Genomic DNA, 72089 nt, shown 5'->3' with positions numbered 1-72089 from the left:
GTCTTTCCTGAGGGCCACACAGGATGGACTTTGTAATACCAACAACATGGACTTTGTAGTATTGTACTTGCTAACTAACATAGTTATTTCATATTTTAATTTGACTTATTTTTCTTTCAAACCATTGCAGACTGGAATATAGAAAAACTCTTTATCCTACTGCTGTATGGATTGATTGATAGTTTCTAGCATTCCAAACTGAAAAGATAAAAAGTGTTTTTGTTTCTCAGGTTCAGGGTAGTATGAGATGTCTGAAGTTTGTCTTCTGATAAGAAAAAGCTTGTTAGCGCTAATTAGTACCCGGTTTGTTTCTCCACAAATTCCAAACAATCTTATGAATTTTTCCTCATTAAAGTCTTAAATTTGATGCCTCTTTCATCAGATGTCATTTAAATGGACGTATGTGCGGTCATATGTAATATGTTTAACTCCATGTAACTGATTTTCTATGCAAAGGAGGGGTTACTTTTGTCCTGTCCAATCAATTTTTCTTTTGTAATTTTCTTTGCTGTCTTACTGTAAAAGGGAATGTAAGATGGGTCTTGAGGTTCTGTTTGTAGAATCCCGAGAACAATCTTTTTAAATCAAACATTCTGAATAAATTGTAATAAAATAACCTTCCGGTCTTGGTCTGTTTCATTGGGAAAAATGCATGCCAAGGCACGATCCTAGAAGCCATAATTTGGCCCTCGTTCCTAAAGACAGGAGTAGGCCGTGTACCTTTGGGCCAATTATTCTTTTAAGCCTAGAAGTTTAAAAAACTGTTTATCAACCTGCACTAGACCAGTCAGTAATGAAGAGGCCTCCATCCTGCGGCAGAAACTTGATTAGGACTGATAATTAAAGAGGGGGTTGGGAAAGGGAAAGGGAAAGGGAGAGGGAGGGAGGGAGGGAGGGGGAGAGAGAGAGAGAGAGAGAGAGAGAGAGAGAGAGATCATCACCTCTCGGGAAACAGTTAACATAAGCACTTGATAAGATGCTGAGAGGTTATTATTCTTTAGAACCTCATGTCTTATGAAGACTTTCCTGGAAAAGTATTGGAAAACCTGTACAGGTTATAAAGAAGAGCAATGGAAAATATTGATTAATCATAAAACCTACTATATTATGAGTCAGTGGAAGAACAGAGTAAACAGCTTATCAAAATAAGGTGAAGAGGTGATCCATTAATTGTTCATGGCTTAAAAACAAGGTATCAGAATATCCCTATTTACACAACAAAGGATGGGAACTGTCTCTAAAAGGCATTTATCACATATTATTTATATTATTTATATCATATATCAACTGAAGTGGGTGGCCTATCAGATTTATGCTGCTATGTCAGCCTTTCTCAGCCTGGTGCATCCTGGATGGTTGGATAGCAACCACCGGAAAAGAGATACTAAACAAGGACATCTCCAGGAAGAGCAGCTGTCAGTGACATCAAAATGGTGGGTGTAACTAGAGATGGAAGAAGACCTGCTGCTTTTTAACATCTATCTCATACCTCACCTACGAAACCAGACAGTGGGAGATAACAATTGCCTGGTTTTATCTGACATTTGAATGTTGTTGTTTCCATTCTTTCTAGGATTTCCAGACAATAAGACATCCAAGTGCTACAAGTTGAGAATAATTGGCCTGCTTAAGGTCATCAAGGATACAGTATGTCACAATAAATTATTATTTGAATCTGGTATATCTCAGGCTCTGTATGGTTTTATGCACCATGTTAACCCATGATTTGTTTTATTCCTTTTATTTATTTATTAAGAAATCTTTAAGACTAACCAACTACTCACATGACTCCAGGCGGCTTAATGTAATAAAACCCCCATACAACCCTCAATAAACTACCATCTCCTGGCAACAACAATCAAAGGAATCTTTTGATAGGCTCCATCCCACTCTGGGATTCCCCAGGCCTGTTGGCAAAACCATGTCTTCAGGTTCTTTCAAAAGTGTGTCAAAGTCAGGACCAAACTTATTCCCACAGGGATGATGCTCCACAGGGAGGGAGCCGCCACAGAGAACATCTTCTTGGTCCCACCAAATGGACCTCTTTAACAGAGTGGACCTGTAATATATCCTGCCTCTCTAGTCTGGTGGGTCAAGTTAGGACAAGATCTTTCAAATAACCTGGCCCCCAGGCCATGTAGAGCTCTAAAGGTATCACCTTGCACTGGATCTGGAAGCAGCCAATGCATCTCCCGCAAGAGAGGTGACGCATGCGCAGATTGAGACTTTAAAACCAATGAACAATTACTTATTGGACAATCCACAGTGATTGGGTTGACAAAGCACATTACGACTTAATGCAAGACATGAACCCATGTCAAATGTGGAAAGTTGTCCTGAATCTTTACAGTTTGTGCTCAAAGGAACCCCGATCTCCAAAGTTTATGCTAATACAGAAACTGCAGCAATTGGAGCCGGGTGAAGTATTATGCTATTGCCAACAAGGCTAAACTGTCCCCTTCTGCCTCCTTTCACTGCTCATTTGCCACTTATGCTCATCCCTTGCAAGTCATTCACAATATGTTTGTGGCTCCAGTTTGCTTCTGCAGACTAAATGTTGCATCCTTCCCAAGAGGTTGCCAGTTTTTATTCATCAATGATTTAATTCCCAGACACATAATTTAAAGGACCTTTGAGTTAATTCGGCACAGAAGAGGAAATAAATATAAAACATTAATAGAGTGATTATACATTTATGAGGCAGAGCGCCACTATGTTACCTGCTATAATCAGTATTACTATTAAAATTACTGAGGAATTATATGTTGCAAAAATGTCTATTTAATGCTTCTTAGAATTTGAAATCAAGGGAACTGAAATGTTGGTAGAAAGTTCTAAATTCCTTGGTGTGTGGGAACATTTGGGCCTGGATTATTCACAAATAAATGCGCTTGATCAAAACAAATCTGGAAAAAACAGTATAACTACAGGTAGTCCTCGACTTATAACTGTAATGTAGTCTGCCCACAACAGTCATAAGTCACTGTGGTTGTTAAGCGAGGTGCCCATCTGATCACCTCATTTAATAACCACAATCCCTGATCTCTCCATTGTGATTGTTGTTAAGCAGTTGTTAAGTGGGAGGGGATGGGTGAGGCCTCAGGAGACCTGAAATGGATTCAGGTGGGCATTGCAGCGCCTCCCCAGTTCACCTGTGGCTTGCCCTGGGCATCCCAAAACCTCCCCCAACCCCCAACCCTCAACCGCCAAGGCACCCTGTACTTTGCTTCCCATGTTGTGGGTCCCCTACCTCTGTGATTCCTCCCCTCCAGTCACCCCTTGATCCGCTTACTCTTTCTGAAAATTGCCTTCAGGGAGGAGAAGCAGCCAATCTGCTGTGAAACCTTATGCAACATAACGCCATCTTGGATATGGCACCATTTTGGGAGGAGCTGTAATTTTCATGATCCCAGTTGCGGCTGCTTCCAAAATGCCTCCCACTTCTGGGAAAGCACTACACAGCCTCCTTATAGGAAAGCAGTTGGTTGGATTGGCTGTTTCCCCCCCCCCACCCCCAAGTTGATCTTCAGAAAATGTAAGTGAAGCAAGGAAGGGAAGAAGGATGTAAGATCCAGTGGGATGGGAAGCAGGCCTTGGGTACCCCAGCTAGGTTGGAGGTAGATGAGGGGAGGCATGCAGCATCCCTGCAGTTGGTTGGAAGGGTGAATGGATTGCCAAGCGCCCAAATTTTGTTCCTGTGACCATGTTGCAGTGGCCATAACTTTGAGTACAGGTAATAAAAATCTCCATTCAGCATTATTGTAATTTCAAACAGTCGCTGAATGAATGTTTGTAAATTGAAAACTATGGTTATGTAAACTCATATCAACCGATTGATTACAATCAGTATGTTTATTTATTTATTTATTAAATTTATATGCTGCCCCTCTCATAGATATGATGACTCTGGGGGGCTTACCTATGGTAAAAAGATAAATATAAAACAATTAAAATTTTAAAAGCTATATTAAAAACTAGAAGCAAGGAGATGGATGGCATGGGGATGAGATTTTCTTACCCTGTCAACCTCCTCCAGCAGTGATGGCCTCCTTGGGGCCTAAGCCAACCAACAAAATTAGGATTTTATATCCTTCCAGAAGGCCAAAAAAGTGGGAGTATTCCAGGGGTGGGTTCTACTTACCTTTACTACCAGTTTGCAATGGGAGCATGCTTCGTTCTACTTACCTTTACCACCGGTTCGCAACGGGAGTTTGCTTTGCTTGCGTGCACGCGTACTTCTGCGCACGCACAGAAGTTTCTCTGTGTGTGCAGATCATCACCTATGATGTCCAGGTGGGTAGGTGGAGCCTCCCACCACTTTTACTACCAGTTCTAAAGAACTGAACAGAACCGGGAGCAACCCACCACTGGAGTATTCTCACTTCCAATGATAGGATGTTCACAGGAAGAGGGCCCACAGTGGAAAAGACTCTTTTCCTTGATCCCACCAGTGGGAATTCCTTACCAGACAGGGTCTGCAGCAGGTCCCTTCTGCTGGAGTGAGTTGGATGGGCTAATTCCATTGGGGCAAGACAGCTCTTCAGATATTATTCTGTTGAAGCCCAGAAAAAAACCCTCATCCACTAAAATAAAAGCCAGTTATTTATCAATCTTTTGCATCCTAAAAAAATAGTCCACAGTATTAGATGTTTAAATTCAATAGGTATCATTATTGTTAGACAATGTGTTCCTAAGGATATGGACAATGTAAAAAGAATGTTAATTAAATAACATAAAGTGTGTGTGTGTGTGTGTGTGTGAGAGAGAGAGAGAGAGAGAGAGAGAGAGAGAAAGAAAGAGAGGGAGGATGGTGGATGCAGAGTATGGGCTTAATTCAACTATTAGTCAATGCTTGCAAACATTCATTATATTTGGAATAAACACTTGATTTAGGAAGAAATATACAAAATTGGAAAGACTCAACCAAACAGCTGCTTAAAGCACAAAGTGGGGGTGGGGTGGGGTGGGGTGGGGTGGGGGGAGAGGGAGGCCTGTTATGTGGGAGCTCATTGAACTTGTGTTAGGCTAGATGAGACAGTGATACCCGGACATTCCCCTGATCAACTTCTCCTTTTTTGTTCGTCCTAGTGGTCAAAATAGTTCACTGGTGCAAAAAGGGAATGCAATCTCCAACAAATTCATGTTTCTTCATTTTAAAGACCTTGCTCCTAAAATAACTAAAAGAAACTACTGATGCCTCCGGATGATAATAATACTTTGGTATCAGTCCAAAACAGGATGTTTATAAGGAAAAAAAATGCTATGACAATTCATGTGATAATCTCAGTGAAAACAGATGGGAAATTGGCAAGTCCTCAGGATGCAAAAAAGCAAACTAGCGCTTCCTTCAGTGAGGAGGTATCAGTGTTTCTGTGCACAGCCACAAGTATTTTCAGTGGACAATGTTTTTCCATCACGGAAACTTTTTAATGTAATCCTATCGTATTTGGGAAAGAATTCCAGGATTTTGTGGCTCTTCGTTTGCGATCAGCGGTGGTGGCTGCCACCAGAACCTCCCATCCTTTCCCCACCAACAGTCTGGTGATTATAAGGAGGAAAAGAAAGATACCAAATCAAGTGAAACTACAGGAGAAGAGCAGACAGAGACTGGGGATGGAGTCAAGGGAGGACTCAGCCTAGAATTGTTATGTGTCCACAAACACTCCAAGTCCAGCCCCCCCCTGAATTCTGTTGACTCTTATTTAGTTCTGACCATTAGAATAGAATAGAATAGAATAGAATAGAATAGAATAGAATAGAATAGAACAGAACAGAACAGAACAGAACAGAACAGAACAGAACAGAACAGAACAGAATACAATAGAATTTTTTATTGGCCAGGTGTGATTGGACACACAAGGAATTTGTCTTGGTGCATATGCTCTCAGTGTACACAAAAGAAAAGATACGTTCATCAAGAATCATAAGGTACAACACTTAATGATAGTCTTAGGGTACAAATAAACAATCAGGAAACAATATCAATATAAATTGTAAGGATACAAGCAACAAAATTACAGTCATACAGTCATAAGTGGAAGGAGATGGGTGATGGGAATGATGAGAAGATTAATAGTAGTGCAGACTTAGTAAATAGTTTGACAGTGTTGAGGGAATTATTTGTTTAGCAGAGTGATGCATTTGGGAAAAAACTGTTCTTGTGTCTAGTTGTTCTGGTGTGCAGTGTTCCATAGCGTCTTTTTGACTTGTGCAGTATACAGGTCCTCAATGGAAGGCAGGTTGGTAGCAATGTTTTTTTCTGCAGTTCTAATCATCCTCTGAAGTCTGTGTCTGTCTTGTTGGGTTGCAGAGCCAAACCAGACAGTTATAGAGGTGCAGATGACAGACTCAATAATTCCTCTGACTAGATTACTAGATTCTTGTCTATAGGTTTGAGTAATAAATCTTTTAAACTACAACTTAGCATATAGTCTTGATTTTTTTTTGTGCCTGGCAGAAATCTTGGATTTTCAGAATCCTAAACCTTCTCTTTCAGTACAGCTTGGGAAAGAACAAGACAGTATCGAATATTTTCCAAAGGGGTTTGATATATTTAGATATTACTGATCTTGACTGAAAACAGGGTGACTTTTCTATCCCTTGCAAGGGATACTCCTCTGCATATTGGTGTATCATGGTTGGGAATTTTAGGATTGGAACCCAACACAGCTGGAGGTTGGTTTCAGTGGGGGTTGGGATATTATATGGAGCAATATGGCTATAATTATGCTCTGAAAATAACCAGTTGTGATGCATTTAATTTTACATCTCTTTTTTCAGTAAACAGCTTGTCTCAAAAGCATCTGGTAATTTGTTTTGACGGAGATAACCTCACAAACATCTCTACAATTTCAAATACATGCGATCCTTTTCTTTTTCCTTTTTTTCTCCCAGCTCCCAATGTTTTCTGTTGAATTTAAATTTTAAATGTGAATGTTTAAACAAAATAGTTTTCAAAGTCACAGTGATTAACTTTGTCTGAATGCAAGAAGGCTTCAAACAGAGTAATAAAAATTGGTTGAATTAATGATTCTGTGCAAAGGAAGGATAAAAATGAGGTCAGCAATGGATCAAACAGTGTAATTATATTGGAGCATCATGAGCTGATTTGTTTACAGACGCGGGTGGCCAAAGTATGACATTTCAGTGTGTAATGGGTAAATGAATGACAGTTGTGAAAGTTAAAGAAATGCAGTATTTCACAAACCAAGTTAAAATTACCTTCTATAGCATTAGTTACTGAGTGTCATCAAGCAGATTATATTAGTAGCCTGGAGCATATTTCATTACCTTGATGAATAGTCATTTCTGTTTTAGAAATTTGCTAGAGAGACACTACATAAAATTAAAAGCTAATTAACAACTTAGAGCATTATATTACCACCACCACCACCCACAAGTGTTGATCCATAGTGGGGGCGACAAAATTGTGCTGGAGCCATGCCCTTGATCTGTCCTGGCAGGATGGAATGATGCTGTGAAGAGAGACCTTCAGATAGGGGCTACAACCAATTACCATTACTATCGGCAGCAATCAAAGCAGACTGTAGTGGCCAAACTATAGGTCAGAGATGGCTAACCTTTTTACCGTCGTGTGCCAAAAGCAGGGGTAATGGGGGGGGGATTGTGCACGCGGGTGCCCACACCCATAATTCAATGCGCCCCATCCCCCCACGCATGCGCGCGTGACCCCCCCCGCTTTTGGCACGTGATGGCCCTGTGGGCCCAATAGGCCCATTTTTTTGCCCTCCCCAGGCTCCAGAGCCTTTTTAGGAGCCTGGGGAGAGTGAAAACAGCCTTCCCCACTCCCCCAGAGGCCCTCTGGAGGCCCAGAAACAGCCCATTTCCCAACTTCCGGTGGGCCCGGAAGGCCTGAAAATCAGTTGGCCAGCGCACACATGCGTGCTGGACTGAGGTAGGGCAACGCTCATGTGCCCACAGATATGGCTCGATGTGCCACCTGTGGCACCCGTGCCATAGGTTCACCATCATGGCTATAGGTTGACCTACAACCATTTGTTTAATGACCGCAGTTACAATGGCACTGAAAAACAATTACTTATGATCATTTTTCACACTTACAACAGTTGCAGCATCTCCATGGTCAGGTGATCAAAATTTGGATGCTTGGTAACTGGCATGCAATTATGATGGTAATAATATCCAGGGTCATAGGGGGTGTCACCTTTTGCAACCTTCTGTTGGGCAAAACAAGCCAGATTCATTTAACTGTGTTACTAACTTCACAGCTGCAGTGATTCCCTTAACAACTGTGGCAAGAAAGGTTATGAAATGGGGCAAAACTCATTTTAACAACTATCTTGCTTAGCCACAGATATTTTTGGACTCAATTGTGGTCATAAATCGAGGACTACCTGTATTGGTGTACTATGGGCAGACTTCAACAGTTTTTCCACCATTCTTCCAGAGATGCTTGTTCAGGGTTTCCTACTATTGAGATGGCTTGAATGACCAAAGCCAACTGCTCTGCAGTGGTATTGAACGGTCTCCAGGAAAACCGGCTTCTGAGGTCACACCAGGATTAGATTTAAGCATAAACTGAACAGGTTACAGTTTAAAGCTTCACAATCCGAAGCTGCCTCTGAATATTTCAGATATTTTTATTCATTTATTAGAGTCTCACTGTAATTTCGTATAAAGAAATCTCTATAAATTAAGCAACCCTGTATGGGTTACATGACCTTTGTTAAGACAGGCTTCTATAAAAATAGTATAGAATAGAATAGAATAGAATAGAATAGAATAGAATGGAATGGAATGGAATGGAATGGAATGGAATGGAATGGAATTCTTTATTGGCCAAGTGTGATTGGACACACAAGGAACTTGTCTTGGTGCATACGCTCTCCGTGTACATAAAAGAAAAGATACATTCGTCAAGAATCATAAGGTATAACACTTAATGATAGTCATAGGGAACAAATAAACAATCAAATCATAAATTCACACCTTCCATAAAAAAACAGAATATAAAGAATTATGGTTTTTTATGTTTCTTGGTGATGTTCTTACCATGTCTGGTTGTTATCCGGTCTTATTCTCTGTTACCACTCACCAAATAGACCATTCCCTGTACCTTAAGGTTTCTAAATCCAGTCCTGGGCACACTCTTATCTTGCCTTAATTGTTTTATTAAACTAGCTAGTGATAATCAAAACCTTCCCATATTCCTCACAACTACCATAGTGGCTTGTGACTGCCATCCTCAAAATAAATCATACAACTGGCTTGTGTGATATTTCTGCAAAGTGCAAATCCAAGAAGGCATGAACTAAGGAAGTATTTAAAATAAATGACAAGAATAAATACATTTGTTCTTTCGAATCAGGCTTAACTTTTACTGATTGCCAGAAGTCTTTATGGGTTTTTCTGTAACATTATTGGAAGTAATTTGTTGTTGCCTTCTTCACTATCTTCTTGTTAGGGCCTAGAGGAAAAGGTTGGTTTAACATCACCTACTGGCTTTGGGCCTAACGTAGGCCTTACAGTCTCCCACTTTCTAGCTTGTTGCAGGCCTAGGGTTTCCAGGTGTCCACTATTTGAGCGGACAGTCCACTTTTTTCACATTATGTTCACTATTTTTTCTCACAAAATAGTGGACATTTTTTTTATTCAAAAGCTTTATGATGAAATGGTACGTAATCTAAAGCTGTACAGTCTAAGAGAATAAGGATAGGAGAATCACGTTTTGTCTTTTTTTTCATAAGTTAGAATGAGACAAAGATCGAATATCCATTGAACTCGATTCTCTGAAAAAATTAATGATGAGATTAAAATAAAAATATATTATAAAATTATGTACAGTTCACATTTTAAAAATGTATTGTAGCTTGTGTCGACTGACCTAAAATGGCGTGTTAAAATGTTTGTAAGAAAATATATAATTTAATTGTAATTTTTTTTTTATTTTTTTACTACTTAACACACACACACACACACACACGGCTTGTCCGCTATTTTTTGGAAGCAGACCAGGCAACCCTATTTAATAAACTACACCAACTTTAGCTGCTAGTTATAATTGCACTGGGTACAAATTTTGCAATGGTTCAGTATCAGTTCTAGATGTAAGGGATTACACAGTGAGCTAGCTTTGAAAACTGTGCCAGGTATATTTGAAACCAGAATAAAGCTGGTACTAAGGAAAAATTTCTTGACAGTTAGAACAATTAATCAGTGGAACAATGTGCCTCCAGAATAGAGGTGAGTTTCAGCAGGTTCTGACCAGTTCTGGAGAACCAGTAGCGGAAATTTTGAGTAGTTCGGAGAACCGGTAGTAAAAATTCTGACTGCCCTCGCTCCCATCTATTCTCTGCCTCCCGAGTCCCAGCTGATCAGGAGGAAATGGGGATTTTGCAGTAACCTTCCCCTTGAGTGGGGTGGGAATGGAGATTTTACAGTATCCTTCTCCTGACATGCCCAGCAAGCCATGCCATGCCCACCAAGCCACACCCGCAGAACCGGTAGTAAAAAATTTTGAAACCCACCACTGCTCCAGAAGATGCAGGTATTCTGACATTGGACGTTTTGAAAAAGAGCTTGGACAACCATTTGTCTGAAATGGTATAGAGTTTCCTGCCTGAGCAGGGGGTTGCACTAGACCTCCACAGTCTCTTCCAATTCTGTTATTCTGGTATTTCCTTTGTAGTGCTGTGGCTCTGGGACAAATGGGTGGTCATGTTTTCTTCATTAGTATGGACATTATCCTACCTTCCAACTGGTCTCCTTTTTTCCTCTTGCGATTTTTTTTTAATTATTATTATTAAATTATTATTATTTTTATTATTTTAAGAGCAAGGAATGGTGAAATGGCAGTACCTTTCTTTGTAGTCCCTTTGGTCAATTGCAGTGGTGAAATCCAAATTTTTTTTACTGTTCTGTGGGTGTGGCTTGATGGGCAGGGGAAGTATACTGCAAAATCCCCATTCCCTCCCCACTCCTGGGGGAAGGATATTACAAAATCTCTATTCCCACCCCACTCTGGGGCCAGCCAGAAGTAGTATTTGCCGGTTCTCCTAACTACTCAAAATTTCTGCTACCAGTTCTCCAGAACCTGTCAGAACCTGCTGGATTTCACCCCTGGTCAATTGGAGCACTGATGATGTTCAGTCAGGGTTTTGATGTTGGCCAAAGCAAAGATCGTCACAGGTCAGCTTCAAAGCATTTCAGATGTGACAGGGAAATGGAAATGCTGTGATGTGGGTGCAGACCAGGGATGAAATCCAGCAGGTTCTGACAGGTTCTGGAGAACCGGTAGCGGAAATTTTGAGCAGTTCGGAGAACCGGCAAATATCACCTCTGGTTGGCTCCAGAGGTGGTATTTGGGGTGGGAATGGGGATTTTGCAGTATCCTTCCCCTGGAGCAGGGTGGGAATGTAGATTTTGCAGTATCCTTCCCCTGCCACGCCCACCAAGCCACACCACACCCACCAAGCCACACCCACAGAACCAGTAGTAAAAAAATTTGGATTTCACCACTGGTGCAGACCACACAATATCTGCATTATTCCCTGTCAAGGAATCCAGAATCTGATTTAGATAATACCACACCTCAAGATGGAAAGAGAGTTAAATGTATGTTTGCCGTCTGTCATTCTGTAGTATGGTTATAGCTTGAAATTTATGATGAAAATAACCACAAATAGCAAAAACTGGAAAAAATAAAGATGTCAGTTGAAATCTGGGGAGGGAGGCTGTAGTGTCAAAGAGAGAAATCTGAGACTGGAATGCCTTCAGCATGTTAATTCACAGAAAATCCACTCTCAAGACAACCCAAGAGAGCTGGAGCAGGTATATCAGAGAGAACAGGCAGGGGAAACAATCATAGATCTGTTTTCTTTTACAAAGCTAAATAACTATTTAGAAGGGGAGAATCAATACCGAAAAGAAAGAAACATTAATGGGTCGTAAAAGCTTTTGGAATGAATCCACAGGCTCTCAATTTGCTAGTGTCTCTGTGGCTTTTAGCATTTTACTAAATAATTGTTTGGGCAAAGAGATACCATTTAACAACATCAGCCGTACAAAAAGTTAATCCTGTGAGAAATGAGCCAAGCTGATTTGAATGACATTATTTATGGTACGTCGTTCACATGATATCAAGGCACTGACATGAAATGCCTCTATTGGATTCATCAGTAATTAATAAACTGCCTCTTCATTATCCTCCTGTATTTCATTTCTCTTTATAGCCAATTCAGTCCCTGGGCTCTGGGCAGAGTATGTAATTCTCCCCATCTATCCACCCATCTTTTGATCCACCCATGCCCTTAAAATTCATTCAAAAGAACAAACTTATCTCGATTCATAAAAGAAGGCACAAACACAAGTTCTAGCATTCAAAAATAAAAGAGAGCTCCTAAATGATCTAATAACATTTGATTGATGCATAGTATTCATGAATTTGCATAAGGATTATTATTAATAATTAATACTATTAAAGATTGCCTTTTCACTTTCTAACATTATGCTTGCATTATCATTCCCATCCTTTGCGTTCTGCTCCCCTTTTTCTTTTTCATTGCAAGCAGTTATCTGTGCTCTCACAGGTTCCTATGTTGCTCAGATAGCAAGAATAAAGGTAAAGGTAAAGATTCCCCTCGCACATATGTGCTAGTCGTTCCTGACTCTAGGGGGCGGTGCTCATCTCCATTTCAAAGCTGAAGAGCCAGCGCTGTCCGAAGACATCTCCATGGTCATGTGGCCGGCATGACTAAACGCCAAAGGCGCACGGAATGCTGTTACCTTCCCACTAAAGGTGGTCCCTATTTTTCTACTTGTATTTTTTACGTGCTTTCAAACTGCTAGGTTAGCAGAAGCTGGGACACGTAACGGGAGCTCACCCCATTACGCGGCACTAGGGATTTGAACTGCTGAACTGCTGACCTTTCGATCGACAAGCTCAGCATCTTAGCCACTGAGCCACCGTGTTCCTTATAGCAAGAATAGGAACCTGCAAAAGGAGGTCACAGAGTATTGTGGATTAACTAGTCTTGGATCAGGGTTTCTTTGCAGTTTGGTCTAATTGTTAAGGAGCTGGTCTAGAAGCCAGGAGATTGTGAATTCTAGTTTCACCTTAGGCATGAAAGCCAACCAGGTGACTTTGGGCCAGTCATTCTCTCTCTGTTTCACAGAGTTGTTGTGGGGAAAATAGGAAGAGGAAAGAAGACTATTATTTTGAGTTGACCTCCCCCCATTCCTAAGAGGTCTGTAAGGGGCGTGCATAAGAGCATCAGTGTGCCTACCGTCCCTGTCCTAACGTTTCCTCTATTTGTATCTATTTTATTGTATCTATTTTGATATAGAAACTGAGCTAATAACATTAAAAACAATGTTCCCAGTACTTCAAAAGAAATGAAAATAATAGTATGTGCTACAGTTGGAGAATGCAGTTCCTAGAAATAGAATCAATGTGCCATCCACCACAGATAGACTATGGATTGGGGATGTATCATGGTCTTATATTATGAATTCCTCTCCCCTACTACTCTTCTTGCGCTTAGAAAACAGTTCCCGCCCTTGATTTGTATTAATGTTTGTCATGATTTCTCTGCTGAAAAAATTATGGTTCTCAGGAATTGTCTCCGAATTCAAAGCAGTGGAATTTCTAAGTCACAGAACCATCATTAGTAGAAAGGCCTCCTATTGTAAACGTTGTAGTAAGTTGCCAGCATTGTACTCATGACTGGCTTGACTCATCCCAGAACTTCGGCACAGGAAGAGAATAGATTGTTTATCATAATTTCAATTTAAGATCCAGATTTAGACTGAATTAGATCCAGATTTAATTATAGTAGATTCTAAGCCTGAAGTCATAAATGCCAGGATTGTTGCAAAGTTACTTTTTCATCACTGTTATAACTGCAAATGGTTGTTAAATGAATCTCTTGCTAAATAAGAACGACTGCAGTTACAATTGCTTACAAGCCTTCAATGGCCATACTGGAGTAATCACGTATGTCACAAAAGTTGTGCTTCTCTGGCTGATACTTGCTAATTATTTTTTGTTATTATAGGTAGTCTTCGATTTACAACAGTTCATTTCAAATTCACAATGGCATTGAAAAAAGTGACTTATGACTGTTTTTCACACTGTATGACCATTGCAGCATTCCCATGGTCATATGATTAAAATTCAGCCTCTTGGCAATTGACTCATATTTATGATAGTTTTAGTGTCCTGGGGTTTTGTAACCTTCTGACAAGCAAAGTCAATGGGGAAACCAGATTCACTTTAACAACTGTTTGTTATTAACAAGTACAGTGATTCCCAACAACTGTGGCAAGAAATATTGTAAAATGGGGCAAAACCCACTTAACAGCTGTCTCACTTAACAATAGAAATGTTGGGCTTAACTGAGGTTGTAAGTAGAGGACTACCTGCATTAATTTATATCTTGTTTAAAATTTTAATACAAATTATATTAAAAATGAATGTTTGTTGTTTGCTGTAATTGCTTTTCCTTCATCCTCAAAATGTTTAAAAATTTGGAAAGGCCTGTAGATGCTGCCTCCTTAGACCAGAATTGCTTCAGGTAATAAGGTACCAAATGAAAATGAAGGTAAACAAAATGTAATTTTCACTGCACAGGTCCGTAATTGAAGTTAGCAATGCATTTAGAGTATCCCTGAAATTAACTTACTTTTAATGCTGTGTTCTAATTTGGATGAATGAAAAGTTTGCATGCTCCTTTATTCCTTCTAGCTCATAAAAAGATATTGGGAAAAGCATTTTCAAAGAATACTATGACTTAAATTCAAATTTCTTATTAGGTATAATGAACAGCTGCTTTCCACGGCATGCTTCTATCAGCTGTGAAAAGTTGTTTGAGTAAATCATGTCTCAACCTCAGCAACTTTTAAGATATGTGGTGTTCAACTCCCAGAATTCCCTAGCACCTGGGAGCTGAAGTCCACACATCTCAGATTTGCTGAGGTTGAAAAACACTTGAAATAACATAAAGGAAGTTTTGCTGCTTGTTCTGGAAGTGCTGATGGGTAGTTTTCTGCTGACATGGACTTCTGCTATATTTCCACTCTGGGAAAATTTCTCCCTGCTTTTTTTAGCATCTTGTCTCCATCACTTACATTAGGGGTGTCAAACTCACATCGTCACGGTAGTGTCACGTGACGTATCGAGACTTTCCCCTTCGCTAAACTGGGCGTGGCCAGCACATGACGCATCTGGCCCATGGGCCGGGAGTTTGACAGCCGTGACTTCAAGGTTTGCTTGTCCACCAGTTATTTTCTTTAAACCCCTCACAAAAAGCAAATTTGGTGAAGATGAATGAGGTGAAGGTAAGGCACCTGCTGACATTTTTGTGCCCTTCCATTGGCCAGTTGGAGGTGGATAGCATAATTCCTCAGCCCGTTTGAAACCACTAGCAATGCTATAGAAAATGTGCCTATACAACAGTGTTTCTCAACCTTGGTAACTTTCAGATGTGTGGACTTCAACTCCCAGAATTCCCCAGCCAGTGGAAAACCTTTTGAGTTCAGAACATTCTGAATACCACTGCTTGTTAAAGTATTGCACCAATATAGCACAACAATCTTCCTACATTTAGTGCTACATGTATTCATATTACTTAGAATTCTAGTCATACTGAATACATGTAAAATAATATTTGGTATATACAGTATAAATCAATCTGTAACGTAAGGGTTAAATCATCAAGTCTTGGAACATGCACAGCTTCTTCTATTCTGCAAAAAACAGCAAATTTAAGATCAGATGTTTGAAACTATTCAAAACTATTTAAACTCTGCTCATTTAATAAAGGTTAAGTCTTACTATCCTCATTACAGTATAGCTTTATTCCCAAGGATAGTTACTGCTGCATTTTCTAGAATCATACAATGATCACCCAAACTAACATCTCTTGCTCTTGGACAACCTCAAAACAAAAAGATTGCAACATTTTGCCTGTATATTAAAAAAACAAGATTCTTATAAAGAACATTAACTGTTGAGTTGTCGAGTATATAGAATATCTAATTAGACTTTATTTTCTAAATGACTTTCCCAACACTTGAACCTTAGGATTCTTAAATTATCAGGAACTTTTATTGCTAAAAGCCAAAAGTAGCCTTCCTATCATATTAGCATGAGTAGAATTAAGCCGAGTTATGTCCTTTTCATTACTGGGATTCATAGCAGGGAGCATGGCAGTTATGGAGAAATGAATACATGACAAGCAATACATCATTGTTAGATTTTTATTGAATGCCACTCATATATAGCTGCATAGTAGTCAATGTAACAAAAGTACCTGTAGCAGACAGACACTCAGGACTCATGTGTGCAACAATTACACTTCCTATGAAACGAGCACCATTCCATTATTCCCTTCTGCATTGTTTTCGGGTCTGATAAGCACTAATGAAGTGAACATTACAAATTAGTTTGAACCGAGAACCAGCAAACAAGATGTACAGATGTGCTATCCAGATGGCTTTGCTCCCTGGTTGAAAGAGAACAAAATGCTGATGGCTAGGATTTGCGGCATGGAATAGACTGGGAAAAAATTGTGCAACGGTTTGTTTGATCTGCCAACCAAAGTTTCATGAAACACGGTAGTGTACAATAGAACTCTGCCAATTATTTTGCCAACTAAATTTTAGTTACATGTATATTGCTTAGGTGCTAGAATGGAAATTTTAATCTGAAACTTTCTTTTTCTTTCTAATTCGTTTTAGGCTATAATGAAGGAACAGTGAAATGCAATTTTATAATTTTTGCAAGTACAATATTCATTTTTTACAAACACAGCTGTTATTCTTGAAATAGTTGCCTAATTTTAAAATTTAAATCCTTTATATACTGTATACCATTTAAATACAGACACACCTTTGATATAGATTTAAACATTTTTTTAACATTATTGTACCAAAATAACTTGAGAAATGTATACTGTATCCAGGCAAGACTGCGAAATTCATAATTTTATCAGAATGGAAGAATTTGTAACAAGTCACTCCTCTATTCTCAAGTTCCTCAAGTTCCTCTAAAATGCCAAGCTATGAAGAGAGATGACCAGGCTGAGCCTGAGGGGGGAGGGGGGTGTCAAACGTGTCATCAGTCATAAGTCCCTGTGCATCCACAAGAGATCTAAATCCAGCCCATCTTGAATTCCTATGACTCTTATCTACCACTAGTAGTTCAGATTCTTGTAGAAAGCTTAAGCTTGCAATAAATCTTCATATTCATTTGAACCGCCTGGATTCTCTGAAGCTTGACATATTGTCTAATACACATACAGTTCTGAAGTTTTCTCAGTAAAAGTTCAATTTATTTATTTATTTTATAATTAAATTAAATTAAATTATCTGGACAGACAATCCAAAGTAAATTTGGCACTGGAAGAAACAGTGTTTTCAAAGTCTGGAAAGAAAACTCAATGTTGGACTTTTTTATTATTATTGTTTTGACAGTTTTAGAACAGGGGTGTTCAATTTTGGCAACTTTAAGACCTGTGGATTTCAAGTCCCAGAATTTCCCACATCCATTTTCTGCTGGGCTCCACCAGTCTGATACACAGCTTCAATACTAAAATATATTCAATTCAGAAATCTTTACTTTTGAACCTAATTAGATTTTCTTCAAACATATATGGATCAAATCTAATAAGTGCTAATACTGAGCACTGATAGGCAATATGATAGAATAGAACTATCCTAAAGACAGTTGCCCAGTTGGCTTTGCTATTAACATCTAAATATTATTATCTACCAAATAAGTTGTCGCAAATAGAATCATACCTGATTTCCAGGTAGGTAGCATAAAAACTTTGTACATGCCAACTCTGAAATCAGTAGAGTTGATGCTGTATGCTTCTAGCTCACTGAGTTCAGGATCACCTCAATTTGTTTTTAATAATATGCATCCTAGTCCCAAGAGATATATTAGACAGGTAAAATTGACAATTTTTTAAATTATTATTTATATATCTTCAAATGTAGGTTTTAGAAATAAGTATGTCTGCATCTATTTTCCTAATAGAAATTTTTGAAGCCCTAACCAAATACATAGAATTTTAATTAGACATTCATTTTTATGTCTGAAAATGGATAGGAATGTCAAAAATTGAGATGTTATAATAGAATTAATCTTTTATTAATGGAAAACTTTCTAGTTATTAGATGAGATTCACTGACAGTAATGTTTATTAAATGAAGTAGTGCAAGTGTCAACCATTAAGTATTCTTAAATTATTCATAGTATGAAAGAACGAATGCAAACGTAAGTTTTAAAAGGCAATATACACAGCAGCTCAGTAGGATCTCTAACCTGTTTATTGGCTTCTTTTACCACCACGTGCCCTTAAGACTCCAGCTATCATTTTAAGGGCAACCGTAGCAAAGCTAAAATATTGATGACTGTGAGATGGCAGCAGAGAGTCACTTTTTTGTATCTTTTTGCTGCTCTCTAGTGGTCAGATGGATTTTTAAAGCCTAGATATGGTAGCCCTCAGTGGTGGGTTTCAAATTTTTTTACTACCGGTTCTGTGGGTGTGGCTCGGTGGGCGTGGTGTGGCTGGGTGGTGTGGCTGGGTGGGCATGGCAGGGGAAGGATACTGTAAAATCTCCATTCCCACCCCACTCCAGGGGAAGGTTACTGCAAAATCCCCATTTCCTTCTGATCAGCTGGGACTTGGGAGGCAGAGAATAGATGGGGGTGGGGTCAGTCAGAATTTTTACTACCAGTTCTCTGAACTACTCAAAATTTCTGCTACCGGTTCTACAGAACTGGTCAGAACCTGCTGAAACCCACCTCTGGTAGCCCTACTAATAAACATAGTAGCAACAGTGCTGAAATGGAGTATTATTAAATTGTGTTATATTTATGCATTATCAAAACAGTGGTTTTTGCCATTGTCATCTCACTAAGCTAAAACTTGCTATTTCCTCTTGCAAGAGAAAGTAACATCATAGCCTAATCTGGCCTTTGCTGAGTAATTGCACTGAAATTATGGCACAGATGAGCTCTGGCTATTGAGTTCCAGATGATTTCACTAAGCCTTAATTTAAAGTACTTAGAACAAATTGACTTAAATTGAGGTCCAGAATCTCTTCCAACCTTCTGCTAAAAAGCAATTGCCTTCCTATAAGTTCCACTAAGGGCTAATGTACAAACAACCGTCAAGTTGGGAGGCCTATAAATAGCTTCTTGAAATATTTTCAGAGTGGCAAGCCTTATATGCAGATGAACCCAATTCACTAGGTTCTCCTTTCACATAATTATAGTAGGCCCACATTGAAGGAGATCCACAGCTGTGGACAGCCGCGATGTAGCAATTTTGGTGGGAGTGCCTGTGCAAGCGGTGAGCAATCTGAACACCACTTGAAAGTCATTTTTTAAAAAATGGCTCCTTTCAAGACTTCTGCAGAAAGCTCTTTGTCTTACGGGCAATTTATTTTTCCCCTCAATTCTGATTCATTTCAGTTGTATATATATATATATATATATATATACAATAAATTAGATTCTAAATACAGTAATTAGTTTACAACTTTCAAAAGTTGGCAAATGCAAACTTAGTACATGAGACTCTTTTACTCCTACATTATATATAACCTGAGTAAGCTTAGTATTTTATTGTACAGCATGGACAAACAATTACATGCTTCAAAGCAAAGAGTGTTTTTATAGGCATTCATTGTATGTTAAATTAAAGTACCCTTCTCCACTGGGTATGCTTTAAGATTTTCAATGATTCTGAATGAGCAGTGCAAGGACTCCCATATGGAGCATATAAACCACAGAAAACTAAGTCTAGCTCCAAATTAATTATGCCCTATTGTAAAAAAAGTAGAAGGAAAGATATCTTATTAAGTTTTTACAATAAGGTAAGAAAGGGAGGGGGCAAAGATTAAAGACATATTAACATTTTTATGGATAGAGTGGGAGAGATTCCTCCCTCTTACTCTCAAAATACTAGAATCTAGGGTCAGCTAAATGGTAGGATATTACAGTAGATAATTAATCAAACAACATTTGGAATTTGCTAACACAAGGTATAGTTTTGGCAAGTTTTTTTTGAAAGGGCTTTGACTAATTCATCAAGGATTAAGGCTGTTAATAGTGACTAGCCATTCTAACCAGCACTTTAAGTGATGGAGGTAATAGGCTTCTCTGGATCCCTTCCCAAGTAACATTGAACGGGAGAGAACTCTTGTATTCATGTCCTGCTTAGCAGGGGGATATTATTTCTATAGCATTAGCTACTGGGGAATGGAATATGGGACCACTGGTCTGATGTACTATGCTTCTAAGGCTCTTAAATGTAAAATTCAGGTGGTACTCAAATTACAACTGTGATGGAGACTGCTCATCATGGTCATAACTCACAAAATAAAGAAAAGGTTGATTTTACAGCCTTTTTTGCAGTGATTGTTAAGGAAACACATGGTTGTTAAAGAAGCAATGGTTTGCTATGGGTGCAGTTTTTCTGAAAAGTGAAAGTAAATGCCAATTTTTGACAAAAAACATAGTAAAACATGGACTGCGGGACACTGCAAACTGCTATAAATGCAGCCCACTTGCCTGAAGTGCAGTCACATAACTGTGGTGGGGCCCACTGACAGAACTGTGAATCTGGGTTATCAGGATCCCCCAAGTAAGTTCATTGGAACTAAGCAATTGATCATAAGTCGAGGACTACTTATATAGAAGTACCTTAAATTGGGGCTAGCATTCTAATCGATTTCTGAAATAGAACATGTGGAAAGAGAAGATACGTGGTGTTTGAAACATATCAAAGTCTAATTTTCTATGCTTTTATACTTCGTATACATATTGAGCATATTAATTTTAAGATACGCTCATTGATTTTAAAAATTACAGTGTGATTCTCAAATGATGAACACTCACACAGTCCTACAATTGCCAAGGAACAATAGGCATTAACAACTTCTATCAGTAGGATTTTTAACAATAAGACAAGCATTGTTATTTGCATTCCAGACAAAAGCTAGCAATTTTGTAAAATAGACAACTACTGTTACAAATCATAGAGAACCTCAAGGACCACAGCAATTGACCAAGCCTGAGTTTCACAGCTGAAGGGACAATATTGACCATTTTCATTAGTCAATTCTGGAAGTCCTTTCCAAGGAGACCTGCAGAAAAACCAAGTTAATCTATTACCATCTGAATAACTGCATATATATATTACATTGAAATAACGTATCTTAAATGAATACAAGATTATGTTAGGGCGGATATGAGTTAGACAAATTAATTTACCTTTTGCACCATATTTCTAATTAGCTGCTTATATTTATTTATTTTTATTTATAAGAGAAAGTGGAAAATCCCATATTACAGAAAAAAAATGGAATGGCTCTGTGTGCACAAATTTTACAGGGCATCCATCCATCCATATGGAATTCTGAGGGATATTCAATTGTGGCATTTCAGCTCTAAATGGAATAGAGGGATATGATTTGAAATGAAGAATAGATGTACTCCTTGACTTATGACCACAACTGGGGCCAGAATTTCCATTGCCAAGGAAGACAGTTGTTAAGTGAGTCACCACTGGTTTTATAAACTTTTCTGCCCAGTTGTTAAACAAATCACTGCAGTTGTTAAGTAAATCACTTGATCATTAAATGAATCTGGCTTCCTTCATTGACTTTGTTTGTCAGAAGCTGAATGTTAAACACATGACTGCAGGATGCTGCAATTGTCCTAAATATACATCAATTGCCAAGTGCCCAAATTTTGATCATATGACTGTGTGGGGATGTTGCAATGGTTTCAAGCGTGAGGATCGACTGTCAGTCATTTTTCTCAGTGCCATTGTAACTAAATGAATGGTTGTAAGTCAAGGACTACTGTACATGAGAGTGATATGTCCCAAAGGTGCTTTTTCAAAAGGGAACTGAACTTTCTTGATTTTTTTGAAGATGTTTTGCTTGTCATTCAAGAAGCTTCTTCAGCTTTAACTAGACGGTGGGGGAGGGGGGGAGTGTCAGAGCTGAAGAAGCTTCTTGGATGAGAAGCAAAACGTCTTAGAAGAAAAACAAAGAAGTCCAGTTGCCTCTTGAAAAAAGCACCTTTTGGGACAACCATGACCTGGATGACTGAGAATCTCCACAGATATGACAGTGATATGAAGAACCTGGGCCTGAAATTAGCTCAACCTAGTGGTTCTCACTTGTAGTTCAGGGATTATTGAGGGTTAAAGCATCCATGTAAAGCATTGGGGGAAAAATGACTTCTGTGTCCTTATCAATATCTTTTCCTTTCCTATGCAGTCTGAAATAGAGAAATCTGCTGGGCCAGTGCACTGGGTTCTAAAGTATAACAGGCCTCAGTCCAGCCATTAATGCATACAAATTACTGCACTTGAAATCCTAGCCAGCCCAACTCATCTCACAAGGTGGTGGTTGTGAGGAAAATAGGAAGAAAAGGAGTATTAGATATGCTCGTCACCTTGAGGTACTTATAAAAACAATATAGGTGGGATATAAATTAATAAAAGATAAGTGTTCTCAGACACTACCAAACCAATAATGCAGAGCTATGCACACTAATCTAGTTTCTAGTCAAAAGGCAACAACCTTCTGACTGAATAATTTTTATATCTAGAAAAATCATCTTCTGAAAAAGAAAGGGAATATAGCTCAAGTTCTTGCTTTTTCCTAACTTATCAAAACATTGAGTTTCCTCATGAATCTCAATTCGGAGAAACTCTCTGAAGAACAAACTTTATTAGGATATGAAATAGAAAATCAGAACCTTGTAAACCTTAAGCACCTTTATTATTGCAGTAGCAATCCAGATGATTGTGGCTCAAAAGGTATTCCCTGAATTTATATTCTTCAATAAGTTGCAGGGAATTTTATTTGTCCAAAAGCACAAGTAATCTTTTGAAGATCAGCATCTACTTTATTTCCATTTGTGACTGCAAGAAGAAAATTTACTTCACTGAATCCCTAACTTCCAGTTAGGTACAATTTATTGATATTCAGTCTATTCCTCAACTCCTGACTGGTTATTGCATCTGAAAGCAAACTAAGTATCAGACTTGGTACTGTTTGCAGTCCAAAAAACCAAATTAAAGTCCAAAATTGAATTCAGGTCTGCCTTTTGCATGACTCAAATTCAGTCAGCACCAAACTAAGATATTTATAATTGCTGTACATGTTTGCGTAATAAAATAGCAATAATATCCTATATACATTTAATTTTAAAATATTCAAATTTCGATTTAACTTTTCAGATTTTTTTGTTTAATTTGAAAAACATTTCATAGGCTCTATGCATTGTGCCTAATGAATCATACAGACATGTACAACATGTAGGAAATGTGATCTCTGCTGCTTGTTTGGTGCCATTTTTTTTTCATTTCCCATTCCTGAGCATTGGCATGCATAGATATAATATAGTTTCTTGATTCCAAATTCAGGTTGCTACTAATGGTTCTCTCTAATTAAATTTATTTTGAATTGAGATATAAAAAATACAAAAGTAAACAGTGACATATGATGCCTTCTGATTATTTTTCACTGAAAGAACTATATCAGTTCCTTTTTATAGGAAAAGAATAACCTATAAAAACTTTTTATCATTCAAGGTATTTTACTATGTATATGAGCTATATCTTGAACTTGAACTTCTGTCTTCGTTTTTATTTTTGTATCATACATATTCAGGCAGTGAGAGCTATTTTGGTATCAAAATATAAATATCAAAATGGATGTTCAACAGTAATATTTTATATTGTATAAATAAAAGCTACCTCTCAAGATGAACATAATGGCGAGAAAGAACATTCTTAATCAAAAACACAGTCTTTGCATAGATCTCTGGACCAATGAACTTGGAGAAGTATAGCTTGGCCCGAAGGAAATATCCAATTGGCCAAAGCCATTCCTTAAAAAAACAGAACAAAACAGAATTAAGGATACAGTGTTTTAATATGATAACTGAAAATCTAAAATCAATTGATAAAGACTGCTAAAATATAACACTTACAGGTCCTTGATGGTAATTGAATCCTTTAGACACATTATAATTATCATTGTCTAAGGCATTATCGTAAACACCACAATAGACCATATCACTAGGAAAAAAATGAGTCAATTAATATTTCGGAGAAAGACACATCAAGTTTTATGAAAATACTTAGGACAAAGATAATTAAGATGGCTTTTGCCATTCATTTTTATAGGATTTTAGATCTGATATTTTTTTATATTAGTGAATCTTATTCTCAGTGGAGTGTATTTACTTATTCAAACATTCACTGCAACAAAATGTAAACAATGTCAACATCTCTTTACTTGCAGTGAAGTTGCATTAATTAATGCAAGAGTGATGTTGCACTAATGTACTAATATGACTTTTCTATGACGTTATTGTTTAAAATGTTCAGTTCCAATTAACGGATCTTACACATCTCAGAATGTACCCTCTTGATAAGGGTCAAGAAAACAATAATGATAAAACACTGCTGCTGCTTGACTCCCTTTTGCAATATCTCAAACTAGACAACAGGATACAGAGGAAACAAACATAAAAAAGAATAGTTGTCAGTTGTGACCCAGTTGTTTCCTTTGTAAAATCAATCCCATCACAATCAAATAAAAACTGTTAGGACCCAGGCCTCTGACTATTAGTTAAGTCAAATCTATCTTCAAACAAATATCATTCACATTATAGAATTTCTTTAAACTATGATGATGGGACAGGAAAATTAGTACACTTGAAGCAGACTCAACTGTTTATAAAACTTAGCTCCTATTTACAGTGATCAACTTATTCATTTACACTAGGTAAGCCTTCCTATGCAACCGTGTCTCCATCATCCCAATAGCACTTAGATTTACGTACCGCTTCACAGTGCTCTCTTAGCGGTTTACAGAGTCAGCATATTGCCCCCAACAATCTGGGTCCTCATTTTACTGACCTCGGAAGGATGGAAGGCTGAGTCAACCTTGGTATACTTGGGATTGACTTGCCCCACTCACTCTGGCAGAATATGCATACTCCAGATACCAGCAGCTAAGGAATTGCAGCTGGTGGGGTCTATAAGAACTTTTTCTGCCATGGCTTTGGACTGTCATCCTGCTTGAGGTGAGATCAGCCTCCCATTTTCTTCGCCTTCCAAAAGAGCCAGAAAAACCTGACTTTGCCAACTGGTGTGGGGTCCCGATGTGGCTATCCTGTTTTGGAGGTGGCTAGTAGACTAGTACAAGATATCATGTCCACCCTGTCTAGGCACTGGATTTTATCTGCATTAATATTAATTTTCATGTTTTAGCTTTTAATGTCTGATGTTTTCATGTTTTAATCTTATAATTGTATTATTCTTTTTTTGGGGGGAGGGGGTAATTTAATAAATAATAAAATACTTACTCTGGGTCTAAAGTTTTCATCCCAAGTGGACCAAGTAATTTTTTCTCTAACATTTCAAGTGCTTTCCAAGCATGCTCAGGAGAGAACAATTCAGGTGCCTTGAAAAAAAAAAAGTAGAAAAATACATGACATATAAACAACAGAAGAATACTGAAAAATTAAATATAAAAGACATATTTCGCAGTGTCCTCACAAGATTGTCATGAAGTTATATCGCATGTTATAAGTAACATTTATTTCAGAAACTTATTTATTGAAGAGCATGATCCGTAAATGTTCCCTATTTTGTTTGTAGTTCCGTCTACTCCACTGCTTCTCCCAGCAAACTATCATCTTTGTATCTTTTAATATTTTAACTAATGGTTCTATTCAAAAGTATTCAGAATTACTAACAAAAGTGCTAAAAACATATGCAAAAACACCATGTGTCATTTTTAAAAGAATAATACGCACCACAACCATTGCTATAGGGAAATTTGGCCTCAGCTGATAATCACACCAAGGACTTGATGCTCCATAGCTGTCTTTGTATATGCCCCGCTTATGAACCAGAGTTGGATGTGTCTCGTTGGGATCATTTGGGTCTTCAGAGACAAAAAACAGCTTTTCGAAATGGGCTTGGATTTTTCTGTTCCACTGATCATATGTAAAGGTCTCATCTTTCCCTGGAAAACAACATCAGCTTTGTGCAATTGACTGATACAATAAAAAGAATCATTAAGAACACATCCTGATAAGACATAGCTGTGCTGTAATTAGAAACATGATGCTACTACAATATATTATCTAAAATTCTCCAGATTCAGTGTTGCTATCATTCTGAACTGGGACAACTGTTTCCAAGAGAAAACTGAAGCCCACTTCCTCTGGAGGACCCATTAATGCAAATACTTTTTTCTACTTTTCTATAGAAAAGTAAAGTAGAAAAAATATTTCTATTTTTTTCTACTTTTTAAAAAATTAGTACAAATGGTATTTTGATCTAAACAAGTATTTTACCTGACTAAAAATTGGATAATTCTGGAGTTCGCTTTATCATCATGCAGGATAGAAGTTAGGCGTACTGTAAAAGCCAAGCTTCCATATGCATAAGCATGGAGGTGGCAAAAAAATAGTTGATGGGAAACAGAATTTAGGATTGCAGACATATTGGTGTGGATGGAATCAGATGGATGAGGAAACCATATTTTTAAGTTATAATAGGCCTTCTATATGGGTCTCAAAGGTGCTTTTCAAAAGGCAACAGGACTTTCTTGGGTTTTTTTGCCCTTGAAGATGTTTCACTTCTCATCCTAAAGAAATGAAGAAGCTTCTTGGATGAGAAGCAAAAATGTCTTCAAGTCCAGTTGCCTTGTGAAAAGCATCTTTGGGACAACCATGACCTGGCTGATTGAGAATCTCCACAGATTCTCGATATGGGGTAGAATTCATTTTCTCTTTCTTTGCAAGCATCCTACCAAGCCAGGTTTAGGAGTGGAGACTTGCCCTACTCCTATTGAGACTATGGCAGGTGCATCTCTTCCCTCACCCCGAGTCTCTGGCTATATATTTTCCAGGTCCATTTGTTTTTCAGTAGATGGAGAGTCTTTCACTGTACAAAAAAAAAAAGTCAATTCTTCCATTTTTCTTGCCTTCAGATCCCAGGCTGCCAGGATTAGGAGGAATAAATAGCAAGATAAGTGTGTGTGTGTGTGTGTGTGTGTGTGTGTGTGTGTGTGTGTGTGTGTTTACTCTCCCCACTCAGTGCTTGATAGGTGCCGTTGAATGGGCATACTTTTTTATGTTACATAAGACTGTTGGATGCGTTTTAAAAATTCACCCCTGTGGGCAAAGAGCTGCAGAGCCTAATCCACAGAAGGAATTGAACTGTGTGGGAGATGCTATAGCTATAAAGAACTATACCTCCCATGGGAAGGAAACAGTCTTTCAACCATGATGCTTCTGCATTACTTCCTGCTTTCTTTTCCATAAGGAGAGCAGCTCTTCAACCACCCAGTCCACCATGGTTAACCATTGCTTTCCCATCCCCCTCCCATGGATTAAGTGCTGTTTTGCCTTCTTGGTTTGGAGATAGCTTTTCTCAGAAGTTCAGTGGTCTTACAGAAGACACTGGGTACAAATCAACCTGCTCCCTTATGGAAGGGATGCATCTAATCTATGCGGTGATGGGGGGAGGAGAGAGGGGATTGCTTCATTTCAAGTGAACAAACCTCTTTTCCCTGCTTTACTTCCCTGAATCAGAATTTCATTTTTGCTTATCTGGATGTATCTTTTTTTTTATTTTTTGCTTAGTTGTTACTATTGCTGCATTTAGGTGAGCCGAATGTCAACAAAAGCATTCTGTTCTGATTCTGACCAGGGGCGGGTTCTACTTACATTTACTACCGGTTCGCAATGGGGCCGCGCATGCGCAGAAGCTTCCTGATGATGTCGAGGTCAGTGGGCGGAGCCTCCCACCGCTTTTACTACTGGTTCTTGCGAACTGGTCCGAACCGGGGGCAACCCACCACTGGTTCTGACTCTAGCAATAGAAGTTGGCTAACAATTTATGTCTATATTTGTGCTCTTTGCCTATTTTTTTCTTCTCAGGAATTAACAGGCTATTTGGGGAATGAGGGGAAGAGCATTTCTCCACTGTACACGGAGGCAGTGAGAAATAGGCCTGTGAGTGATATTATTTCTTATCCTCGCTGTAAATCAGCATGAATGAAGGCTTAGGGGAAACAATGGAACAGGCAGCCAATTATATAGCTTGCTCCCATTTAATCTTCAAAACAATCCCACTTAACTATTTGAAATGTTCATTTCTCTTCCATCCAAACATTTCTTGATTTAGAGAGAAATGTAATCCAGCTGTCTTCTCTCTGTTGCTTTTTGAGTTGCTCAAAAAAATCTAGTGTGAAACATTTTGGGCACTTTATTACTATTATTAGTAATGTCATTTTTCTACTTCCATTATACCCTATTTGCTTACCATGTCTTTTCACAGTAACTCCAGGATATGGAAATATCTTCTTCACCGACAATTCCTGTAACCAGCGAATTGTTGATTTGCATAGACCAACAATTTCCACAGCAGAACCATCTCTAATAAAAGGACAGCCAAAGCAGAAAAGTAAGTTGCATTTCCATTACCAAATAAAGTTTTTGGTTACTATATTTACTGGCCATGCCAAGAGTACACAACACTGATTACATGTATACATGTATATTTTGGAAGAGGGCAGTGCGAATGTGCCAAGATAATGATTTTTATCTTGTACAATACAGAGGTACTGTCAGTCAAAAGAGGCAGTAATTGGCTAGTTAAATTTGGATCTCAGGGTTTTAGATTCCTTTGCATATACATGAATAATTTATGGAACAGTTGTGTATTCATGTAAATTTAAAGTCACAAGCATTGTCTGTCTTAGATGTTTTTCAGACTTATGAGTCTGACCATATTAGGTTAAATCAATCTTCTCAAGGGCTTCAAAGTCCTGTTGCACAATATGTTCAGAGTTACATTCCAAAACTGGACATGGAAGGAACTCAAAGTTGGCGGGACAATTTTATTTAAACATATATCTACATGCACGCATGTATAACCTTTATTAATTTTTATTTTCACACACCCGTACGATAGTTTATTTCTCTCATCATATATACATATATTCTCCTTTATCTCTATAGCAAGAGGAACTATGGGCAATGGTGGCTTTATTTTAGTCTATGATTGCAAAAAAAGGAAGTGAGTTTGCACTCTGATATTGTGGTTTTCTCTTTGAATAATCAGAAGGATGTTTTCTTCCTGATCCAAAAAAGAAGAAGAAGAAGAAGAAGAAGAAGAAGAAGAAGAAGAAGAAGAAGAAGAAGAAGAAGAAGAAGAAGAAGAAGAAGAAGAAGAAGAAGAGGAGGAGAGAGGAAACAGTTCAGCTATTTTCATTAGCAGAAGGAGCTATCTGTGCTAGCCCACCCCCTTGCTTTGGAATGAAAGAAAACAGATAGAGAGCCCAGACAAGGTGGTAAGGATCAGACAGAGATGGGGAAGAAACTGGAAAAAAAAGAGAGAGAGGAATACTAAGACCAGGGTTAGAAAGGCAGGAACTGAAGAAATAAAAATAGGCTGAATTTGCACTCCTGTCCTAACCCATGGTTTAGGGTTAGGTCATGTGAAAATTATAGCAAATCCAGTAATCTTTCCCTTGAATCAGATCTGGATTGCATATTCAATTCATGTGTAAATCTAGTGTTTGTATGCCAGAAATCTCCAAATGGGTAATTCATAGATGCTCATTTCATATGAGGCCAATCTTGCCATTTAACTCTGCAAAACACAGATAAAATTTAAAGCTTCTGCTGCTGCTAGTTGTTTAATGCCAACAGCATGGTTTAAAATATTTTTTCATAAAATACTTCTGTATTTTAAATCGAGAGGATTTCAGGCAAAATTCCTGCCTGCATGTTTATAATTTTTTTGCATACATTTTATATACACATCTATCTAAACTGAACATGAATATCCTTGAGGCAGTGGACAGAGTTTACATGTGTTTAATTTAGCCAGTTTATTTTTCCACTGAACCAGCATTTTCCGCTGAAAATAGATTTTTTTTAAATTAAAAAAAAAAAACCTAGCTCACAGCAATTGAACTTAATAATTGGACTCTGAATGCTCCAGACAAACACTGCTCTAAGGAAGCACTTGATATCAACTATAGTAAAATGAGGTCCTGATCTTGGAAATCGCCTAAACTGCACATCTGGAAGATAAATAGCAAGAGTGTTGAACAAGAGCAATCTTTTAAATATTTGGACATGGTTTTCCATAGTTCCACCAAACACAGTGCACACCAAAATTATGTCAAACGAAATGCTCAAAAAACTGGCCGTATCTTTTCACTTTACCAGAGAAGCACAATGTATCCCAGCAACACTGAAGGTATAATTAGCTAAGACCTGGGCACAACTATGTTTTGGTGTTCAGCTAGGACTTTACAAAAGCCGTGTTTAGAATGCAGTACTACATGCTACTTATGCTACTGCCGGCTGCAAGCAGTTTGGTAGTTCGATTCTCACCAGGCTCAAGAATGACTCAGCCTTCCATCCTTCTGAGGTCGGTAAAATGAGGACCCAGATTGTTGGGGGCAACATTGACTGTGTAAACCGCTTAGAGAGGGCTGTAAAGCACTGTGAAGCCGTATATAAGTCTAAGGGCTATTACTATTTTCTTTACTCCTCTTGAAAAGATCCAACCTGAATTCCTAATGGCTATATTCCAGATACTGTAGCCCGGGGTGAAATGCTCCCGGTTTGGACCGGATCGCCCGATCCAGTAGCGATGGAGGCAGATGGTTCAGAGAACCACTAGCAAAAATCCCTGCCCCCCCCCCATGCCCAGCTGAGCCACACAATCATCAGAGGCTTTTTTTTTACTTTTAAAAGCATTTTTTCTACAACCTCTTCGGCTGAAAAAATGTTTTTAAAAATAATTTTAAAAAGCCTCTGATGATCGTGCGGCTCAGCTGGGATCGTCAAAGGCTTTTAAAAGAAAAAAAAGCCTCTGATGATCAAGCAATTCAGCTTGGATCGTCAGAGGCATTTAAAAGAAAAAAACCCTTTTGTTCTTTTAAATGCCTCTGACGATCCAAGCTGAGTTGCCTGATCGTCAGAGGCATTTAAAAGAAAAAAAGCCTCTGCCAATCAGGCAACTTAGCTGGGATCATCAGAGCTTTTTGAAAACATTTTTTAACAACCTTTTCGCCGAAGGTTGTAGAAAAAATGGTTTTAAAAGTAAAAAAAAAAAATTGGCCACGCCCACCGTCACATTAACCCCCCCCCCACACACACACACCAAGCTACGCCCACAGAACCGGTAGTAACAAATTTTAGATTTCACCACTGCTGTAGCTCCTTACATTTAAAAATGTAACATTACAGAAGAAGGAGCCATGGCTATCTAAAGTCAAAATAGGCGCATGGACCTGCATCATACCATGGTGGTTGAAGTTACTGTTCTTTCCCACAGGTCTGAGTTCCTTATAGTGAACAATTACAAGTCAATATGGTTCAGGACAAAAACTTGGGAGCCGAGGTGGCGCAGTGATTAGGGTGCAGTACTGCAGCTACTTCAGCTGTCTGCTAGTTCAGCAGATCAGCGGATCAAATCTCACCGGCTCAAGGTTGACTCAGCCTTCCATCCTTCCGAGGTGGGTAAAATGCGGACCCAGATTGTTGGGGGCAATATGCTATTTAGTATACTGTCTTTGGTGTAAGCCGTCCAGAGTCCTCGGAGAGTGGGCGGCATAGAAATATGATTAATAAAATAAATAAATAATAATAAAATAAACTTCAACTTCTTCACTTTTCCAGGGATGCGTTCCTCATGATGGGTTATGAGCATGCACTAAGCACATTTAAACAACGTATCAAAAATGTGAAAGTCCAACAGGACCAGTTTTTTTTATTTAAGAATGTTTTTCACAGAAGTCAATCCCTTTTACACAAACCAGTGAGGTACTTACACCACATAATTATTTCCAAATTCTGAAGAGCATTAACTTTAGCACACTTCAGTGCTCTCCACAGAGCAATTTTTGTGGGATGATACAAAAGAGTTCCTTATGATACTTTGCCACTGTGGACAAGGGCCTGTTGAAACTACAGCTCATGTCCTGCTATACTGTACCTTCTATAAGGGCTCAAGGATCTTACTTATAGCTCCTTGTTTGATAAATTCTGATCTTTCTTAATATACAGTTGTTATCAGATCACTATGATTCAGTCTCCTTGAAGAAAGCTAAAATTTGTAATCCTTGCAATACCTGTGCTTCTTGCTCCCACCCTACCCATTTTTTAATCCATACTTTGTACTTTCATTGTTTGTTTTTATTGTTTCATTGCTTTATTATTGTTATATTTACATTTTTATCACTTTTTTCCTTTTTTTACTGTTGTAAGCCAGCCAGAGTAGCTCACAGAAAGATGGGCAGCAAATAAATTTAATAAACGCTGCACTGAAAATTAGGCAGACTTTTATTATCTACTAACAAACCCACCACCAATTGTACTATTTTATTTTGTTTTCACTTTCTTTATTATTATATGTTATTGTTTGCAATTCTGATCAGTGACTGTGATAAAAACATTCATTCATTCATTGTTCACAGCAATATTTTTTACACTGATTTCTAATTAGTCAATTATATTCAGGCCTTTAATGTGCCAACAATGCTACAAGCATTTATGCAGTACCTTGGAGTTGCTGGAATTCCTTTGTTGCGAGCTTTATCACTCTCTCCCATTTTATCCATCCAGGTACCACAATTAAAACGGTTCCCTCCAAAGACAAAGCCTGTTTCCATGTCCACTCCTGCAGTTACATTAAAGCCTACAAAGCACAAATACCAGCTTGTTTTCCAGAAAAGACACATAAAAATGTTGCCCCATGTGCATCCACTCGGAATGAACTAGGGTTTTTATGGCAGCCCAAATTACATTAACTGACAACACAATCATATGAATGCTTTCACCTAAAATTCAGGGATTTCAAAGTGGTGGCCCATGGGCTGGATGCATCATGTGCACCTTGGCTCCACAAAGGCTCTATGTCTCGTGGCTCTACGTCACGTGGCTCTACGTCACGTGACGCAATCAAGTTTGTCACCCGTGCTCTGAATCGTGGAAAAGTGTATCTTTAAGGGGATTTAAAGAAAATCTCACTTTATTTCAAGATGTTTTAGGAAGCTAAGAAATAAACATGAACATCCATTTAAAAAAATAGTTAAAGAATGTATACCTTCATCTCTCATATTTCGATCTATTTGTGGGCCAGCATTCCTCTCTCGGAAATTTATGCCTTGGGCGTGCTTTTGCATTGCTTCCTGTATCACTTCATATAATGGCTGATCCTGGGAGGAAATATAGGGGAGGAAAGGGGGAAAAAACCCTAAATTAAAAACACACATAACAAGTAACATTAAGTTTGTAAAGGAACCTCCTATTCAGAGGCAAGTCCAAAGGACACACTCTCAAGAGAGTGTGTGTTGGATTTATGTCCTGTGTTTTCTCCAAAATTTCAAAACGATTACATAAAACTCATTTTATCTCTTAACAAGTATTTTAGGTTGAGCTAATAAAGAATGACGGGCCCTAGTGAGTGGATTTGCTGAAAATTAATTTAAAACTGAACATCCTCACTCCAATGCTTTAACCTCTGCATTTTAATATTTTCCCCCCAATCAAACATGTTTGAATCTTAGAGATGCTTTGATTTTCTTCACAAGGTTTTTCAGAAGCAGGTTGCCATTGCTTCCTTCCTAGAATTGAGAGAAAGTGACTGGCTCAAGGTCACCTATCTGGCTTTGCCCTAAGGCAGGACTAGAAATCATGATCTCCTGGTTTCTAGCCTGATGCCTTAGGCTTAACCAAACTGACTCTCAAAACTTTAAAGTAGTCTTTTATACTATGTAATATCGAGTGTAAACTTAAGGTACTGAAGACATACCTAGTCAGTGTTTCTCCTTCTGAAGCAGGTCAAAAATACTTCAACACTACATGCAATAATATATACAATTGGTTTATTTAGAAAAAAATCCACTTCCTTTTAACATTTGTTCTTTAATGAATTTGATTACAACAGTAAGTCTATGTCAATGAAAGTAATACTGTAATATTGAAGTTCTTTGGGCAAGTATTTACATTTTATATTAAACTGCAGAACAAGAGTTTCATGGATAATTTCCTTCCTAACCCCTGTTAAGGACACAATCTTTTTATGTTATCAGAGGCCACCAAACGTAATAATCCAAGTTGGGTTTTTTGTACTCATAATAGCACCAGGCAGTAACAGGCATGACACAACACTATAGAGCAGGGGTGTCAAACTTGATTTCATTGAGGGCCGCATCAGGTTTGTATTTGACCTTGGGGGGCTGGGGTGGGTGGGTGTGGCCAGGATGGGCTTGACGTCACTTGTTGAGGCTATATTTTCTGCCACAATGGCTTCGTGCAACCCTCTGCCAGTGAAAACGGAGCTTGGGGAGGCTGTGCATGGCCTACCCAGGCTCCATTTTTAGCTGTCACAGGCTCCTGCAATCCTCTGCCACCGAAAACTGAGCTGGTGCACGGCCCTCCCGAGCTCCATTTTCACTGGCAGAGGCACCGTGCGCCAGTCCTTTGCTGTTTCTAGGGTGGCCCCGCAGGCCAGATCTAAGCACGCTGCAGGCCACCTTGAATTTGACACCCCTACTTTAGAGGATCAATCTACTTCAGCAATAATCTGACATGAACTAAAGTCAACTTGCAAAACCAGAAGATTCCTCTCCCAAACTAACACACGGATAAAACATGTAAGGGACTGAACCGAGCTAAAAAGACAGAAGCTATAATTTACCATTTTGCCTTCTGGCTGAGGTAGAGAATCATCAGTAGGATATATTCTAGATATTGGACAGTTGAGAATGTCTGTGCCATTTGGAACGGTTTTACAATAATCTTGTACACACTGAAGCCACCACCACACAGCATCACGACAATTGTACCTGGCATGAGTACCTTGGCCAAGCAGATTGGGAATGAGACCATGCCTTAGGGTGCCGGCAAATGCTAATATTATGTTCCTGAAACCAGAGAGATGGAGAAGGGAGTGAATATAAAATGGTAGGCTTTCAAGTTCTCTATTACATTTCACTAAAAGTATGTGAAGTAAAAATGGTTGTAAAATCAGACCTGGTAATGAGATGCTCACTTAATGACTGCATCACTTAGTAAAGAAGTTTCTGATCCCAATTGTAGTCATAAATCAAGGACTACCCGTATTTAGTCTTGCATGGATTAAATCATTCTGTTTAATAAGAGCTTTCCAGAGGATTTGATGAAAGGCACTCAGGCCAGGATTAGGGTAGGTTACACAAACAATAATTCCATCCTCTCTATTTGGAAAATATTAACCAAAAATGTATACATATAAGCATTGCTTTAAATGACTAGAATCTTATTTATCCTAACGCAAATTTCTATTTTCATTTTTCTATTCGTATAAATAATACAGGTAATCCTCAACCTACAACGGTTCATTTAGTGACCGTTCAAAGGAGGGAGGGAGGGAGAGATACTACTGACATCTGTAACTGCTTTACCTTGCTTCTAAGTAGCGTCCAGTAACTAACATCAGCCCTCTCAGTGCAATAAAAGTGTCTCTTCCCCAGCAACGGAAAATGCCAGATGAGAAATGAGGTAAACCTGAAGAGTGAGAGACAAAGCAGATGTAAAGCTTAAGAACTTAATAGCTCTACCTTTCAAAAACAGCTTACTTTATATTTATGGCTGAGCCACACACTGCTCCATTCCCTCTGAGTTAACTCAATTTGGATGACGTCCATCTGCACAAAGTCATCCTAATTTATATTAAAAAAATGAAGATTGGGACCTTCCTTACTCTCACTAGCTAGCAAGACATAAGATAGATGAACCTTTTGTTTCTCTGCTTGATAACATTAACTTGGAACCAATATGAATTCGAAAAGGATATGAATTGCTGGGAGAAAGGTCCTAAAATATACAAAGGAAATACTAAGCCTTTATATAGGAATATAGGAACACATTAATTTCTTAATACTGTAAGAATATATATATATATATATATATATATATATATATATATATATATATATATATTCAATTTTATTTTTTATTTTCAAATTACATAACAATAAACATTTTTAACAGTACCGTGTCATGTCTCTTACAGGTATTTTACATTTATTCCTATACATTTTTATTTCTCTGTTCTAACCAGTTATACCACTTATCCCACACCTCATAAAATTCTGCTTCTTCCTTGCCTTTCATTTCTAACGTGAGCCTTTACATCTCATATTTTTTAACCTTTTGTACTTGTATCTGACTGTAATTTTAAAATCAGTTCAGTAACACTGCTCTGTCAAGCTCTATCTGAATAACAATTTATTTTGGTTCTTGCTTGTCACCAGAGCACTAAATCTGACATGAGATTTGACATGACGCTGATTCCAATAATATCTACATATTTACTTATATTTTCTTTTAGCACAGCTCATATGTACTATAACTCTCTGTATTTGTAGACTAGTCCAACCCAATGAAGAATACAGAATATATAATTACTAGATGTGTATTAATAATCCATGAATTATGGATCAATAATCCATGAATTATGAACCACCTCATTTCAAACTTGTACACTATACACTTGGGTGCGCAGACCAATTATTGGAATTTTTATATTATATAAAGGTTTGTTGGAAATGTAATAAGGATAATTCTTCTTTAAAGCACATGTTTTTACAATGTCCTACACTTACTAGTGAATATATTTGTGCAATAAAAGCTAACATTTTTGGAGGATAATATTCTTTTGAATTACATACCTGGTGTATGTAATTTGACAATCTGACAACATAAATGGATGTTCCACACTCTTACTATGGCCAAAAAACTGATAACTGCAGCATTGGAAACATAAATTTATGGCACCTTTCATTCAATGATTGCACCTGAGTGGGTTGCCTAACAGATATAGACTTTGTATGGATTTAAAAAAAAACTTACTATGTTTTCCCCCTTTTCTTTGACAATGTTTTTCTAATACAAGTATCTTTGTATTTTGTTCTTTTTCTGGTTTTTTGTTATTATTTTAAAAGCAATAAAAATAAATAATGAATTACATATAGCTTATGGTGAAGCATGAAAGTTATATGTAGGTTTGTAAAGTTCCAGAAGTTTACCAGAATGCTTACCTCTAATTCTTATTATTTATACTTTTGACAGGTAATTTTTCAGCTTCATGGAATTTTAGCATCGATATAAAATTGACTATCAAATACAAATGTAAAGAATGTCAGTAGAAACTGATTTACATAAACTATTTTATCCAACTTTGTGGTCATGAAAGGTATGCAAAGGGACAAAATGTTACTAGATGAGACCAACTAGAGATCAGACATTAGTTAAATGTCTATAGAGATTCTCAGTCAGCCAAGTCATCGTTGTCCCAAAGGTGCTTTTTCAGGAAGCAACTGGACTTTCTTGTTTTTCTTTGAAGATGTTTTACTTCTCATCCAAGAAGCTTCTTTAGCTCTGACTAGATGGTGGGGAGTCCAGTCAGAGCTGAAGAAGCTTCTTGGGTGAAAAGCGACATGTCTTCAAAGAAAAACAAGGAAGTCCAGTTGCCTCCTAAAAAAGCATCAGACATTAGGATAATGGAATTCTAGAAAACAGGAATTAAGGCCAGCTAATGAAAGAAGGCTCTGAATCAACTAAGTGAGTCTGCGGAATCTATTTTTGTTAACAGAAGCTGTCCTACTAAAAATTACTGATGATGATGGTGTTCTGGAAACATCACAATACCTAATTTTTGAATTTCTTTGAGAGATCTAACACTCCCTGTCCAAATCCCAATGTTATCTCTTAATTTAGAGTGGGAGACAGAAAAATACTGAGTATAGTTTCAGGAACTAACTGAAGGGATATGACTGTTACTATCCACTCAGATTTACCGGTAATTAGATTTATACTACGCTGCTCCTCTTGCCTTCCCAACACCAGATCTCCAAGGTTCATGAGTCCAATAAGAAGTGCTTCCTTTCTGCTAGCAGAGATTCAAAACATGCAAAATATTTTTAAAGGTGGACTCTTTCATGGACCAGTGACCATGCTTACCGGCTGCTAAAGAAACGCAGCACTGTTCTTTTTCTCCCGTAATTTCATTCAGCCTATAAGGAACATCCTTTAAGGCAGGAGACAGAGGTGGCAAAGTTGGATATTTTCCTATTCCACACATCTGGACTGAGCCCAAGGAAAGATGTTTAACAAACGTTGAACCATTCTGAACAAAGCTGTAATTAAAGCAACACTATTTCAAGTCCATAAATTTTCTGGTACCAAGCTAGCAAAAAAGCACTAATACAACAATAAAACAAACTACAAAAGATGAAAGTATAACAGGAAAATCTATATAATTAAAAAAAATCAGTGACGCTAGAATTACACTGAAACTTCAATTTTCTGGATCTTGATGCAATGAACCTTATTTCTGCTGTGATTTACATTGCTTGTGTAATCATGTCAAATTAAATTTGCATTAATATATATATAATTTGCATAATATTGTAATTATATACATGACTGCATGATAATGTTATCAAAAAACAACACAAATATATGTGATGACCTCTTCTATGTCATGGAAATGTATAAAGATATTTCCAATTTGTCCGTAAAGTATCTTTTACTGTAATTAGAATCTTGGTGAAAACAATATATTTTTGTCGATTTCCTAAGGATCGGAAGAGAGGGTGCCAAACACATATCCTTACACAGAACATCCCATAACCACACCACTTGTGTACAAGATAGCTAAATCTCTGGCAATGTGTAATGGATCAGAGGATCCTCTCCTTTAAGTACCTGGGCAGGTTCATAATAGGTGACCCAATATCCCAGATAATCAGGCTAGAAGCCATTTAGGGTTTTAAAAGCCAACACCAAGTTTTTAAATTGTGCCTGATAAAATTCTTTCAATGCAAGCAGCATTTTATATTTGTACCTTCCACTAATTAATAGCCATTAATGGATGGCTAATCGATGCATGGATACCTGATTGATTGCTGCAATTGAGGCCTGACAGTTAGGAATCGAAAAACAATCCCAAATTGTGAACCTATTTTTCTAGAATGCAATTTCACTACTGAAAATAGTTACCGAACCCAGGATGCAGGATTGTCTAGATTTAATTTCGGTTTGTTCCCATTGTCAACATTAAAATAACATTCACCCAGGGGTGAAATGCTCCCGGATCGGACTGGATTGCCCGGTCCGGTAGCGATCTTGGCCGTTGGTTCGGCGATCTGGTAGCGATGGCTCCGCCCACCCACCCAGGTGTCATTACTTCCTGGTTTTAAACCAGGAAGTAATGTGTTTTTTACCTTCTGCGCATGCGCAGAAGGTTTTGCGCATACGCAAAAGGTCTGTGCGTGCATGTGATACGTGCGCGCTTCTGAACTGGTAAAGAGGTAAGTAGATTTCACTCCTGCTTTCACCTAGTTGTTGAATAGTACCAATGACAAAATAAACCTTAAGGGGAACCACAGGTCAGTAAACAGTAATCCCCAAGAAGCACCTTCATCAGATGTTTCAACAGCAATCACCAACCACCACAAATAGTGTGTCCCACCAATCCAACCCTTCCAGACAGCTCAGAAGGATAACACATTCATGGTCTCATGGACATTATATGATCTTAAAAAAGCTCATTAGTCATGAACAGTATACTGACAGTTAACTGATCACATCAAATAAAATATATGAATGAGCTATCACTTATTAGTCATCTCGCATTAAATTAACATTCCGTATCAAACTGAAACACATTATTTTTCAGCTAGGATACTTGCATACACATTTGGCTAAGTGTTACTAAGCAGAAATTAAGAGATGACTTAGATGTGTGTAAATTTGTTCTATTTTATTTTAATAACTATAGAGAATAAAGGAAATAATTTTTGAATGCAGTTAGGATTACCCCATAATGAGTCACCCTGTGCTTTCAAAGAAAAACAGATGAAACATTTTGTGCTTGACACAACTCAGCAATATCATGTTCCAGCTTTCTACAGCTATCCTAATAAAAGCATACCTGGACATCTGTTTCCAAACCAAGTCAAGAAGTGTAGTATATGCACCCACTAATATGGCATCAAAATAACATGGAATGAGGTAACGAGGGACCCGCTTCAAGTAGATAAACATTGCTTTCAGCCACTTCCCAACCTAATAGTTGAAGGAAACAAACAGTAGTACTACATTTAAAACTGTGATTAATAACAAGTGCTGAAAGTTAGGTTAATCCTAGTTAAATAATTGTACAAAGATTCCCAAATAATGTACTAGCTTTCAAGTTTACAAGAAGAGTTCCTCAGGTAAGTTAATATATAACAAATGAATATCTGTTTACAAAGAGAATTATTTTTGCGAAGTTTAACTTACATCAGAGCAAGTTCCAGCACGAGAAATTAAGCGATTGCTCACATAGTCAATCATCCAGTCTCCAGCTCTCAAATTACCACAGAAAGGATGGCCCAAGTCATTATTTGGTCGTATTTCTGCCATCACTGACATTATTCCTGAGGATCCACAGAAATATGGTTTTATAATATACCGGTAGGTCATGAAAACTATGACATGCATTATTATGTTATTTATTTATATGCCTTCAATCCGGGGTATCCAACCTTGCTAACTTTATGATTTGTGGATTTCAGCTCCCAGAATTTTCCCGCCAGCCAATTCTGGATTTTGAAGTTCATAAGTCATGAAGTTGCCGAAGTTAGACACCCCTGCTTTAAATCATACTGACCCATACTGAGTTTTCAAAAATTAAAAACAAACAGCTTTGAAACATGTATTTCTGAAAACAGTAAAGATCTAAATTTAATTAAAAGAAAAATAAATTAGGATGTTTATATAGATTTAAAAAACACCCCTTTTAAAAATGTATTATGCTACCTTTAGCCAGCCTACAAACCTATATAAAAATCTTAATTTCTTCTAAAGTGTAGGTTTGAAAATATTCTGCAAAATTATCCGATATTCAGACATGACAACAAAAAAGGCCATGGTTCTTAGACTTATGTCTGAATTTCACCAGTTTATACTTGTGATTTATGAGAATCTATCAAACAAGGATATAAATCACAGTCTGAAGTTATTTTGAAAACTCACAATTTAAATTTACACAAATTTATAGTTAGTTTGAAAAATTTAAATAATCAGTAATGTATCATTCTCAACGGAACAACTAGGGCAGTGATTTTGCCGTCGCATGCCAAAAGCAGGGGGAGCATGGGGTGTGTGTGTCATGTGCGTGTCTGCCCATACCCATAATTCAATGTGTCCCGCGCATGCGCATGCTCCCTCTGCTTTTGGCACGTGATGGCACAGTGGACCTGGTAGGCCCGTTTTTCACCCTCCCCAGGCTCCAGAGGCTTTCTTGGAGCCTGGGGAGGGCGAAAACAGGCTTCCCCACCCCTCTGGAGGCCCTCTGGAGGCCAGAAAAGGCCCATTTGCCGACTTCCAGTGGGCCTGGAAGGCCCAAAAATCAGATGCGCGCGCTGGAGCTGAGCTAGGGCAACACTCGCGTGCCCACCAATATGGCTCCATGTGCCACCTGTGGCACGCTTTCGCCATCACGGAACTAGGATTTACTACTGGTATGTGTTAGCCCAGTAGCTTTGATTAATGTCCTAGTATTCTTTGGCTTTTCTAACTTCTAGAGATCCTAGAAACTGAGAACTAAAGTAGGAAGTATTCATTCCTAAAATAGGAAGTATTGATCAAACAAGATTGCATGCATTGGATTTTATTGGATGTATTCTACTTATAGCACAATATGTCACATGAGGTCCCCCAAGATACTTTTTTTTGGCCCCTGAACCTGTGGCCTAGGTTTTTGACAGTTTCTCAATGGAAACGTTCAGGAACTATAACACTGGTTTTAAAATAGGCTTGAAGCAGTTTTAAAAATAATATTTTTAAATGTGTAGGCTTAATGCAGTTTTGAAAACAAAACCCCAAATTCTCTCTCTCACACACACACCAGGGGGGGGGGGAATCAGAGAAGCCCCTGGCCCTGCTCACTCAAAAAAAGTGTGGACCTTGGCTAAGAATAAAAGCATACAGAAAGTTAAATTTTGAAATGGAATAATATATATTAATTATCAATTAGTTTGAGACAAAAACATGTAGATTTCCACCTTGAAGGCCTGCATATTTAAGAGGTGTCCAGTTTGGTATGTCGTAACATCCTCCACCATCTTCTTGTTCTTCTGCATCACAACGATACAGTAGTTGATTTAGGTCTGCCAATGTTAATTTTGATGCAATACTGAGAAAAAAACCAGAAATTAGCTGTTACAAGCATATAAAGGTGATATGTATAATGTAAGACCTACAGGTGGTTCTCAGTTTATGATCATAATTGAGCCCAGTTTAAGTTGTCATGGTCATAAGTCAAGGCATCACATCATTGGACCTCAATTTTTTGCAGTGATCATTAAGTGAATATCATAGTTGTTAATCAAATCAATTTTCCCCAATGGGCAGTTTTTGCCAGCAACCGAAAGTAAACACCAAAACTGATAAAAACTTTCAAATTGAGGTCCTGTGACTGTGGACACTGCAACTGGCTGTAAAGATAATGGGTTTACAACAGCTTGCCATGACCAACTCACCGCAGGACAACTCTATGTGGGACAAGAGTTACACTAGTATCAGAAAAATAGTGGAATAGAATAATTAAAGATAGGATTGTACTCAAAGTACAATCATGTGATTCTACCGTTTCCCCAAAAATAAGACCCTGTCTTTATTTTTTTGGACCCTGAAATAAGTGGTTGGCCTTATTTTCGGGGAGGTCTTATTATTTTGGAGTGCGTGGAGCAAGATGGGGCTTCTCTTGCCGTCTTAGCTGATTTCTAGCTCTGCATTTAAATATTTTCAGGGAGGGCTTATTTTCGGGGAAACAGGGTATGTATGTATCTGTGTGTCTGTCCTAACTTCAAAAATGGGTGATAAGCAACTTTTGGAGGGTCTGTCATAACTTTGAAGGGTTATTAAGCAATTGGTCTTAAGTCAAGGACTATCTATATGTTACTACATAATATCTAGGCCATGGGCCATGGTTCAAAACCCGAAGATGTGGTGAGAGGATGCATTCAAGATGAAAGTATACTGCTGAGATCTCCAAGAATTCTCTCACCAAGTTTTATTCTGCTCTTATTAAGGGCTGATTACAGCTTGTCTGTTTGAGATGCATGAAAGTGAATCTTATTTTGTCATTCCAAAATGACAAAATAATTTTGATCTCTTATCCAGCTAAATCACAGATACATATTATAATTCAATCATTCTACAAGGGAGAAAATAATGTGGCAATCATATAATTATATTAAATATATTGCCTCTTGCACTACAACTCCAAAAATATAATCTCTAGCTGTTAGTTGCTCAGGGACAAAATGCAAAAAGGAGCTTTCCTCTTGGACTGAATTTGGATAGATAGATTTCCCAAGGCCTGCTGTGGGGAGAAGGGAAGATTAAACTTTCACTCCCTCCCTGCTGTGATCGTATGTTGGATGAATACATCCTACCAGTGACATTTAATGAAAAATACCCACATCTCTTACGCACAACCGTGATGACACATTCACCATAATATGTAGTTTAGTCTTGGAGACAATAACACTCTTTGAACAAGATTGGCAAGATGTCATTGCTAAGCACACTAATGCCAAAGTCTGAATCATCTGAACGAGATTTTCTTTCAAGAAAGTTTGCACAGAATGTCTTGGTAACCTTTACCTCCTTCTCTAAGGTCTAAAGTATTAATGACCAAAAGTAACATCATATTTATTGCCAAACATGCTATGTCTTACTAATTCGTCACGACTGTTTGAACACAGGACAGGTCTGCAGAGCAAGCAAGGGAGACATTTGTGTAACTTTACCTCTTTTTGTTAATTTTCAACATAGAGACAAACTTACACCGAAAAGGGGGTTTTCAGTATAGCTTCTGAACCATCATCGGGCAGACTTCCAGATTTAAAGTGAGGACTGAACTGGATTAGATGATTACGAAGTACTCCTACAGCATCTTGTGCCTTTGGATCAAGGCTAACTCTACAATATTACCACCAAACAAGAGATGTTAGTCTTCCATTCCAATAAACTCCATACAATTCATCAAAATATTTTCTACAATGGGTAGAAATAATTGCTATTTACCTAAATATGATCACGCTTCCTGGTGTAAGCTTTTCAAATTCTATTTCCTGAACAAATTCATTAGGACCTTTTGTGGCAATTGAAGCTTGTTTTATTATTTTACTTTCCTTGAGCTAACAAGAGAAGAAAAGCAGCTGAAATCAGGTAACTATTAAAACAAGAGAGAGAGAGAGAGAGAGAGAGAGAGAGAGAGAGAGAGAGAGGGAGGGAGAGGGAGAGGGAGAGGGAGGGAGAGAGATACACAGAGAGTCAGAGAGAACTAACCTGTATGTGTTCTCGGAGTTCAACTGTATACTCAGGCAACCCATTGATTGTATGCTCATCCTTTTTATAAGGATCTGCACTTCTCTCAAAAGTCCTAGCTTCAAGAACTACTTCTTCAATTTTGCCTATAAGAACAGTAAGGAAAAAAGCAGCTATTATGCCACAGTGGGTAAAAATGTCATAATTACAATTGGTAGAGGACAGTGAGTAATTTCTAGGCATACAATACATGAGTTCTTTACTTTTCATTAGCCACAATGCAAGATTGTCTGATTTCAGTTTTAAGAAGTTACTTAATACCAACAAGGAGCAATTATAGACTCTATCCAAGATTTGAGAGATGTGGTTATTACTGAACTCCAACTCAAGAACAGAACTAAGGATTGAAGATCATATGAATCCTATTGTATGTTATTTGGCATACATTTATATCTAGCAATAGCAATAGCAATGGCACTTAGATTTATATATCACTTCACAATGCTTTACAACCCTCTCTAAACAGTTTACAAAGTCGGCGTATTGCCCACAATAATCTGGGTCTTCATTTTACCGACCTTGGAAGGATGGAACGCTAAATCAAACCTGAGCCGGTCAGGACTGAACTCCAGGCTGTGGGCAAGTTAGCCTGCATTCTAACCACTGTGCCACCAAAGCTCTAAGTGCAAAACAATATGTGTTTTTCTAATGTCACTTATTGTTGTTCTTATCCTTTACATTCATTCTATGTTCAAAATATGTACAGGTAGTCCTCCACTTACAACAGTTCATTTAGTGACCATTTGAAGTTACAACAGTAACTGTTGTAATAGTGATTTATGAATATTTTTCACACTTACGACATTTGCAGCATCCCCCACGGTCATGTGATTCACATTCAAATGTTTGACAACTGGCTCATATTTAATACGGTTGGAGTGGCCTGGGGTCATGTGATCACCTTTTCAAACCTTCTGACAAGCAAAGTCAATGGGGGAGCCAGATTCACTTAATAACCATGTTGCTAATGTCACAACTGCAGTGATTCACTTAACAAATATGGCAAGAAAAGTCATAAAATGGGGCAAAACTCACTTAACAAATTTCTCACTTAGAAATGTAACTTTTGGGCTCAATTTTGATCGTAAGTCGAGGACTACCTGTATTCATTTCAAATATGCTGGAATAGTATCAACTTACCATTAACAAGCAGAACTATTTAAAATAATTAATCATTTTAAATCAGAGTATAATCAGAGTATAAATCATTTATACTCTAAAATAATTAGAGTATAACTAAGGAACGATTTTATTTTAAGTTATCCAAAAGGTCTACCTTCCCTTAAACTCTCTGACATATTCATATATTACATTATATCATGCTACCATATATACCATGGTTTACATTACTACTAGATCATCTGATTACATGATGCAACCTGTCATGTGATGGGCAATGTAACCATTTTGGCTTATCTATACTTGCTTAATACTGCAATACTGTTAAAATTTTAAATTTTAGATACTAAAATATTTCTCCAAAGGATGTTCATCCAAATATGGTTGATTCATGAGAAATCCAAGTGTCAAAGATATTATATCTCAATAAGTTGCCTCAATGTACTAAAATATATATACTGAATACAGGCAGTCCATAGCTTATGACCATTTGTTTAGCTTCTATTCAAAGTTACAATGGAACTAAAAACTGAAAAAAGTACAGTTGTGCTTACAACTATAGCAGCAGCCCAGTGGTGGGTTGCTACTGGTTCGCACTGGATTGGGCGAACCGGGTAGCGGCGGTGGGAGGCTCCGCCCACCCGCCGGGACGCTTCTGCGCAGAAGCTTCTGTGCATGTGCAGAAGCGTTGCACATGCGTCCACAAGCAAACCATGGGTTTTGAAACCCGCCTTTGCAGCATCCCCACAGTCAAGTGATCAAAATTCAGGCACTTGCAACCAACATGTATTTACAATGGTTGCAGGATACCAGGATCCTCTTCTGCCATCTTCCCAGCCAGCTTCTGACAAGATAAATCAATGGGGAAAGCCAGATTCGCTTAACAACTGCATGATTCAATTAACGACTGTGTGATTTGCTTAACAACCATGGCCAAAAAGGTAACATTGAGTATGATTCACTTAATAACTGCTTTGTTTAGCAATGGAAATTCTGGGTCCAATTGTGGTCGTAAGTAAAGGACTAACTGTAGTAAACTACCACATGTTCCTGAGAGATGGTTCATTTATTCCAAGCACTCTAGGAAGAACGCTCATACCACAGAATAGGGCCAAACATTAATATTGCCCGACAATATTGTGCCAACTGCTAGGCTTGCTGGAAGGACAGGTGTTGTGGCCCGTACGCGGCCTGTGTGGCTGGTGGCTGATTCCGACAGTGAGGAGGCTGGTGCGGTGCTGCGCCAGCAGCTTGTGCAGCTGGCACTCGAGTCGGACAATGAGGAGGCTGGAGAAGATGTGGTGCCAGAGGCGGGGATTCAGCCAGGGCCTTCAGAAGCTTCCATGGGTGGAGCCTCTTCTCGATGCACGGGCGCGCAGAGGTGCCAAAAGGCAGGAGGGCTCCTCAGGAGGAGGTCTCCTTGAGAGTAAGGCTTAGGGCTAACTGGCCACTCCCTTAGCCTATTTAAGGAGGAACGCTGACTGAAGCAATTTGCAGGGAAAAACTTGATTCACTTTCCTTCGTACCTTGATCTTAGTTCTCTGCAAATTGCTTCTGGGCTTTCTGCCAACCATAGTAAAATTAGATTATTTATTCTTTGAATTCTTGTAGGCTGTTAAGAAAGTTAATTAACAGCCTTTGTTTGAAAAAAAAAACCTGATTTAATTTAGTAAACTAAGGTTTGTACAGACTTTGTGTGTGCTGCATTCTTTGGGGTCCGTAGCTGGGGCAGAACAACAGGAGAGAGATAGAAACACCTGCTTGGGGATTGATAAGGTTACCTGGAATACACATTTGGGGAACGTCTTGACTATAGAAGGAAGTCTTAGGGTTTCTAAAAGCTGTTCGAGAAACAGCCACAACAGACTGGTGTGTATTAGGGCAATGTCTGGTCACAGCCACAATATCTTCATCAACTTGGTCTACAAACACCTAAAAATGTATTTTGAGAAAAAAAATAAGATCATGGGTATATTTTAAATTAATATACTACTCATATTGCAATTCTCATTTAGGGCATCTTAGGGCAGGTGTCACAATTTTTAGAATCTATGAACAAGAGGACATTGAAAGAGAGAAAGTTAGTGAGATACCCAATCAGAAGAAATATTCATACATTTGGTTAATCAGTAACATCATTTTGGATTTTAACTTTAAACAAACATTTAGAATCTCATTCCTTTAATCAAGATCATAAGAATTCTCTTTCATATAACTTGTTCCTAGTCATAGAAAAGCCAGTTACAGGCTTTCACATAAATAAAATAATTAATTCAAGGCGAATAATCTATTTCTTGATTTTCTTTCCTTGTAGCTGGAAAAAAAATTGGCAAAGCAAAAAAACCAAATAAATCAGGATTCTGGTTTCCAGTCATGATTGTAATAAGCCAATCAGCAGACAAGTAATTGTGGATTTAAATTATTTTGCTGCTGATAATGAACTATGGTATATTCTTAACATAAATCTGCCCATCTCATTAAGCTGACAACTACTTTGATTCAGTCCACTATATGCAAACAAAGCATCAAGCCACGGTGCCTGGCTCAACCTTTTCCAGTATGACATCTCTCCTAACCATAATACAAGCTGACCCAGTTCTTGCCTGATTAAAACCTTTAGCTCCCAGCTCTTGGTGTAATCTGTTCATAGCTAGCCTTCCTGCTATAATTCCAGTCTTGAAATTAACTTCACCAGGTTTTAACTGTGTTGCTGCTGGATTCCACTTTGCATAAAATCTTTCTTCAGAGACCACGGATATCTGCCAATAAATGGAAAAATAGCAATTCATCATTTTTTCCATGCTCAAACAACTTCTACAGAATATATTGTACACATGTTTCAATACTTAGAACTTTTCTATATTGCTTCTTATAATTTAAAAGACAATTACAATTTTTTTTAAAAAAAAGTTCAGTTGAAAGTCAGGAGCTTTAACATATGTGAAAAATATTTCTAAGCACCTGGATCAATAAAATTTACTTTTGCTTGACACTGACAACTTGAATGCTAATTATTTCACTCTGAAGAATGGCCATCTGCCCATGACTTTAGATTGATCGAATTGTGAAGTGCTGACACATAAGAATAAACACTCTGTGGAGTCCTTGGTGGTCTCTGAGCTTGGTTGTTTTCTTGGAGAATGTAGTCCAATGTCTAATGTTGTTTTCATTAGAGCCGTGGTGGCGCAGTGGTTAGAATACAGTACTGCAGGCTAATTCTACCGACTGCCAGCGGTTCAATCCTCACCGGCTCAAGATTGACTCAGCCTTCCATCTTCCTAAGGTCGGTGAAATGAGGACCCAGATTATTGGGGGCAATATGCTGACTCTGTAAACTGCTTACAGAGGGCTGTAAAGCACTGTGAAGCAGTATATATGCCTAAGTGCTATTGCTATTACCAAACCAGGTAACATTATCAAATGTTTTATTTTTCATGTACCTATAACTTAGGCTCAGGCCAACATTCTGACTTGTCTATGAATAGGTCATGAGTGAAGCTTGTAGGATTGGTGAAACAATCTGAGTGAACAAGACCAATCAAAATAATGATCCCTACCTGGTGTACTACAATTTGAGAAATGTCAGAAGTAATTCTATGCATATCACACTACAATAATATAAATAGGATATTATTGGAACCTGCATCAACACCGCTTGATCATCCCAACATATACAAGGAGTGCACTGTTTACAAACACACCTGATGTGGCACTAGTTCATCGTACCCTCTAGTGCTTCCTGTAGCACAGCAGGCCATGGAAACGATTGTTGAGCTGGGAAGGGCATCATAAGCAGATCGATGCTAGCAATAAGAAATAGGGATACAATGGTCAAAGCAGTTCTGAATTCCAGCAAATCGCTTTTTCTCTAGGATCTGTGCTCCATCCTGGGACATTTTCTTAAGATCTTCACAACACTTGGGAGCAGAAGGAATCCCATAACAATAATGTCAACTCATGAGGATCATGAATAACAGGATTTAATCCAATGCATTTAAGAAGTATGTATAATATATAAAAGAAGTGAGGTGAGGTAATTTATGTTCATGACTACATGCCATCCAGCACAGCATGGAAAATAACCCAACTTGATGTCCTAAAGTTCCCTCAATCCTTTGTCTTGGGTAGTATGCTTGCAAGATGATGGGAGCTGATGTCTATATTATTTATGTGTAATTTTAGTAATGCTGATTTATAAATTTGGCACACAGGGAAAGTACCCAGTGGAATGCAGGAGTAAGGTACTGGTAATTGGCTTTCATATATCTCATTCAGATGAGACTTAAGACACACTATTTTCCGCTTCAGTTCACATGATAGATCCTATTTATATGCAAAATAAGGAAGATAAACCCATAAGCCCTGGTTCACAGAAAATTATGTATGCTGGAAATCTAGAATCAACAAGGCAATCTATTCTGGGCTCCAGATCAATTAAGAAATACACAGCTAGACCATTTTCACAGAGGACTGTCCAGCCTCTGTTTGGAAAAGAAAAAAAATCAGCAAAACAGCTGTCTGCATTGTTTATTTGCTATAAGAAGGAATTCCTTCCTATGGAAAAAGCTCACAGGCTACTTAAAAAAAAAGAATTAGGAATCCGAAAGAAGGCTAAAGTAAAACTTCTTACCTAGATTTCTATATAAAACTTTCATTTGTTAGTCCCGTAATTAGAACAAACTATGTGGACATGTGGTAACTCCAGTACCATACAGTTTATTAAGCAGGAAGAGGCAAGAGCCCAGGAAAAGAGCACAATACACCACTAGAGAGAGGGATGCCATGGGCAAGTGATGGGAGTGTGTGCAGGCTATTGGGTACATGCTACAAAACATGACTGTCTGGGCACTCAGGGTAGACATGCATTATAGAATGTGGACAAATGCTACGGACATGAGATCCCTTGGAATCTCATACTCTATAGTGAGGATCTTTGGGAAAAAAAGTGGTGCACATGAAAGTCCCACACTGAATTTGTTTATGGAAAGCTGGCAGGGAAGGTCACAAATGGAGAACATGTGATTGCATCTAAGCCTTCCATTACCCTGCACAATATTTAACCTTTAAGTGTGAGCTGTTGTCAAGAACCCAGATTGTAACCACATGATCATCAGGATGCTCTGAAGGCCAGAACTTTGAGGGCCAGTCATGGGTACCACTTGTTTAGCGCTATTCTAACTTCGAAAGATTGCTGAACGAGTCTTGATAACTTCAGGACTATTTGTATTTGTGTGTTTTGAGTTTAATTTGCATTTACATTAAATCATAATTTTTACTATCAGTATAAAATTAAAAATCCATTCATATTAAAATAGGATTATGTATTTATTATGAAGGAGTCAAAACATGGATTATACTACTCAATGCATAATATTTATGAAATCTTTAAAGTTACACTTTGAACAACTAGAGAGCTTTACAGTGCCAATGCTTACCTGAATCGGACATTCATTATCATGTGTTATGTCCATGAAGAGTGCATGTGCGATAGCAGGTGTTAAAGGCCTCAAACGTGGTTGGACGAAAGATCCAACAGGTTCTCCACCAAAGCGGTAGACTAACCTGCCCTCCTCATGGCTATTGTAGGCACTCATTGCTTCTGCATAACAACAAAACCAACCCCCTTTAAATGAGCATTGATTGTTAGATTCATTCATCGGAACATGAAATTTTCAGAACTTATTAAATCATGTTAATAGTCACTCAGGCCATAAATCCCAATTTGTAAACACAGCCAACAGAAACATGTATTCCACAGGTCATATGGAAATTCTGCTTTCCTTGAGTCCCAAAACATGCACAATCCAACACCTATTCAAGTCAGTATATGATATGTTTATGATTTTCTTGACTAAAGGATTTAAAGAACAATAACGTATCTTTTCGATGGAATTTTCACTTTGAGCATAACTGGTAATGATGCAAGACTCCATGCACACTATCTTGAAGTTAAAATCTATGGGTATTGGAATGATAAAAGAGACATTTGAGTAAGCCTAAAGCCTAACATGATTGTATTTATCAGACACAACTATCATGTAGTTTAATATATCTCAAAAGCAACATAGACAGTCTCTTCGTCATCTTAATCAAATGATTGATAATGTGCCACATCCCTCCCATTTCCTATCCTATCAAGCATTTAGGAATGTCAACACTAAGTTTAAATGTGGTTAATTCCATATCCCTTGAGTTATTTTAAAAAAATAATACCGGTAAAGGCAGGATAAAAATCAGATGAATGAATGAATGAATGAATGAATGAATGAATGAATTGAATACATACAGTACATACATACTTAACCAGGCTTTGCCTTTTTCAAGCCTTTGTTAATAGTGAATGTGGCACAGTTCCAATATATCCTAACTACTATAACATGTTACAAACCATGTTAAAGTAATGCCTTATAATCTGTGAATCAGGGGTGAAATCCAGCAGGTTCTGACAGGTTCTGGAGAACCGGTAGCAGAAATTTTAAGTAGTTCGGAGAACCGGCAAATACCACCTCTGGCTGGCCCCAGAGTGGGGTGGGAATGGAGATTTTGCAGTATCCTTCCCCTGCCATGGCCACCAAGCCATGCCCACCAAGCCACACCACAGCCACCAAGCCACGCCCACAGAACTGGTAGAAAAAAAATTTGGATTTCACCACTGCTGTGAATATAGATCTGACCTGATCAAGTACCTTAATCCTTATCTTTTAGCCATTATTAGGGAGATAAAGCACATCACATCTGCACCAACCAAGATATACAATATATGTTGTTCATGTGAGATGTAATACAACATTTATACAAAGTTATCTCCCTATTCATTATTTTGTTGAGCTATGGAAAGTGGTCATCACTACTTCCATCTTTCAATTTTCATCTCTAATTATGATGAAACAATACTATCACGTTTATAAAAAAGGAATGCAAACAAAAATTTACACGTTCATGTCCTTCACTCACAGCAAATCATGCATAGTAAAAGACTAAATAAAATAGCAATTTAAAGCAAGCCTACCTCTTATTAAAGAACTAATGCCCAATTTATTCACAAAGATATTGTCCAGCTCTTCACTTCCAGTGAACAGTTCAGCCACTATATACAAGTTGGGCCGTAATTTTCTAGCTGTGTCCATCATATACTGCAAGAAGCATAGCCAAAGAAGCCACAGATAGGAAAATGCAGAACAGCAGGAAAAAAAAGAATGCAAAGCTAGGCATGGATTTGGAGATCAGGGAAAAACACCATGCGACAAAACCGAATTAGGAAGCCAAAGGTTTAAAGAACCAAAAAGGTTCAGTTATGAAGATTCAAGAAAATGAGCCCAAGACAAAGAATGAAGAATGAGATGGAAGAGAAAAACCAAAAGGAGAGAGGGAAAGGTGTTTGAAATTGGCCAAGGGTACAAGAATAAATACAAATGAAAAGACAAAATTAGTTCAACGTAGAGATTTTGACTTTATTATAAACACAGCAATCCTGCAACAAACCTTTCAAGCATTTTTTTTTTATGGTACCTCTAATCAGACTGGTAATTCCTAGGCGGTTGACAAAGACATTGTCAATGACCTCGCTGCCAGTGAAGAGTTCAGCTATCACATATAGATTAGGTCTGACCGACCTGGCTGCTGCCAGCATTTCCTATAGATTGTAACACATTTTTTTAAAAGTGCCTTCTTACAGCCTGAGCTTTTCTGACAAATATAGGACTTCCATTCCATTATTCTCTAATTACTATGGTTTCCATAATAATACATAAACATCATAAAAAATAAATTAAAATGGGAAGAATGATAGAGACATCATTCTGTACGTAATTTTTTGATTCAAACGGTGCAGTACAGGTAGTCCTCATTTAACAACACTGATCCAGTGACTTAAAAATTGTGACAGCACTGTACAGAAAAGTGATGTACTGATGACCAATCTTCAAAGTTTCAACTATTCCATTGTCCATCAGTCATGTGATTACAATTGGCAATGTTGCTTGCCAGCTTCCCTCAATGGGAAAGTTGAAAGGAGTGATCACATGAGGTCCTTGCTTAATGACCTGCAGTGATTCACTTATTGTTGGTAGCTGGGCACTTCCAGATCTGTCATTGCTAAGCGATGAAATCATGCAATATTGCTTTTTTGCTTAGTGACAGAAATTCCAATACCATTTAATGTCATTAAATGAGGACTACCTGTATGGTATAATATAGTATTCTAGCTATGTTTAAAGTTAACCAGGCCTTTTAGAATTGTAATTTTCATGCCAAGGTCAAATTCTGCTTAACCTTAATCCTAGTTTGTATTGAAATGAATATTTACATTACATAACTTGCATTTGCACCCTACTTCTTCATAAAAAAAAATCGCAGCAGCAGCATCCCTATTTATTCCTACAATAACTCAATTAACTGAGAATGATAACTCAACATCATCTATTGAGCATCCTCTTCTAAGCCAGGGGTGTCAAACTCACGTTGTCACGGTAGCATCACATGACGTATCAGGACTTTTCTCCCCTTCACTAAACCAGGTGTGGTCGTGGCCAGTGCGTGACACATCTGGCCCATGGGCCGGGAATTTGACAGCCCTGCTCTAAGCCATGATGGCACAGAGGTTAGAATGCAGTATTGCAGGCTAACTCTGCCCACTGCCAGCGGTTCGATCTTTACCGGCTCAAGGTTGACTCAGCCTTCATCCTTCTGAGGTCGGTAAAATGAGGACCCAGTTTGTTGGGTGCAATATGCTGACTCTGTATACTGCTTAGAGAGGGCTGTAAAGCACAATGAAATGGTATATAAGTCTAAGTGCGATTGCTGTTGCTATTCAGTGAAAAGAGCACCTGGGTTTCCATATTCTAATACTCAAAGCAGAGTTCTTCAGATATTTTGAATTTTAATGTATTGCTACACACCATGCCAGCTTTGGCTGAAGGCTAATGAAGTTGGGGACATTAGGCTATCTTCCACTGTTCTAACTTTGCTTCATTAAAAAAAAAAACATTAAATCATAGTTAAAAGAAAATCATGTGAAGAGGATCATATGGGCAAAAAAGAAGCAGTTCCATTTATGGTACAGTTTACACATGAGAAAGTAAAGCTGCTGAAGTCAGATTAGTTCTACTTATTTTACAGTAAAGTGCTTTCAATAGCATTTAATCAGGGTTACTTTTTAAGCTAAGCTTAAATCCAAGATTCTAAGTATATCCAAACAGGTTATTTTCTCCTGGCCTAATATTACACTAGATTCAGATTCTTTTACCCAAAAATGCGAGGATGTTTAGAAGGATACCAACTTAACTGAAGTGGCATTTTACTATTATTGCAGGATCACTATGATGTCTCAGACTAAACAATTGTCTGCAATGCAAATCTAATAACCATAGCTTACCTTGCACGATTACTGTAAAAATGACTAAGACAGATGTCAATAAAATATATTTTATAAATATATTTTTCTAATATCATAAATAACTATGTATAAATGCATTTTTCTATACCTCAGCCACATGAAGAGGAGTGGAGTGGCAATTGTCAAGACGCACTCCATGGAAATATTTGGCAGTAATTTCAGTATATTTTTTCATGTGAGCCCATAGATACGGGCAGTCTTCTGGTTTATTCCCATAGCGCAGCTTGACACTATCACCCCAGCAAATAAGTTCTCTTCTAAGGTAGACATTTGAGCCTATAGAAAAGAAAATCTAATTTAGGGTACAATACAGTAATGGTGGTTTCAACATTCTTACTCATTTTAGATTATTATTTGAATTTATTTTTAGAGTAATTTTATTAAAAATTACAATTACAATAATAAAAAGTAACAGTCCCTTCAAATAATATCTTAGAACTTAATTTTTTCCCCTTGTTCTACTCACAAAATTCTTAAAATTTTTAACAAGCCTCTTTTGTAAATCCAATATAGGAAAAATTATGCAAGTCACTCTCTTGGTTAGCCCTTTTAATTACAGACATCGGTACTGGACAGGCAGAAAAAATTGGAGATAAGTAGTCTTTCAAAATCAATTCAACTGATACATAAATTACAAAAAAATATGAAATTAACTGCAATGCATTGTCATAGAAAAGTCCCTGAAATACCAACCTAAAATCTCATATATATTTTTTTGTAAATTATGCTTGAAAAATTGATGCACACAAAATAACCCTACTCACTTAGGCCTTTTATGCACTCATGGTTTTTTATGCCCCAACATCAAATTGATGCTCCAAGATGAAATATTACTTTATTAAAATTCAACTGCTATCCCAAAGTTACAATTTTCTTACATTTGTTAGAAACTAATTATGATGATTTGGAAAATCATCTTACATTAGACCTGGACATTTTATTTTTATAGGAACATCTTTTTAGTAAGAAAGATAACCTAAAGACAAGATATTGCATGCATTTTACTTTTCATTTTCCTTGCCCACAAATGAAATCCTCATTTTATTAAGAATTCACCATTCAGCTTGGTTAAAGTGATATCATTCCTAAATGTTTCACATGCTATTTTAATCTAAAATCATTTGAACTTTGAGCCATTTTGTTTGTAATTCCGTTTCTTCAATTTTAGGTGGATTTACAGCTGTCCTATAAATCTATTTCAAAATTAAATATATAGAGCCTTTTACTGCTATTAGAAATATTAATAGAAATATTTTTGAGAAAAGACCAACTCAATCCAATAATTATTTGTAAGTGTACTCTGTTGCTATGCTACTGAAACTAACTTATGTTTTAAGTGGATTTTCTGTATTAAGCAAGAAGTTGGACCGAATGCCTACAAGGTCTTTTTTCTACTCTTTGACTCTATATTTCCATATCCAAAATAAAGATATTTTTAAATGCCTCTTTTGGATTTTGCAATAACACTAAATATGTAATTAGAATATCCAAAGTTAATATGTGTATTTTATTTACAAAAATCTGGCAACATGCTATTCCTTGTGGAGTTTCTTAAATTTTGACATCATGATATTCAATATATACCGGGAGTGTCAAACTTGATTTCATTGACGGCCGCATTAGGGTTGTGTTTGACCTTGGGGGGGATGGGATGGGCGTGGCCAGCTCAATGTCACTGTCGGGGACGACTATGGTAGCCCGAGCACTCTGCCAGCAAAAACGGGCTCCTGAGCTCCATTTTTGGATGCAACCCTCTGCCAGCAAAAATGGGAGCTCGGGAAGGCTGCATGCGGTGCCCCTGAGCTAAGTTTTCAGCTGCGATGACTTCCTGCAACCCTCTTCCAGGCAAAATGGAGGCTGGGAGGGCTGCGCGTGGTCCTACCGAGCTCCATTTTCGCTGGCAGAGGAAACATGGGCCAGTCCTTCACTGTTTCCAGGTTGGCCATGCAGGCTAGATCTAAGCACCCCACGGGCTAGATCTGGCCTACAGACCTTGAGTTTGACACCTCTGATATATATGGTATTTGTATTTGTATTAATTTACCTGCAATGCATTGTCACCAAAAAGTCTCTGAAATACCAACCCAAATGTACAGCAAGCAACATGAAGAATTGAAATTAATCAATCCTTAGCATAAATCATCTAAACTAAACCATGGATGAAGGCTATTTGAAAAACTATGCTTTATTCAAGTACTTCAAGTTGTTCAATTAACAAAGAAAGGTCACAAACCTGGTTCAGCAAAATTTTTCAGAGGATCATCTCCCATCACCCAACCATTAAAGGCCATAAAATAACTTGCTTTGTCAGGCTGATGCATCATAACTTCCTCCTCATCCAGGGTTAGTTCTTTAAATGGGTAAGTAAAGTACCTGCACAAGCAATAATGAAGTGGATACTGATAAATGACTAATAAATTTCTTCAAGAGGAATAATTACATTCATAATATTGCAAGAATACAGAAATACTGTATTCTTTTTTTCCTAACCAACTTAGTAATGTTGATTCTTTTTTTTCTTCCAGCTTATAGTTATTTTTCTACAGCTGAATTTTGGATATAGCTATCTCTAATCTGATAGATATAATCTCACATACAATAGATCTAAATGGCTGGTCTGTTATTCTACTTTAATTTTCAAAACTAGAAACACAGTATTAACATGTTTTTGTTAATTAATTGTATAGGTCACCTAATTCTGTTCAAGAGTTTAATTCCTCCTTGCATTTGTACATTTTTCTTTTACTGAAAGAACCTGAAATCATTATTAAATTCCCTTCAAGCAGGCCATCATCACAAGGAATGTTGAAAGTCATATGAAAATAATATTAAATAGCAATTTCAGAAATAATATATTATTTAACTTCAAATATTTAAAAATACACTATTGGATACTATCAATCCAGTTGAGATACCTGTCTACTTTTACAGGTACAGTACATCTTCAATATTTACAAAATGTGAATCACATCTTCATCACTGACAACATCAAAAACTAATTCTAAGTTCACTGGTTATGTTTTAGCAACCCTATTATTAGAAGTTGGAAATTTTAGTTAATGAAAATGAACTAGAATATAAAACCAAGGTTTAAAGTTAAATTAAGATTATGGCTTGTTTTAAATCTGATAATCCTTGCTTAGAAGAAAGTATGGTTAATTAGAGAAATATGGCCTTAATTACTGGTTAAGGAGGAATAGATCTTCTCTGTGGCTGCCCCTACCCACTGGAACAGATTGTATGAAATCTGTGGGTTTTTACAAGACTCTGGAGCAGAATGATTGTAATGGCCTTATGATATGAATTTGTACAGTAGTCCTCAACTTACAACCATTCATTTAGTGATTGTTTGAAGTTACAACAGCACTGAAAAAAGTGACTTATGGCCATTTTTACATTTATGACCATTGCAGCATCTCCATGGCCATGTGATCAAAATTCAGATGCTTGCCAACTGGCTGCAGTGTCCTAAGGTCATGTGATCACCTTTTGCATCCTTCTGACAAGCAAAGTCGACGGGGAAGCCAGATTCACTTAACAGCTGTGGTCCCAACTTAACAACTGCAGTGATTCACTTAACAACTGTAGCAAGAAAGGTCATAAAATGGGGCACAACTCAATTAACAACTGACTTGCTTAGCAACAGAAATTTTGGGCTCAATTGTGGACATAACTCAAGGACTACTTGTAATGGGTTGTATAATTGCTTGATTTTTTTCTTCCTTTTAAATCTGTATTCATTGCATTGGTCCATATAACCTAGAATTGATATGGTGATTGAGCAATTTTATAGATGGGTTAAATTAATAAATGAATTGCATACATCTTTACAATTCAGATATATACCCTAGGTAAAAAGAATCCCAATCTCTTTTATGTTTATACCATAATTATATTATCAAGCTTCCCTTTTAAGGGAGCACAAACAATTCTTATATATCTTCATATAGGAAAACATGCATTTAAAAATATTGTACATGTTATTTAAAATAGAGAAGGTACAATACCCTGTAACCAATGGATATTTTCTGGTTATAGCACCAAGCTTAGGACCATGATCAGCCAGTCGTTCGTAGCTCACTGTTGCCAAAACACAGTTGATAGCCTGGAAGCCGTTAAAAGGTTAATACAGTCAAGATTTAAGTGTTCAGCACAAGTATGAAATAAAGAGTATACAAGCTACAATGGTCACATGACCCATGATTGTTACAACCTGCTCATGATGGTAATTTGTTTGTCGGAACTTTTCATCATTTAGCTCTTCAACTCTTTTGCGGAACCAGTTGCAACACTCTTCTATTGCAGCTGGTCCATTGCTAAAAAAAAACATGAACGAGTGACTACTTTTAGAACAAGTAAAAATTTTGACTTTAATGTATGTATAATCAGGAAGGAAACTGATATATTCTGATTTGACACAAATTTTAACTTCTATATTAAGCATGCTTCTTAATGTAAACTATAGTCTTAAAGGTGTTTGCAATATATTGTATTTTTTAAAAAACCTATTTCCCCTTTAAATATAGGTACACCAAGGACAGGCCAGATCTGTGAATACCAAACAGTACTAAAAAGTTTCTGAATAAGAAATTGAAGTTTAAGAAGAAAGTAACTGATTTCAACTCTGGCCATGAACTGTAGCAAGCAATTACGTGAAATGATACATTTCTGAGGTTCCTCCTCATCTGATATATTGACAATGATTTGATCATCAAATGTTGAATTTAATTTTGTCTTTAGAAAATACATACCTGTGTGGTATGAAGGTATTCAGTGCTACATTCATGTCTACAGTGCAGCCAAGCCTCCTAAATTCAGGATCTTGAATGATTGCAAGATGTTGGTTGGGATCGGTTTTAACCTTTGAGCTACCTGTTGCAGGGAATCTGTGATCAGTTTCAAGGCATGTATTTTTATTTATGGCAGCAATTCTTAGTTTTCTGAAAGCTCAAATGCAATTGGATATAGATACAACCCAGAAGTTTAAGTACTGTGGCACAGGTGCATTGTTCCTGACATTCTGTAAGAATTACAATAATCACACTGAAAGACTAGCTTCTAAGTCTGTTAAAATGTGCACAATTGGACACTTTTTCAAAATATTTGCTAGATCAGGGTGTACCAATTGGGACTCAAATGGGATTGCTACCATCAATCCCTCCCACAATTGACAAAACAAAAACATGTGATTTAATCCCCCCCCCCAAGGATAGAGGGGTTGAGGGACAAAATGTGTGACATGTGCCTTCTAGATGCCTGTGAGACCTATTTAATTTTTTAAAATGTCCAAAATAATCCACAAGTTCATCTGCCTTTGGAGTATAGCAAAATGTCAATCAAGCCAAAAGATGTACCAGCTGGTATCAGCTGAACACAGAAGTATTCTGGTGTCTATTTAAACTGAGTTGCCTCTTGAACCTTGAGCTTAACAGAAATGGAGTAAAAAATGTCCACACAACATCCATCTCCTTTTAAATTCTTAAGAAAACATTCCTAAATCCGTTCACAATCTTAGGGATACACTTGTGCTATATTTTGCCATATGTCTTTCTTGATTGAGGTGTAGAAACATAACATTTGGCGCCACTTATGATTTTTGCATAGCTCAAGCACTGGGTAATAATGAACTCTCTTGTATCACAGAAAAAGCTGGATTTGTTAGAGCTAACTTGTAAGTAAAGTCTACAGTCCTTAAATCTTTTAAAAATTATTTTACTGAATTCTTAAAATTTCATTTTGACAAGTGAGTATTCTTACTCACTTGTCTTAATATTTTCTATTCCTAATATTCTTTTTAGTTAAAATTCTTTATGTGTACCCCTTTTATTTATTTTAATTCAACCTGTCTGATTTATAGGTTTGTAATTATATTTGCTTCACTATTTGCTTTGTGCTGATTAATGATTTGTGCTGATTAATGATTAATAAAGATTGATAACACTGATAAAGCCTTCCTCCCAAGTTCAGGATTCTTCCAAACCCAACACAAATTGAAAAACTTAAATGTAAAGCATCAAATAAGTTTATTGTAGGATTTCTGTAGCATGAGCTAAAAAGGTAAAAGTGATATCTGGCTCTAATTCATTATGTAATTCATCATTTATTTTGCATTTAAGCTTAGGAGAGAAGAAAAGCTTATTTTTTTCTGCATAAAATCACAAAAAACAAGAGGCGGGGGATTTTCCATTCATAATACAGCAACTTTAGTGTTCTTATAATTCCTCATAGCCTTGGTAGTACAGTGGTCTAAGGCACCCTGTTATTAAGACTAGCTGCCTGCAATTACTGCAGGTTCGAATCTCACCAGGCTCAAGGTTGACTCAGCCTTCCATCCTTTCTAAGGTAGGTAAATTGAGGACCCAGTTGTGGGGGCAATAAGCTGACTTTGTATAAATATACAAAAAGGATGAAGGCTATTGCTTAGCGCATTGTAAGCCGCCCTGAGTCTCCGGAGAAGGGCGGCATATAAATCAAATTAAAAAAAAAAATTATTAACCAAACAAAAATTATATGGATTTTACAGGTTTCCAACAGATAATCAGGATGAAAGTTCCATGGGTTTTCAAATATTTCTGTTCACATTTTGATTGTAACTACAATAATAATCTTTGATGTGAGATAAGTGATTTCTGAAATCAAAATAATTTTATTTTTCTCCATTTACCCAGAAAAATGATCAAACATTTCCCTTGACTGCAAAAGTATTTTTTCATCTCCACCATTGTTTCTTTGATGTTTACACTATAAAGAATCTGAGTTATTTTGTTTACCTTTAGTTAAAAGAGTTTTAAATTGCTGCACTGCTTTGTTAACATCAACTTGGAAGAATTCCCATAATTTTATCTTGGAAAAAATATCCTCCCAAAAGATTTTACGGATACACTGGAAAAATAAGAACCATATCAAGTTAGTAAATTAAAAAAAAATAGCATTTCAAACACTATTCACTATAAATATATTTGTTTCAAAATTGCTTTGAAATATCATTCCTTTATGATATAACTCTGTAAACCTTTCAGAAGAAAACAAAGAACTAAAAAGTATTTTTGATAATTTTTAAAGCAAATTATGTCAACAGAACTATAGTGGATGTGTTACTATATGATGCCTTGTGTTGCCATCTACAAAGTAACAATAAATAATTCATGGCAAGCAGATTGTAATGAAACAAAATATTTGTTTTCAGAAAACATGCTGGAAATGTAATTTTAAAAGCACAGGAGAACTATTTAAAAGCATAACAGAAACCAATACATAAGCAATACATTAAAAATATCTGGAAGAAACTACTTGAAAGATGAAAGAGGAGACAAGGCTGAAAGCAAAATTAATAATTCCAGAACAGGCCAGGTGATGACATGCACTACCAATAATTTTTATATTTTCTTACATTCAATTGTTGGTCATTTTCAATAAGTGGTGGCAGTCCTTTGGCACTGTATTTGCCCCCAGCCACTTTACAGGTGAAATGCCAAAGAGCTCGGTCCAAAAGCCAGGCTGGTTTCAAGTGAGGGGAGTTTATAAGGTTGTATCCGCACTCAGGATGCTGAGTCACCCATTCACTGTTTGCAGCTTAGAAAAACAAGAAACACACAACTAGTAGCACACCTTGCTGGAAGGTTTTAGGCATTTACCAAGGTGACCATATTTTCTTGAAAAAAAGAAAAATTAAAGGACAAAGCTGAATAAGGGGCAAATCTTTACAGATTTGCAAAAATTACAGGAGCCTTGGTAGTACAGTGGTTTAAAGCACCCTGTTATTAAGACCAGCTGCCTGCAATTGCTGCAGGTTCGAATCTCCCCAGGCTCAAGGTTGACTCAGCCTTCCATCCTTTCTAAGGTAGGTAAATTGAGGACCCAGTTTGTGGGGGCAATAAGCTGACTTTGTATAAATATACAAAAGGATGAAGGCTATTGCTGAGCACATTGTAAGCCGCCCTGAGTCTCCGGAGAAGAGCGGCATATAAATCAAATAAATAAAAAATAATAATAATAATAAATAAATCTGAAAGAAGTTCATAAGGATAAAAAATATTTTTATGTTTATAACTTTGCTTTACAAAGGAAAATTCAAGAGCAAAACCAAGAAAAACTTTACAGCAACCAATTTCTAATGAAAATACTTTCTAAAATCAAAAGTATACGTAAATTTATTTTAAAAAGGCCGTTCAATCTCCATTTTTTTTTTACATGAATATGAAAGGCTGTACAGTTAAGTGGTGCCATTTGCATGGTAAAAGTTAAATGGCCAAAATAAAGACAAAAGTGAGTTTTTGAAAAATAAATACATTTATTTAGCTTTCTGAAGTAAAGAGCTGTTCTATAGATTTTAAATTAACTACGAGTGGTCCTCAACTTACGATCACAATTGGGACCAGAATTTCCACTGCTTAAGGAAGACAGTTGTTAAATGAATTCTGTCCGATTTTACATCCTTTTTTGCAAGGATAGTTAAGTGAATTATATGGTTGTTGTTAAGCAAATCTGGCTTTCCTCACTGATTTTGCATGTTTGAAGCTAGCTGGAAGCACCCAAACTTTGATCACATGATTGTGAGAATGCTGTGATGGTCATAAGTGCAAGGAATGGTTGTAAGTCACTTTTTTCAGTGTCATCATATCATCAAACAGTTTCTAAAGAAATGGTTGCAAAAACCACCTGTAAAGCATCTAAAGAAATCATGATTTAACTACAAGCTAAAACTATTTTCAAATGTCTACGGTCCAATATGGATTGGATGTTCAATATCAACCTGGGGCTAGTTTAAAGGAGAAAATTTAAATGTATGTAAAATTACATAATTTTTGATTAGTAGTGTCCTTGTTCTACAAACAAGGAAGTACAATTAGTACCAAAAGGAACAAGACTCGGACACATGAAAATGATTACATGATGGCAGCCCCTTTGCAAATCAGCAAGCAATAAGGATAATAAATATAATTAAAATAAGCATACCAGTGTGATTGTAGACTACATCTGTAATGCAAAGCATATTCCATTCATTTTTCATTTTTTCCACTAGTTTTCCGATTTCATTCCAAGAACATTTTTTGCTGGAAGATGAAAAGTCAGGATTAACTTCCAGCTGATCAGCCAACGAGTAACATGATCTAGACAGACCAAGTTTCTGCACTGGGGTTAGGTGAATCATGTTATAACCTGTAAAATAATAATAACGAAATGTATAAATATATGCTTTTCACTTGAAAGTGGATAAGAGGACAGACATTACAAACTGGGCAATATTTATGATTTGAAGCTATAATGCAAAAAAAAAAAAAAAAAAAAAAGTGGTTAAACCAGGTAGGCCTGAGGATACTCCATTCTAAGATCAAAGATTGCTTGGAATTTTTAGTGTATGTCAGCCCCATTTAGGGAGATCAGAACTGTGATTTCCACAGAAAAGTTAGCACTAGTTTTATTCAGAGTGACTATAAAAATAAAATTTTGCAAGTCTGATTGTGCTGTATTCTCCTCCCATTCTTATGTGAATTATTGAAATGTCTCTCGGAGTAGCTCCCACATACTTTCTGTTTGCTTGGGACTTAAGGTATGTTTTTTCCATGATCCTTTGGTAACAGATTTCCCTCTATCTCCGTCAAAGTCATCTTCCTCATTCTCTACAGTGTATTACTAGAATAAAGATGATAAATACACAGTCCAAAAGATAGAAATACACAAATGACTATCTAATGCTTTATATCCCAAGTCAAAATTTGGCTTGGGGTAAATAAGGTTATTACCAGATTCTTTTGCAACTTTAAGACGATCTTCCCATCCATCAAATGGTCCCAGACACTTGGCTAGGAATGTCTGGAGTGTAACACAATCCAAGGGCAAGACTTGATTGTCAGCACCAACACGTAAAATAGGATCAACAACTAGATAACCTCCACCGCCTTTCTGATTCCTGGAATAAAAGACACATGTATTGATTTTATATCAATACAAAGAAAATAGACATTATCTTCACTCAGTAAGATAATTAATACTTACTCAGAACTTGTTTAGCCTTGTTATTTGAAAATGCAATTCCATTTTTTAATTATCTAGCTTACAGGTCACAAAATAAATGATTCAAGAAAACATACTTAATCACTTAGAATAACGCAAAAATAAAATCAGACAAAAAACAACTTAGATTCAAGAATATTTTCACTTCAATCATGTGGTCTCAATCAAATGTAAAATACCAATTATGTTATTGCCCTTTATAAAATATGTTTAATCCTTTCAACCTAGAAGATTTTCCTTTAAAAGAAAGCTGTAAGACAGTAATTTTATGCCTTGGCATCAGAGCAGAAACCACTATGAATGTAAAAAAGACCTGCAACATTTTAAGGGCTGAGGGACCACACTTTGTCTCTTGAGTAGTGTGTTAGGAGCCAAAGTTCTCAAGTAATGGAAGAGACTAGAACACAAATATTACATGCTTTTAAATTAGTTGATATTTTTCACACTGAAAGCTATACCTGGATAATATTAAACTGTGAGAAATGCAGGTAGATAATAGGACCATTTTTTTTTTGCAACAAAAGCATAGGGATTTACTTTAAAGCCACAAGCAGATTTATCTTTGGCTTTTCTGATACCATAAGAATCTTTAACTTCTTGATGTGGTTTGGATTTAGTACTTTGAACCAGTGATGGGGTTCAATTTTTTTTACTACCGGTTCTGTGGGCATGGCTTGGTGGGCGTGGCATGGCATGGCATGGCTTGGTGGGCATGGCAGGAGAAGGATACTGTAAAATTTCCATTCCCACCCCACTCCAGGGGAAGGATACTATAAAATCTCCATTCCCTCCCCAATCCAGGGGAAGGTTACTGCAAAATCCCCATTTCCTCCTGATCAGCTGGGATTTGGGAGGCAGAGAATAGATGGGGGCGGGGCCAGTCAGAATTTTTACTACCGGTTCTCCGGACTACTCAAAATTTACACTATCGGTTCTCCAGAACTGGTCAGAACCTGCTGAAACCCACCTCTGCTTTGAACCCTCTCACCTGCTTTATGTACCGTACTTCTAGGATTGCAAACGTATAGTAATGTGTCTGGGAGGAAGCCCCATTGTGAATTGTTTTCAAGTAGACAAATGATGAGTTGATATTAACCATTATTTATGGCAGGCAATACTGTCGGCCATTAGAGGTAGTCTAGATAAGAAGCACCAATCATGAGTGCAGCATTAACACTACGTTTATTGCAAGATTACAGTAACAGAATTTTTTGAGTCTGAACAACCATCTGTCCTGGACCTTTACAGTCCCAGAAATCTGGGACAATCCCATCTGAGACATATGCCATGTCCCTATTGTTTCCACAGGATAAGCTATCAGTTGTCTGACCATTGCTTAGTCTGCTGCTGCTCTTGTTCTTCCATCTCTCCAGGACATTCTCACATACTATGATTCACTCTCATGAACAGAAATGAGTACACGTTTATCAATACCTAATATGTGAAGCAATACCTGTATACCAAATCAAATGCATGTAGTAATCTCACTGGAATGAAAATGTCAATTTCTAAGAATGGGGAACTGTGTAAATCAGTCCGAGGTATAGACTGGATTTTCATGGACCTCTCTTCATGTATCTCCTTAGAGATCTCCTAAGATTCTTAGACACAGGAAGATACCTTGGTGTATTTTATTTATTTTATTTTATTTTATTTTATTTTATTTTATTATTTTATTTTATTTTATTTTATTTTATTTTATTATTTTATTATTTTATTTTATTTTATTTTATTTTATTTTATTTTATTTTATTTTATTTTATTTTATTTTATTTTATTATTTTATTTTATTTTATTTTATTTTATTATTTTATTTTATTTTATTTTATTTTATTTTATTTTATTTTATTTTATTTTATTTTATTTTATTTTATTCAAATTTCTATACCGCTCTTCTCCTTTCGGACTCAGGGTGGTGAACAGCCAAAATAAAACATTTATACATAAAGTACGATTAAAAATAGATTTAAAATAATTAAATTTGGCCCATAGTTTAAAATTTGTCAATTTAAAATCCATATCAAAATTTAAAATCAACCATAAAATCATAAAATCAAGAGAGACCGGCTAACTGAAAGAGATGAGTTTTTAGGGCCTGACGAAAAGTCCGGAGGTCGGAGATCACTCATATCTCTGGGGGTAGATTGTTCCAAAGGGTAGGTGCCACCACAGAGAAGGTTCTCCTCCTGGGGGTCGCCAGCCGGCATTGTCTAGCCGACGGCACCCTGAGGAGGCCCTCTCTGTGGGAGCGAACTGGCCGGTGGGAGGCTATTGGTGGCAGAAGGCGGTCCCGTAAGTACCCTGGCCCTAAGCCATGGAGCGCTTTAAAGGTGATCACCAACACCTTGAAGCACACCCGGAAGTCCACCGGAAGCCAATGCAGCTCGCGCAGGAGAGGAGTCACATGGGAGCGCCCCGTCGCTCCCATAATCCCCCGCGCAGCCACATTCTGCACCAGTTGGAGCCTCTGGGTGTACCCCAAGGGGAGCCCCATGTAGAGAGCGTTACAATAGTCCAGACGAGAAGTGACGAGTGCTTGAGTGACTGTGCGTAGGGAGTCCCGATCCAGAAAGGGGCGCAACTGGCGTATCAGGCGAACCTGATAAAAAGCCCCCCTGGCCACGGCCATCATATGCCCTTCTAAAGACAGCCGTGCGTCCAGGAGGACGCCCAAGTTGCGGACCCTTTCCGTGGGGGCCAATGATTCGCCCCCAATAACCAGCGATGGCATCAGCTGGCTATACCGGGACGCTGGCAGCCACAGCCACTCGGTCTTGGAAGGGTTGAGTCGAAGCCTGTTTCTCCCCATCCAGACCCGCACGGCCTCTAGGCACTGGGACATCACTTCCAAGGCATCGTTGGGATGGTCTGGGGTGGAGATGTACAGCTGAGTATCATCAGCGTACTGATGGAACTCCACCCCAAAACCACGGATGATCTCACCCAGTGGCTTCACATAAATGTTGAACAGGAGGGGCGAGAGGACCGACCCTTGTGGCACCCCACAAACAAGGCGCCTCGGGGTCGACCGCTGCCCCCGTCAACACGGATTGCGACCGCTCGGAGAGATAGGAGAACCACCGCAAAACGGTGCCCCCCACTCCCAGTCCCTCCAGCCGGCGCAACATGATACCATGGTTGATGGTATCAAAAGCCTCTGAGAGGTCTAACAGGACCAGGATAGAGGAGTAGCCCCTATCCCGAGCCCTCCAGAGATCATCCACCAACGCGACCAATGCCGTTTCTGTGCTGTACCCAGGTCTGAAGCCGGACTGGAGCGTATGGCCTGTTCCAGAGTTACCCAAAAACTCTTTCATATCAAGAAAAGTTTAATGATCCTGCCCCCACAGAGAAGACAACTGCTTATGATATCTCTTCCACAAGTTTTTAGCTTTTGCTTACTCATGAGTGAAGTAATATTGGTATGATCCAGAAATCTGGAGGTCTAATTTACAATATTTGTCAGAATCATCTTCTTTTCCTGTTGGGTTGTGCCAAGTTAAGCATCTGAACTTGTGGCGATCAAACAATTCTCCAGGAGCTGGGTAGTTTGTAGACACTGTAACATGCTTGCCTTGCAAAGTAGGGCCCAAGCGGAATTGCAGCTCATAACCTGAAGAAAGCAAGACAGACATTTATTAGAAAAATCCTTGTCTTGGATCTCTATCACAGGGCTGGGCCAATCTGGATTCAGTGCCACATTTGTGTCCCCACAATGCTGTGCAAATTGCCAGGGGTTCTGTAATTTGAAACAGAACTTTTAGCTCAGCACTTACTCCAAATAAACCCTTGTGGTCCCTCAGATTTCCTCCCATTGTCCCCCAACCCCACCAGCCAAGGAGCATGATCCCATTCTTGTGAAGCAGTCTGTGAGGCTTCTACCATTCTCTATACAAACAATATCTCCCCTTCCCCTTGCCTGCCATCCCAGGAAAAGTGACAATAAGAGGCAGACTATGAATAAGAGGACCTATTTTTCATCACCCTCCATTAGCCAGCTAGATACCCTTCCTCATTTTTCCCAACCCCAGAAAATTGTGTTGAGGACATTTTAAATAGTTGGCCTATTAGCCAACTATTAAAATAAAATGCACTTAAAGATCAAAATATGCTTTGCTAAAGTTTGACTGGTCTGTATTTATCACATCTGCTAAACATAGACCGGACTACAAAGATACTTGCATAATAACTTATTTCCCAGAAAGTGTGTTGACTTAAAAACTGTATTATTCAAATCAGCTACATATCCTTCGTAACTTCCTTCTGTCAGGAAGCAATAATTTTATGCATGTGACAATAATAATGTCATAATCATTCAGAATCACAGAATAGCAGATTCCTAATTTTTGAAACAAAAATGCATTCATTTTGAGTATTCAGATCTTTCTGATTTCAGGAAAAGATTCACAAATAGGTCTTTTACAATTTCTTAGGTTTACATCACTAAAAGTTACCTCAGAATCATTGCTCCAACAGTTATAGAAAGTAAACACATTAACTTCATTTAAAATGTTGCAGATAAAAGCATAGTTTAAAAACTTATTTTTTCAGACAGTAATACCGAAATATAATTTTAGCAACTTTCTTGTCCACAAATAAAAGAAATATGAATGTTTTATTTCAGATGTGACAGTTGATAAGATACTATAGATGCACAGGAGCCATTTTCCTGCAAATAGCTCCTATGTACTTAGAGTAACATTTAAAGCAATCCAACTATGTGAGTGAAGTTTAGCTTCATGGGCTGCACTATGAAATCAGTATCTCTCTTTTGGAGAGCTGCCAACTTGGCTCAAGTAGAGTTAGGAAAACATTTAAAAGGGCTCCATATTGAGGAATAGGGTTTAAGGATAGATATTATGGCTTTTCACTGTGGCATCACATCCAAAGTTGCCTTTTTTCTTTTATTCTTTGCATTTTAAAATAAAATTTTATCTGTAATGAACTTTAATGAACTCTGAAATACCTAAAGGTCTTCTATAGATCTTTACTATAGAAAGGTCTGTTTGAAATTAACTCTTTATAATAAAAACTGTATAATCCAAATATTTTCTCCAAATGATTTGAAGATAATATATAAAGGAACAGAATGTTCTTGCTGTAAAAGATGGCCCATCAATCTTAAAACCATTTACTTGGAAGAAAGCTCTTAGATTGATTCGTACTTTAGCTTAAGTATCTGCAAATGTATGACAGATTTATTAATGAAGTCTAATCGCTCAGCAAAATGACTCCACAGTTATTGTGGAAGCTTTAGAGAACAGAAATTTTCTATCAGTGAATTTATTTGCAATACCATATCTACTGCCATCAATAAGGCAAATAGTACTTAATTGTTTGAAAAGGGAAATGTATCCCATTGAATTCACCTAGTCTTATTTTCCAGTATGCATGCTTCCATGCATTATGCAGCTGGCCAAAGTCTCCTCTCTTAAAATAGTTCCACCAGTTATGTCTCAACAAGTGGTGGCACCTCTTTGTTTCTTGAAATCTTCCCTCAAAAGGCATCTATCTTTTTCTTCATAAGACTTAAGACCTCTTACAATTAAATGCATACCATTTCTTTTCTCAGCCCCTCCAAGTATTAAAATGCATGCTTTTTAGGGTGTTCATGCTGGGATCCCTCCTAAAGCTTGACGTGCAGACAACATAAATCGACTGAGCTAGGGCAACATTTGCATTTCCTTACTGCGAAAAAGGACAACTAGGACCCTAGTAGACTTGCTCAACAAAGAGAAAAGATGCAGGCAGCTGCTTAGGGATACTGACCTTGTTCGAGCCGGAACAGGGTTTTGTCCAGCTTCTCCATGTCGTTGAGAAGAAGTACCCGGGTGTGCTTACCATGGCTCATCTTCACTGCCCAGACTTTTCCACTCTTGTAGGCAGCCACAGAAACTAACTTCAGAAAGACTGAAGCGATCCCTAACAAGGAGAAGAATCAGATAGACAAACCAAAGGTTAAATACACAGAGAGCTGGGTTGTTGTTGTTGTTTTTTTTCCCCCTCCAGGCTGAGAAACGAAGAGATGGGTTCGAGCCACGGGTCACCTTGAAAGCCACCGTTGACAGACCCACACTTACATTTCGTCCTTCCTCAGTCCACATAAAACAACTTGTCAAGAGCTGAAGAAGGATGGCGGAGTGGGGGACACGCTTAGGGGCGCCCAAACTTTCTTCTCCCAGCAACTTTATCGCGGCTGCAGGCAAGACCCCCGAACTCGGCGGGTCTGCAGCCAGAGCCCTGGGAGAGGGCGCGCTCTCCCTTTGGGACCGGAGAGGCTGGCTGGCACCTGTCACTCTCCATCTGAACAATGCGACCTGTCCTGGCGCCAGGGTGCAACCCAGCCCCCCTCCCCTCTCGCCCCCATTATCCCCGACCGCTGTTGTCTATAAATATAGGGCGAAGCCTGGCCGCCCTTGATTCACTCACCCCGCAGTTGGCAAAGGCGCTTCGGCTGTTGTTTGGCACACAAGCGGAGCTGGGCCTGGGCAGGAGGGCTCCAGACAGAGAGAGAGAGAGAAAGAGAAGAAAAGGACAGAACTATAGAAGGGAAGAGGTTTAAAACTGCAGAGGAAGGAACTGGATTGGGCAACCCGAGAGCTCCGCCTGACGCCTGAAGGGCTTTGCAGGAAGAAACGCGGCTTGAGGCTCAAGGACTGTCCTGGTTGTGGGGCGCAGGCCCGGTAAAAGCCTCTCTTTGATTTCCTCCTCCTCCTCCTTCCACAGCCTGCGCGACGCTGCAGCCGTAGACCGAGAGCTGCCGCCGCTGCAGAGCTGAAGGTGGGGGAGAGCGAGAACAGAGGCAGGGCGCCAAGCTTTGGTTAAGGCAGGCAAGAGAAATTGCGAGCCGAAAGGACGTCTTGCTGGGAAGATGTTGCACAATGAATTAGAGGAGTCGTTTGCTTTCGCTCCGGAATGCAACACTTGGAACGCTTGCAAGCGGCACCTCAGCAAAAACACGTCTCCTTCCAGGACACTTAGACACGTGTATTCTCGAACTCAACCAGTGTCAGAGTCGCGAGCCCCCGAGGAGAGAACTTGAGCTATCATTTCCCCCTCACCCCCATGGCG

At 37.9% G+C, this 72089-nt stretch overlaps 1 protein-coding gene across 2 annotated transcripts; it reads right to left on the bottom strand.

The window, feature by feature from the left end:
* Positions 1–16232: 16232 nt before the first annotated feature.
* On the bottom strand, positions 16233–71674 carry AGL (amylo-alpha-1,6-glucosidase and 4-alpha-glucanotransferase). Of its 2 annotated transcripts, none has more exons than XM_070941195.1 (34): positions 71448–71674; positions 70788–70940; positions 68421–68631; positions 64748–64914; positions 63960–64163; positions 62395–62576; positions 61775–61886; positions 59756–59876; positions 59218–59320; positions 59012–59109; positions 57238–57377; positions 55093–55280; positions 53120–53243; positions 51046–51209; positions 49312–49413; positions 48214–48369; positions 47392–47542; positions 44453–44577; positions 44189–44301; positions 43949–44083; positions 42160–42290; positions 40394–40530; positions 40044–40177; positions 38069–38244; positions 35509–35611; positions 34764–34989; positions 33168–33279; positions 32624–32759; positions 28365–28477; positions 25844–26055; positions 25391–25488; positions 24008–24095; positions 23772–23905; positions 16233–21141 (listed from the first exon to the last, which is right to left on the bottom strand). In XM_070941195.1, the coding sequence occupies exons 2-34, from the start codon at positions 70867–70869 to the stop codon at positions 21024–21026; spliced, it is 4596 nt and encodes a 1531-aa protein (XP_070797296.1). In that variant the 5' UTR covers positions 70870–70940; positions 71448–71674; the 3' UTR covers positions 16233–21023. The 2 variants fall into 2 exon arrangements, with proteins under 2 accessions (XP_070797296.1, XP_070797297.1); XM_070941196.1 differs by lacking the exon at positions 71448–71674 and adding an exon at positions 71099–71191.
* Between the last annotated feature and the right edge of the window lie 415 nt (positions 71675–72089).

Source organism: Pituophis catenifer, unplaced genomic scaffold (assembly GCF_029215685.1).
Source record: "Pituophis catenifer annectens isolate HBS135680 unplaced genomic scaffold, rPitCat1.0.hap2 SCAF_3, whole genome shotgun sequence".
Classification (NCBI taxonomy): Eukaryota; Metazoa; Chordata; class Lepidosauria; order Squamata; family Colubridae; genus Pituophis; species Pituophis catenifer.
The sequence above is the reverse complement of the archived record's forward strand: the minus strand, read 5'-3'. Positions and strand labels throughout refer to the sequence as shown.

What these genes read in the sequence shown, in the direction of transcription:
- AGL (XM_070941195.1), bottom strand. Translation starts at nt 70,869, where the DNA reads ATGAGCCATGGTAAGCACACCCGGGTACTTCTTCTCAACGACATGGAG. An exon ending in GGAATTCCAGCAACTCCAAG is followed by an intron (nt 28,478 to 32,623) that starts GTACTGCATAAA and finishes TCCTTTTATTAG; the next exon opens with AGATGGTTCTGCTGTGGAAA. An exon ending in AGTTACTGTGAAAAGACATG is followed by an intron (nt 26,056 to 28,364) that starts GTAAGCAAATAG and finishes GTTGTTTTCCAG; the next exon opens with GGAAAGATGAGACCTTTACA.